Source organism: Poecilia reticulata, linkage group LG9 (assembly GCF_000633615.1).
Source record: "Poecilia reticulata strain Guanapo linkage group LG9, Guppy_female_1.0+MT, whole genome shotgun sequence".
In the NCBI taxonomy this organism is placed as follows: domain Eukaryota; kingdom Metazoa; phylum Chordata; class Actinopteri; order Cyprinodontiformes; family Poeciliidae; genus Poecilia; species Poecilia reticulata.
Genome location: NC_024339.1, coordinates 20,280,576 through 20,344,182, shown reverse-complemented (window position 1 = coordinate 20,344,182; position 63,607 = coordinate 20,280,576). Strand labels below are relative to the sequence as shown.

General features: G+C 37.8%; 3 protein-coding genes across 6 annotated transcripts in view; 1 reads left to right on the top strand and 2 right to left on the bottom strand.

Moving 5' to 3' along the window:
- Positions 1-6,210: 6,210 nt before the first annotated feature.
- On the bottom strand, positions 6,211-31,996 carry egflam (EGF-like, fibronectin type III and laminin G domains). 3 transcript variants are annotated; one of them, XM_008418494.2, is made up of 26 exons: positions 31,405-31,996; positions 30,146-30,157; positions 25,366-25,475; positions 24,346-24,432; positions 23,110-23,136; positions 22,889-23,006; positions 22,653-22,788; positions 18,680-18,846; positions 17,483-17,595; positions 17,070-17,317; positions 16,718-16,905; positions 15,762-15,862; positions 15,580-15,680; positions 15,332-15,476; positions 14,116-14,305; positions 13,507-13,632; positions 12,929-13,172; positions 12,739-12,850; positions 12,130-12,246; positions 11,041-11,221; positions 10,539-10,562; positions 10,263-10,341; positions 10,046-10,189; positions 9,502-9,585; positions 9,312-9,415; positions 6,211-9,204 (listed from the first exon to the last, which is right to left on the bottom strand). In XM_008418494.2, the coding sequence occupies exons 1-26, from the start codon at positions 31,508-31,510 to the stop codon at positions 9,053-9,055; spliced, it is 3,216 nt and encodes a 1,071-aa protein (XP_008416716.1). In that variant the 5' UTR covers positions 31,511-31,996; the 3' UTR covers positions 6,211-9,052. The 3 variants fall into 3 exon arrangements, with proteins under 3 accessions (XP_008416716.1, XP_008416719.1, XP_008416718.1); XM_008418497.2 differs by lacking the exon at positions 10,539-10,562 and having other exon boundaries at positions 8,108-9,204; XM_008418496.2 differs by lacking the exon at positions 30,146-30,157 and having other exon boundaries at positions 8,108-9,204.
- A 7,641-nt stretch (positions 31,997-39,637) lies between these two features.
- On the top strand, positions 39,638-43,292 carry LOC103470225 (glial cell line-derived neurotrophic factor-like). Its single transcript, XM_008418493.2, has 2 exons — positions 39,638-40,381; positions 42,209-43,292. The coding sequence occupies exons 1-2, from the start codon at positions 40,192-40,194 to the stop codon at positions 42,763-42,765; spliced, it is 747 nt and encodes a 248-aa protein (XP_008416715.1). The 5' UTR covers positions 39,638-40,191; the 3' UTR covers positions 42,766-43,292.
- Positions 43,293-56,864: 13,572 nt separating this feature from the next.
- Positions 56,865-63,607, bottom strand: part of ndc80 (NDC80 kinetochore complex component) — an 8,174-nt gene continuing 1,431 nt past the window's right edge. For both annotated transcript variants that reach the window (XM_008418491.2, XM_008418492.1), the window contains exons 4-17: positions 62,975-63,101; positions 62,526-62,698; positions 62,128-62,230; positions 61,925-62,014; positions 61,642-61,735; positions 61,439-61,539; positions 61,100-61,244; positions 60,241-60,446; positions 58,693-58,842; positions 58,473-58,562; positions 58,290-58,382; positions 58,074-58,204; positions 57,342-57,444; positions 56,865-57,026 (exon numbers count right to left, since the gene is read on the bottom strand). In XM_008418491.2, the coding sequence (XP_008416713.1) occupies positions 56,898-57,026; positions 57,342-57,444; positions 58,074-58,204; positions 58,290-58,382; positions 58,473-58,562; positions 58,693-58,842; positions 60,241-60,446; positions 61,100-61,244; positions 61,439-61,539; positions 61,642-61,735; positions 61,925-62,014; positions 62,128-62,230; positions 62,526-62,698; positions 62,975-63,101 (1,735 nt within the window). In that variant the 3' untranslated portion in view covers positions 56,865-56,897. The remainder of the gene's footprint in view (positions 57,027-57,341; positions 57,445-58,073; positions 58,205-58,289; positions 58,383-58,472; positions 58,563-58,692; positions 58,843-60,240; positions 60,447-61,099; positions 61,245-61,438; positions 61,540-61,641; positions 61,736-61,924; positions 62,015-62,127; positions 62,231-62,525; positions 62,699-62,974; positions 63,102-63,607) is intronic.

Below are 63,607 nucleotides of genomic sequence, written 5' to 3'. Positions count from 1 at the left end.
ATTTTATCTTTCTCGCACACATACACTGTACTAACTTGTCGCACACATTTATCCAGTATATATATATATATATATATATATATTGCTTCTTTGTGTGCTTTGGAGTTTCTGTGCTGATGACATTTTTGCGAAGCGATAAAAGCTGGGTAGCTCTTGAATTGCTACAAAATAAAGCTGCATTTCCTCCTTCAGCCCACTGGCTGCAATGTTGACACCTTGAGATGCCATGAGACCTAAATTCTGAACATCMTGGCATGGAGTGCATCCCAGTTTTCCATGTCTGGCATATAACCGTTTATTTTAGCTTTTAATCTGGTCATATTGATCTTGTGTCCAGACAGAGGGATAATCAGTAGCCCAGCATCATGACCTGTTTGTTCTGAAGATCCTCCAGCTTCCACTTCTCTTCCTAACATGGCACCTCCTCACCCTGACTCTCATACTGATAGGAGGAACCACAGAGCTCTGTTAGGTTAAAGCTCATTTTCTGAAGTTGGGATATTTTTCCTCCAACTGGTTCCAGAGGAATCACCTCAAGCCAGATGTTGGACTGGATTTTATTTCAACGTCATTTGTGAATGTTAGAGCCTCATTTTCAACAGTGGAGCTATAAAGGTTGAAAAGGGTTATTATTTGGGAGAAAATCTCATCAACATCAATATTTCCACTAAGAGGCAAAACAAAGTTTGATAAAGGAAAAGCCTCTCAGACTCTGAGCCCAACAGCCCCAAACTATTCTTTATATTAGACAATTAATTTAATTTCACATAATTATCACGTTAGAAGCCATTTATTTGTTAAATACTGAATGAAACATATTTACAGTGTTTGATGTTTGTTGTAAATGACATATACTCACAAAGAACGAGGGATTTAGTCCAAGTTTGTCTTTTATTGAACGTTCAGAAACTACAACGGCTGTAATGAGCCACAGCAAAGGTAAAGCAACCTGAACAGATGATCAACTCTAACCCACTCGCACCTTTTTACTCTCAGTCTCTCTTTGTTATTGGCAACCTCCTGCGCTCCGCAAGCCGACTAGAGATTACGTTAAAAACATAACATTCAGTCCGTTACGATATTAGGTTTTCAGGCTTGATATTTATTTTGATATCATTAATAAATGCTCTTTGAACACAGCGGTGGTTGATTAGTTCATTTTAAACTCCTGTTCTGCTCATTATTTTGGTAATGGAACCGAAAAGCACAGAATTGCACAACACCTTGTTGAAACAATAATCACTGAGATTATTATTGTTGTTGGGTCATTAATTTGAACACGTTTTGTTGATTTTGTTGTTGTTATTCTTTAATAAAGTTATGAACGTTTTAAGCCAATCAGAGGAGGACGTGCTGGTCTCAGTCTCCTGGCGGCATTCAGTTTGTCACCTAATGCTGAGATCGACTCAAAACCTTCTGCGATCCGCGTGTTGCAGCCCTGATCTAGTAAAGCATGAAGAGTTCAGAAACAATATGAAATGGGATAAAAGTTATTTATTAACTGATTAAGTCGTGTTTAAGATTGTTCTTGAAAAATTAATCAGTCACGGCTGATTAGCGGGTTAACTCATGGCTGCACAGTGAACCCAATGATTCTTTACAGCAGACAGCCGCTTTACACTCTTGCAGGTACTGCATACCCCCTCTAAATCTTTTAGGGGTACGGAGTACCCTGCCGTACCCCCTTACGTTCACCCCTGCATACACTGTACTAACATGTCGCACACGCACACACATTTTATCTTTCTCGCACACATACAATGTACTAACATCTCGCACACGCAGACACAAAATACTACAATTGCGCACATACACTACTAAAATCTCACACACGCAATTTTTTTTGTCTTACTCACAAGACTAAGATTGTGCATATAAACTAATAAAATATAGACTCGTTATTTTGTATGTGAGAGACTCAGTTTTGTATGTGAGAGGGAAATTTTTTGTGTGCGTGAGAGGTGTCACAGAAGAGGCGGGGCATAATTTGGAGATCAGATCACGCATGCGTTATACCACAGTGAAGTTAGCTTCAAGTTAGATATTGGAGCTCCATGGACCTTACCACAGGGGCTGCGTTTCATTGGCTAATGTCCATTTCACGTCACAGCGCAGCTACCACGTGCATGACCATCTCACAAACACAAGCTACAGTAGTAAACACATGCTAATGTACATTGTTGACTAGCAGACCGGCAGAAAGTTTTTGCGTCAGGACTCGAAAAAGAAAGATTCTCCACCGTCAGTGGGGTATCTGTACAGGCGATGTCAGGTATCCTGATTGTATTTATGGAACTAAAATTCACAGATTTCCAAAATTTGAAACGAAAAGCCGTGCTTGGATCAAAGCTTGTGCACGGCCGCATTTGCAGCTCAACCGTCGTAGCATCAATAAGAACAAAGGAGTGTCTGCTAGTGTAAGTATTATTGCTTTACTTTCTTTGTGTTTAGTGAATGAAAACAACAAAGTAAATAATAAACACATCCATTATGAAAACCCTTTAGCCAAGTACAGCATAATGGCAGTACTGATACAACTTCTACACCTTGAAGCCTGTCTGTTACACAATCTTTTGTTAGCTGAACAGATCAATATGCAATGTGTACCGTATCTCACATACATTAAAGATTTTATTTAACCTGAAAAGGCTTTTTACTAAACTGAAATCGTGTTACCCACACTAATCGTGTTAGACACGATAGCACCGAGTACCGTGTATCAGGCCTACTCAAACATTTGAAAACAACAGAAATCACTGATTTCAAAAGTAACCCTCAAAACCATGAATGCCTGACTTACCCAGCCTTGCAAGAACAATAGGCATCAGTGATCTTGTCCACAGCTATATTTATGCTGAGGGTCTGAGGATCTGCTGTTTTCCTCATCGACTGGTAGCATTTAGCTGCAATTCACACAATCTTGGAGGCATCGCATGGCTCAAATACCTTGATGTCGTCCAAAAAAGATTACATGAACTTGTTGGTTCCCCTGTCCATTGTCATGGCTGATATTTTGTGAAAATCCGGCAGAAATGCTAAACTAATCGACTCAGAAATACTCTGCAGAGTCAGTTGAAATGAAAGACGCCATGTCCACACATAGAAACTAAGGTCCACTAGGCTTTGTTTGTGAGACAATGCAGCCACGTGGGACTTTCGAGGACATTTCTGGGCGGAGCTTGGTAAGGTCCATTGTGCAAGGGGCGTTTAGCTCAAGGTTAATCCTATTTATGAACGCTTATTTCGGCCAGCCGTTTTAATAAAACATTTTACATTCTCATAACTACAATTTTCACGCTTACATTAGCAGCCTTATAACCGGCGTTATAGCCGGCGTTTAAATCCAGAGTAAGCGGCCTTACGGCGTTATAGCCGGAGTAAGCGGCCTTAGAACCAGCGTTATAGAGCCAGAGTAAACAGCCTTAGAACCGGAATAAGCCCTTGGTGAACCTCCAAACACTTGAGGAGGGAGCGGTAGATTAGCGTTCATAAATCGGATAAACGTTAAGCTAAACGCCGCTTACACTGTGGAGCTGAAATATCTCACTTGAAGCTAACTTATGCCCCGCCTCTTCCGTGACACCTCTCACACACAAAAAAAATTTCCCTCTCTCACATACAAAATAACGAGTCTATATTTTATTAGTTTATATGTGCAATTTTAGTCTTGTGAGTAAGACAAAAAAAATTGCGTGTGTGAGATGTATGTGCGCAATTGTAGTATTTTGTGTGTGTGTGTGCGAGATGTTAGTACAGTGTATGCGTGCGAGAAAGATAACATTTGTGTGCGACATGTTAGTCCACTGTATGTGTGTGTGTGCGACAAGTTAGTACAGTGTATGTGTGCGAGAAAAATAAAATTTGTATGCGTGTGTGACATTTTAGTAGTGTATACGGAATTTGAGTATTTTTTGAGTGTGCGTGAGTTTTTTGTAGTGTGTGAGAGACAAAACAGATTTTGTCCTAAACGGCCCCTCATAGATTATCCTCCCTGTGTATATAAGCCCACCTATTGTCTTTGTCTCTTGTCGGGTCCTCGTCTAATGTCCATTGTTGTTGTCTCACGTCGCTGCTCTCCAGTCTGTAAAGTCCGAACTGTAAAGTCCTGGTTAGCGTTAGCTCTTGTTTTCAGTTCTGTGTGTCAGTAGCTACCGGTAATTAGCTGTGCGCTAACTTTCTGCCATGCCGTCTGTGTAGGACTGTTTTGAGCTGTCATCATTAAAATCATCATTTTCACTACAACTTGGGATTCAGCCTGCGTCTCTCCTTACCACCTCAAACCCACTTCATGACAGAAAGTGATATTTTGGGAAAAAACAACTCAATCACAGAGAAATTAACAAACAACAGCGAGCGCTTGGTTGCCTAAGTTAAGACTGCATTATATCTGCTGCCTTTTTCTACATTCCACTTTAATTTTATTGAGAATACAGTTAATTTACAGTATCTAGTCTTATAGCCAGTTTGATTGGGTTTCGTTAACATAAGTAGTGTGAACATGGTCAACAAAATTTGATGAATAATGCAGAATTGTATATAAATGTATTGTTATAATATTCTAGCTATTTAGAAAAAAAATCCTTACTAAATATAAACATCATTTGTAAATAAATAAGCTCATCAGTATGTCTGTAATTATCAGCTGACAACACAGTTTTAGAAAGAGATTATATAGATGGCTTAAATTCACATTCAGTCACACACATTAATATAAATACCTATGTTCTTGTGGGCTATATCACATGACACATAGCTTGAGGCAGTGTTGTACCAAAACCCTTTCCCTTTTATTCATCTTCCAAGAACTATCAAAACTCAAACTCTGACAAATTAATAGTTGGGCAGTAAGTTTTTACAGTTAAAGAAACTTCAATATATTTCTCACACTTTTGTTTTGGTATTTTTGATCATCCCATGCTTCATGTTGTATAATTTCTAAATATTTATCTTGGATAGATTAATGGGTGTATCAAAATGTATCATAAAACCATTTGTTTTCAAAATCAAGAAGTGTTTTTGTCTATTTTTTGCTGTCTCATTCTTACATTAAGAGAATATGTTTTGTTTCAGTTGATTAAAAGATTATTGCTGTAGTGAAGACTAATTAATTTTCATGCAGTCATGATCGTGTGATTATGTATTAGATATGAAAAAATTTTCAGAACTTAAAAAAAAATGGCTAGCTTTTTTAGCTTAATTTTTCAAAAAGGAAACAGCCAGGCGTCCCTCTATTAACCGTATTTTCTGGACTATAGAGCACACCTTTCTATAAACCGCATCTACAAAGTAAAAAAAAAAAAAAAAAAAACCTGGAAACTACAAATAAAAGCCACACCGGGCTATAAGCTGCTGGTCTCTCCGCCGCTCTGTTTTCCACAAGGACGCAGCAGAGGCTGCTGGGAGGACACGGACCTCGAACCATGGATTCGTTCACACTGAGCTTACGTTCAGCGGCTCTATTTCCCTCCTGTACTGCCAGATCGATAACCCTCAACTTAAAAGCAGCATCATATGAACTTCTTTGTGTTGTTTCCATGATGAGGAGGTATGAATTTGACAACATTCCTCTGTCGTGCCTGCAGCTAGCATGTACTTGTTCTAAATAAAAATTACCACTTTCTTCTTTGATTTCCAATTTTGACTTCCAATGATTCACTTCCTGCTAAAGCGCCCCCTGGTGGTTGAAGAAAAATCCACAGAAAAGCCGCACCGGGCTACAAGTGTGGAAAAAAAGAAGCGGCTTATAGTCCGAAAAATACAGCAACTCAGATGTGATGAAAAAACTATCAAGAACCTTCAAACCAATTAAATCATCATATGGGCTTTCCCTAATGGCTTAATAGCATATCATCTTAGTTTAAGTAAACATTTGACCTGAATCAAAGTTATTGTCTCTCTGATTTTTATGGCACATATCAAATATAAATATTATTTTCTAATCCCAGCAGACCAAAAAAAACGCAGTTTTGAGATTCTTAATGAAAGAGAAAGAAGCTTACTTTTCTGGTTTCAATTTTAAGTAAAATTCATTAGGGTTTTTATTAGACCAGCATGATCTCATAATGTTCCTGATTAAATGAATTGCTGTGGTGTTAGAGTCAATACGGATGTCCAGTGTGATCACATGGATTTGGGGTTACGTAACAGTTTTAATAACGGCATTAATGAAATGGGAACACGCACATGTGTCAATTAAATCAAATCTTAACATATTGCTTTTCGCTCTTTATTATTGATTTTGGCAGATCTGAACAAATCCTGCAATGGTGAACTACAACCTTAAACTGTCATAAGATGAGGATGACCTCAATATGACTAAATAGCTCAATCTAAATTAAAGTGCTACATTTGGCTCCCAGTCCAACGGTTTGTGCCACATCTTTACAGAGTTTTAAGAGTGATGTGACATGTAAAATATTACTCTGAAAGCAGGAACACTTTGATCAAAGAAGATAAATTGAAAACATCATCTAATCAACCAACCTGGTATGAACAGAAGGTCATGAACCATTTGGTTCATTAGTTTCAGCAATCAGAAATGTAGGCAAAATGTAGGTTAACTATTATCTTATGTACATCAAGAAATCCTAATTTCAGATCACAACAAAAACATGTTTTAGCCTCAAGGTTGTCACAAAACAACTATTTCAATTGCTCCGAAAGGAGGAACTGAAATGTCAAATGTTTCTAGCTTTTTTGTGACTGAAATGCCCTGTTGAAAAAAACAATATTGACATAGTTTGATATAATGATAACCTCTGTTGGGAGGTCACTTGTCTGTCAAGAACTGGATTCTGTTTCTGAACAATTCACAATACAATTTTGGAGCAAAATCCATCTTTGATTCAAATAAACTGTTTCAAATATTTATGTGTTTCTTTCCACCTCACTGTGAATCTCAAGATTGTTTAAAATCAAATATGAAAGGGAAATTTGAATATTATTTCTAACGTTGATTGCATAGAAGTTACTCTTAAATTAAGCTTTAATTTGTAGTCTGTGAAATTCAACAAATGTGGTGTTTTGTATTTGTCATGTGTATCACAGTAACTGTCTTTAAAGATGCAGTGAGTTTGAAAGGGTCAAAGGGTATGACAGGAGGCATAAACATGCTTTTTCTTTGTCTGGAGACAAAAATCAGGCCCTGATTTCAGTACACAGTCAAAACCTAAAGAGCTTAAGAAATACATCCAGTTTGTTTAAAGTCTAACTATTTTTAACATTGACCTATCCTCTTTTACAATTTGCTCATAGATCAGCCTCTTGGTGTGACTGATCTAAGAGTCACACCATCTAACGATGATAAATCTTTCTGGATTTATCATCGCTTGCCGATCTTCACAATTTGCTTTTTCTTTCTCACTCTCCCTTTTCTAGATTAATCTCATAATTTAGATTTGCTGGACAAATTATTACTCACAGGTTCTCTGTTGGGTTAAGTTCTAGTTTGTTCAAAATGCCTGCTTTGATCACTGGACTACTTTTTAATTTTGCCTTGTGACATGGTGTTTAAAAAGATTAACATAGAAATATCGTTACCCAAGTCCTCTGGAGCCCAAGCCTGGTATTTCCTGTATAATGTCTCTCTGTCCAAGAAGTTTTTCTTGGAAAGAAACGGCTTCATTTCTGGCTCTCATGACGCCAGAGCATGTTGATTTGGGTGAAACTTTAGTAGGAGTAATAACCTTGCCTGAAGCCATTTTAATTCAAAGCAGTGATGACAATCTGTTTACTTGTTCTGTTCTCTAATTCACTCAAAATGACAGAGTGATATAATAGCAACTACTGTTTCCCCTGATTCACTACAAATTAATTGAAATGAACCTTAAATAAAGTACAAAATAACTTTTTTTGATGTTATTAATTTCCATTAATTTTCCAATTTAAAAAATCTGTCTTCATAACTATCAATGCAAATTACAATCAAGAAATCTGATGGAGAAAAGTTTGTTAAAAGCAACATTTGCTTTAAACAAGTGATCTGATTGTTGACCTGAGTTTTTTTTTTAGAGATTGTGGATTATTCAGGTAAATTGACTGGGGAAATCATTTTGTTTGCAGCCAAATGCAACATGCAAAGTAAAAGGAGGCTTAAGACATATTTTTAAAACTTAATGTTATTTTACAGGGTAAAAAAATATTCAGAACCTGTACAGATGACAACAAGAAAACATATTTGTTTACTGGTGAGCATGTGATAGACATGAAAGGAATGTAAATGCTGGCATTTAATGAGGTTTGTGTCAGATGACAGCAATCCTGTCTCTCTTTTAACCAAAATTCACCCCGTGTCAAGATCAGAATGTCATGTGACCGAAACTAAAAGATAAAACTGAGGGATAAGTAAGTTGGACAAGGACATAAAACTGCTACAGGCAAATGAACCCTTTACCCTTTAAAACTAAACACTTTGAATATACTAATATCACAAATACTTTTCAAAATGCATCCAACTAATGACAAAACATGTCAAACAAAACAACAAAAAAAAACATCACACGAAAGACACAAACATCCTGAAGAGTAAAAACCAAAATTATCTGGAACGAAGGTCATCTCCACTGGCTGCTCAAGTTCATGGTGAATAAAGTTCCTTTGGTGCTTTTAGCAATCAAAGACGGGGTTACAGTAAAAAGAAAAAGAGTACAGATATGGTTGGAATTGTCCCATAAAAAAAGTTTTTTGTCCTCTATTTAGTTTTTGCAAAGACCAAGATCCATGGCTGTGAAGTGGATTCAGATGGAGCACTTGTGCCTCTGTAGTCAGTTCTTCCTGCAACCTCGGATCAAAGCTTGCTTAAACCGGAATATAAAAAAAAAAAAAAGTACAGCAAACTTTATTACTCTGCAAGTCAGCGAGATCATAAAAACATTCGTGTGACAACATTTCTTGCCAGAGTGACTTCGGTACACACCATATGATGCATTTAAAAATATTAACAATTAAAAAACACTTTAGTTTTTACTGCTGTGGTTCTGAAAAGTGAAATTCATGGTGACAAATCCAGCTGAAAAGTGTGTTGAAACTCTCCCCTTATGTGAAAAAAAATCCTCTAGTTGGAGCAGGTGTTAATGTTCTTGCCGTCAGCTGCGTCCTCCACCAAAGCTAAGTGAAAGTCAGTGGAAAGTGTAAAATGGGACACGCAGCCCACCAGTCCTCCCAGGTACTGCCTGTTTGTGTGAAGGGCAATCTCTTTCATGCCACCTATGGTTTAAAAAAAAATATATATATATATATATATATAGCAAACAAGAGAAAGGGAAGCTATGAAAAACACAGTAAGTGATGCTGACAGGACATAAACCACCTACCAACATACAAGGGTCCATTTATATTGAGTTGCCTCATCTTGCCAGGTGACCTGCCTGTCTTCGCTCCGTAATCATCGACCGTCAGCTTCCCTGATTGGCCGTCCCTGAAAGAGAGAAAAAAAACCTACATTCAAGCAAAAGCTTACATCTTTGTGAACAACAGCTGCAATCAGTTTCTCTTAGAGCTCACCTGACAGCCTTGACTCTGTGCCACTTTCCATCACTAAACGTCCCGTTGACAACAATGTTAGCCATCCCGCTGCCCAAGTTATAGCTACGACAGAAATGTGTAGTGATTTAATAGCTGAACAACTCGTTTGAATTGTTATCAGTTTTGCTTCCTATCATTTCTGTTTGATAGGGATCAAACTTTTCTCTTATGATGTAATCTGCCTTTCACAAGATACATCCTAAATTTCTCCACATTTGGCTAATTTACAGACAACTTATTTCAGTGGGCATTTCAGTACAATAGACCAACAAAAGTGAATAATTATGAATTACAAGGAACATGACACATTGATTTAAAAACTTGTTTTTTAGTCTTTTTAACTCTGATGCCCCAACATTAATAGTTGTGCAACCAGTTCTAACTTCAGATGTCTCTTAATTAGTAAATAAATTCCAAGTGTTCAATCTCCTCTGTCTGTAAATTAGGATTCTACCATATAAACAAAACACATATAATTGGTTAATATTAACAAAATCAATTAAATTCTCAGGTATGGGGATACCTGAAGATCAGAGCCCCATCCTGAAGCCCCATGGAAATAAAGTCACTGTTGGGTCTCATTGGACTGTCTCCTCGCCAGAGTAATAAACCATCCTTTGCTGTGCTCTTAAAATGCATGAAAAGGTTTGTCCTGGACCCAGACACCCTGAAATAAGAAAATAAAACTGAGAAGATGTAATACTTTTTAAATAGGTGTTTAAATTTATATTAATACCGACCTTTTCAGGATATCTCTGTTGTCATAGGTCAGATAGCTTCTGCCAATGAACTGGGGTATTTCTATGGCTTCAGTTACAGCTGCGTAGAGAGGGGAATGTAATAACTGCATATGAACACAAGGTGGCAGTATCTGCGTGCAACAAGCTAAACTAGATGAGAAAATACGGTCTAAAATACTGTCTGTCTACAATGGGGATTATTAAAGGGAGCAAATTTCTATATTAAAAATGTAGTAATATGCTGCGTGCTTTTTGAATTTGCAGAAAACGACTTACTGTTCAAACAGTAATTCCCACACTCTGCTCAATGAAAGCATTAAAAACAAAGAAGGCACAGACACATTTAAGAAAATTAGTTTCCAATATTTTTGCTTAATTCCTTCTAAGTCTAAATATCATTAATCTTGCACATGAGAAAACTATAAAAGCTTTAGTCCTTTTAAAAAGTCCTTTTTATGAATTTGAATACTGACTTTTTCCGCTTTTTGCTTCATTTTGTGCATTACATTTAATATTTACCAACTTTGAGAATGTAATTTCTTTCAGTGATGTGATTAATATTTAAAATCTGATGTTCTTACCGCAAGTCAAACAAGTATAATCTTCCTCTCCTGTTAACATTTCAGAAGACCGGATGTTGTTTGAGAAAGTGTGTGCCTTGTCTCGCGGGCTTTTAACTATTCATGACTGTGTTTATGGACTAAAAACATCCAAGCAACCACAGTGGAAAGGAAGCAGCTCGTTCATGGATTATGCATTTTTCTTTCCTCCTGCTGACCTTTCTGGCAGTGCCTCCCATCATACCCTAGAGGGCAGTCACACTCATAGTCATCCCACTTTGGCCTGCAGGTCCCTCCGTTGGCACAGGGATTTTCTACACATGGATGTGCTGAGTTTGCGATATTTACACCGCCAGCAGAGCCGGCTGTGATTGGCATGGTGCGGTCATTGAGAATCAGCTGGGGAAGTAAAAGAAAAAAGAAAACAGCAAAAGGAAAATAAAAAAGAAAACATGCACAAGATTTTAAGAAAAGTTTAGAACATGTGAAAATGAAACAATTTTTGCAGAGACCAGAAACATCACAGATGTAATTACGTTGTACAGTTGTAACTAGGAACTGAACCTCTGACTGTGCACCCAGGCTTATAACATTAAGTATTGCAAAAATGCCAAAAAGATCCCATCACTGATTCCTTTATTATTTGTTAGTCAATTCAGTCATCTATGTTTTATAAAACATACATTGTTTAACTTTACTACACAGTTTCTTCCACACATTAGTAATAATCCCATAATCCTATATTTTATCTTCTGGTTTATTATATATTTATAGTGTCTTATTCATATTTAGATGTTTGTTACGTAAACAAATGTCCACCCTGTCTGTATCTTCTACCCTGATGTTATGTACCGGATGGTCTCACAGACAGCTTATCAATTTGGATCCTATCTTTTGTTATATATTCCCCCTCTCATGTATTACTCTTAAAAACAGATCTATTCACACTTGTTGGATTTTGTTGCCCCAAGTTCAGCTTTTAGTCAGACGTGTCATTGTGTTGCTCTTCCTCCGCAATTCTTGCTCTTTCTCCAATTTCGTGTGAAGTTTCTGCTTCCAAATGTGGAGTAATTCAATTAGCAGTTCTTCCTTGGAAGCTTTGCTGCCTCACGATTTTTACAATTTCCACTTCTGTGTAATGGTAAGGTTGCTAAGTTAGAAAAATGTTAATTATATTGGAGAAATCTAGGTAAGTCATTTTATGCAGATAGGATGCAATGACCCGAATGCTTCCATATAAAAAAGTTTTCTAATATCTCACGTTTACTCTTACCTGCTGATATTAGCTACTGAACAGATGCACTCACCTTCTGAATGATCCCAGTAAAGGGCTTCATTACACCTGCTGTCCTCTTGGTCTTTTCATAGTCTGGCACCCCACCGAGATAGAGAGGCGAACTACAGTTGATCTGAGTGAAAGCTCCCTGAAAAGGAAATATAAGAGATATTAGATTATTTTTGGGATTAGGATGGATGGATGGATGGATGGATGGATGGATGGATGGATGGATGGATGGATGGATGGATGGATGGATGGATGGATGGATGGTGAACGAGCAGAAAATTAGATAATAAAGAGGAGCATTATAGTTTTACCATTACCCAGTCATTTTTATATATAATGCATGTAACTTGCATTTGTTTTTCAAAATAACTCTAAAAGTCTCTAGTTTTGTGAAACATGTAAATTGTGCAGTTAAATTTAGCTTGAAATTACATAATTAAATTAAACAACCATGGAATTGAGAATATGTTTTTCCCTTTACTTTAGTTCAACCAAGAAACTATTGATGACTGTCAGTAGTGAGTAAAAGTGTCAATAAGAGTCATGCATTTGAAGACGGAAATCATGTTGTTTTGACTCTGTTACACGTTTAAGTTAATAAAGCTGCTTGAATGACAAGTTTGAGAAACACCTCAGCAATTCCCTCCATCGGTTTTTGGTTGTCCACTTGCAGGATCCCACTTTTAGCAGTTCGAGATACTCTCAGCTCATGCCAGGAGTCCAGATTGATCTGCTCTTCACTCCTGCACCACAAATTACTTAGTCAGAAATCAGTAGCAGCAGGTGGCAGAGGAGGTGATCAGAGGTGATCAGTGTTTTACCTTATAACAGCCTCTCCAGAGCCACAGTCAAATCTGAACTCCAAGTATCTGTCCACCAAGTTTATGGCAAGGAAGTCTCTGCTTCCTGCATCGTCACTGTACAGCAGCACCCCGCTGGGCGCCGATGGCCAGAATGTCACCTCAAACTCCATGAAAGAGAGGTAACTCTGGGAGGTCTGAGGCCACCGGATGACAGCGTATGAAAACACAGTTTCATTGAAGAGGGGTGAGGACAGAGAGAAACCTGAAGGATTGAACAAAGAACTTGTGAAAAGAAGAAGATTAGCGATGAACATGAGTAAGCGTTAGGATATGTGAAAAGTGAACGGCAGGAAGAATTTAGGTGGGGAAAGCAAAAATGTGGAAAATTGAATTGTGGCAAAGCTCCTCTAACATGCAATCAATCGCTTTACAATCACTGTAGAAGTAATAATCTTCTAGTGAATTGAAGAGAGGCAATTCTCCTCGATTGCCTCTAAAATGTAGAGCAATTACCACAAAAATGAAAGTGGTTAAAAGTTATCAGCGTAAATAATACCTGCGTATTCTTTATGGAAAGGGCAATGTTGTTAACTCACTCTCTTCACACAGGGCTCCCTTGAAGCCGAGAGGACAGAGGCAGATGTAGCCGTCAGCACGGTTTGCAAAGCAGACTCCACCGTTGGCGCAGCTAACCATGTCACACACTCTGTCGCTGCACTCACCTTGCAGATAAGAGCAAAAAGTTCATCTGCACATTTAACTTGGGAAAAAAATCTAGTTTTTCTATTTCAGTGAGTGCTCTATACTGAAAATACAAGAATACATTTTTAACATATTTTCTGATCTGCTATATTTTACGTTTTATTTGAATAGTGGTTATTACATACATAAAAACTTGCAAAGAATATATATATAAAATATAACTAAGTGATCAAATCTATGTAGTTCATTGTTTATTCTCAGCTTTGAGCTGTAAAACAATATTTTTTCCCATCTTGAAGCAAAAATGTGCTTTTTTTGCTCTAATGAACCTTGTTAATATTTAATGATGATGATGCCATTCGTTTTTAAACAAAACCTTTGTTTTAGTATTTTTCTATATGAAGTCACTGTTTATTATCAGATTTCTGCTCAGCTACTGGAAAAAAAGAAAAGTTGTATATGATGCACACAGAGAAAACACATGAAAACCATCCATCCCTCACCTATATCAGCTCCGCTGAGAGCTTTGCCCAGTGGCCATGGCCTAATGTCGGTAGCCTTGTTGTTGATGGTCAGGCTCTGAATGCAGCCCACAAAGCCACGATTTGTGCCTGTCGCCCTGACCAGCCAGTAAGCACTAGGAGATCCACCCACATACAGCGGCGAGCGAAAAGTAATCTTAGTGTATTGACCCTGAAGGAACAAGATTGAAAACAACAAAATGTGCCTTGTCCTCTGTAACAGTAAAGACACATTAATTCTGAAGGCACATCATCTAATATTTTTCTAGCAATAAATGACTAATATGTTGCTTTTACATCTGATGGCAAAAATATGCTTCATTGGTGTGTTTCTGCCAGTAACACACTGACGTACATTGCCTCACAAACGTACAATATTTTGAACCTTTTCTGACCATGTATATTCAGACAAGTATTGATATTTTAGATGAAAGACAAACACCAAGTTTGGAAAAGAGGGCATGATTTTCAAAAAAATTTACAAATTAAAATCTAACAGCTCTGGCATGCATGTGTATTTAATGAATAAAAGAGTGTGCAACAATTTGCTTCCGGCAGGACAAAGACCTAACATATACGGCCAGAGTTAAAATGGAATGATTGAAATCAAACACATCTACATGTTAGAATGGCCCAGTCAAAGTCCAAACATAAATGTAACTGAAACATCATTAGCGCTATTTCTCTGCATCAAGAAGGTCCTCGTCAAATCCTTTCTACAAGGAGTTTGCAAGTTCTCCTCTATGTTTCTTGTTCCTCTCACATTCACAGACACGAGTGGCAGGTTAAACTGTCTCTACATTTCCCTGGGTTTTGTTATCTGTCCACCGGGTCTCTTTATTGCTCTGTCATACACTGGTAACAGAAAACCAATACCCCAATGACCAAGCGTGGATGGTAGTTGTAATTTATTATACATTTACTTACATAGATTGTGCCATTAAGATCTAAGATTTCATCTAGAGAAAGCTGTTTTGAGGTCAAATGTGGAGAGACAACAAATAGATATCTTATTTTAAATGTTTTTTTAAAAAGCTGTAAAAGCTACTTCACAATTATTTATATTGGTCCATCACATAAAATACCAATAATACACGTTGAGGTCGTTTGTACTTGAAAAACTGTCAAACGGTATGGATGCTTTTGCAAGACACTGCAATATCATTTCTGATGTTTAACATTTAAGTGCTTTGGTTACCAGTGAGCGTCCAGATATGGGGTTGTCATTGTCCATACGGAGCCAACCGCTCATGCCGTCTCTGAATATAGTGACGATGTGCCACTGTCCGAGAACAACAGGACTCTCGCTGATTATCTGGGCAGCTCCGGTGCCACAGTTGAACCTGAAGAGACAAATTATAAATTATACACATTATTTATTATTGTTCCCATGAGTGATCAGGAAGATCAGAGTGATGCAAAGTGATGCAAAGTGTGACTCCTTACCTGTAGTGAAGCTTGCCTTGAACCAAAGCTAAAGACATAAAATCTCCGCGGCCATGTTCATTCTCTCCACAGTAAAGCAACAAGCCGTCCTTGGAGTCGGCCTGTAGAAAAGAAATAACATGTTTCAAACACATTTCTTGACTGAGAGAAAGTAAAGCTATGAAAAAAGTCAAATGTCTTACCTTAAACTCTAATGTGATTTGAAAGGTCTGGTATGAATTTTTCAGGGGTTCAAAGGTCATGTGAGAGTAGCCATAGAACCTGGGAAAGTTCACTGTCACAGCTGAAGAAGAACGATGATAAAATTTGTAAAAATGGATGGAAGATGGAAGAAAAACAACTCAAAATGATTATAATCATATGGCAAGATGGCGTAGCAAGAGCTCACCACTGGTACTTTTAAATCTTATTTTACATATTTAGGTATAAAATGAAGACATATAGAGTTAAACTTAGATATTTGAATACACTGTGTGTTGACTTTGTTGTCTTTAAGCCACTTTGTAATCAATTTGATGGCATAATTAAGACCATTGCCAGTTTGGAAGATCCTTTTATGATTTAAATTTCTGTCTGTAACACTTTATTTGAAGGGGTGTGCATAAGACTGACGTTACACTGTCATAACCATGACGTGACATCTGTCATGAACATAAAGAAGTCTTTATGAATGTTTATGACAGTTGTCATGAAGTGTCATTCGGTAAATAATGACACTTTTGATGCAAAGTTGCCCTAAAAGTTGCATTGAAAGTTCATTAAAAATGCCAACTTTGCATTAAATTATCAGAATTTACAAAATCATGCAAAGTTGGCACTTTTAATGGACTTTTAATGCAACTTTTAGAACAACTTTTCATTAAAAGTGTCATTATTTACCAAATGACACTTCATGACAACATTCATACACATTCATAAGGACTCGTTCATGTTCATGACAGGTGTTATGTCATGTTTATGACAGTGTCATGTCAGTCTTATGCACACCCCTTCAAATAAAGTGTTACCTTTCTGTCTTATGTCTTGAAATGTTGCTTCAATATGTCTATGTGTGTTCTTTCTCCAAGAAGTAAAGGTTCCTTTCTCATATAGTCAGTAAAATGTAGCAAAGCAGGTATTATGTCTTTCAGTTTCTTACCCTCAGAGCAAGAATCTCCTCTATGCCCCAGGTTACAGTGACAGCGTGAACCTCCGCTCTCGTAATCAGTGAGGCAGACGCTGTCAGGCGGACACACAGTATCACCACAAGTCAGGTCGTAGACACGAGGTATCTCACCCTGCCAGGGCGAGATGGTACGGATGGAAGTAGTGGTGGCCGAAGGTGGGCTGATGTCAATTCAAATATGAGAAAGAAGACAAAGCATAAAAAAGTAGCTTTATTTCCAATTATTAAGGTATTTCTCCAGTAACAGCCTATGTGGCAAAAATGTTTCCCTGTTGTCGTTTCCAATACAGGCTTCAAGTAATGCACTTTATATGGAGCCATTTACCTGGTAGTGGTGGGTGGAGCGGTAGTGGGGGTGTCGGTAGTACTGCTACGCTCTGAAGGGACTGTAAAAACCAGATCTGTGAAGTCTGAGAATATGGACGAGGGGGTCACATCGACTGGTTGATCGGTGACATTCGGAGGAACTTTGCCGTTCATGCGATAAACGACATTTCGTCCCGATGGCGGACCAGAATGTGAACGGAGTTGGGACTTTCCGTTGTTCTCACCGATACCCGGGAATGGCTTCAACTGGGGAATAGACAGGTTAAAAATATAACATGTCAAACTTTGCTCCAACTTTCTCCAACTTTTCAGTATTTTCAAATGAACTGTGCTTTCTTGGGACTTATTTTGGATTTTAAAAAGATGATAAAAAAATTTATTGGATTTGGATTACTAATATGTAACACCTACCTCTTCGATAAAGACATCATAATCTGAATCATCAATGTCAAATCCATCTTCATCTTTATACCTGGAATCAGTGTTATAGCGTCCTACATCCCCACTGCCCATTTCTAGTGAACCTGTCACAAAGATGAGGCATAGGAAATAATGACGAGAGCATTATATTTAAAATACAAACAATAGAAACATAAAGCAAAAGAGAGAAACCAAGAGGCATGTACATTTACTTTTCTTAAGGCAATTACCACAACCGGTGTTAAAGTTTTTCTTCCGACACTCAGCACTTCAAAAGAAACAGCTTAGAATACCCCACTGTCCCCACGCTGCTCAAATTCTTCATTTATCTTAATTATCAGTGTTTTGTGAATTTATCCTTTCAGCTTTCAGTGTGCACACTAATTAAGTATAGTGTACATTTTAATGGAAAAGTCTTTTATTCATTAAATACAAAGGCTGATTTAGACACAACCAGCATTTAAAGAGGAATGGATGTGAAGATTGAGTTGCTAATTGGTCAAATTACATTAAAACATGAAAAAGCAAGTGAGACGCACAGTCGTGCAGCAGTTAAGTTATTGTATTACCCTGTTTACACTCTTGCACTGTTTTTCTGGCTAAAACAGACAACTTCACATAAAGAGCACCAAGAAAAGTCAGTCACTCAGTCCCAGCCTCCAGCAGCGGTCTACTGTGTGCGTGTGTTCACATTTCTATTAACGTGAACAACAGTGAAGGGGTCCGGCATCACGCACTTAATCCTGTCTGATGAGACAAGGCCATAACCCGCTTTCATCCCCTGCTGAGAAACAATGCTTCTGTATTGCTTAGTTTGAGTCAGTGTGTTTGTCTTTGACGCTCTGAATGGCTCATTTTGACCGGTTTTATGTAGCTTTCATCTTTATTGCAATCTTTTATGCACTCGATTTAGACATGAGTTTTCGACAACAGTTAGCTCAGCTTAGCTGCCAACCATTTGCAGAGTAGTGAGTTATAAAAGCTTCAGTTACCTTCTGAAGCCACAGTACACTTTTCCACATCACATGTGATCAACAACTGGTTACTACTGACAGAAAAGATGAAGAAGACGACAGGAAGTGACAGGAGGATGTTCAAAATGTTGTTAAAGCATATGGATGTAGAAGCTAATAGAGAATGAAGTATTACAGCTACTAAAGTGACTGTGAGATGGACACCTGGACTCACCGAGGGTTCGCACCGGGTTGTTGATGTGGCTGGGTGGGCTTACACCGTGTATGTTGACGGCTCTGACAACAAACTGGTATTCGGTTTCTGGTAGCAGCCCTTTTAAAACCATGGAACTGGTCTCAATGGGCTCCCGAATATAAGTCCACTCTGTGTCCATTTCTGGCCTAGGACAAAAATAAAGAACTTTACATAGAAATAAGAGAGAAATGAATAAAAAAACATACAGCACTGTATTTGTATTTATATTTTACTTTTCCATTAATTTGTGCATTTGATTTTTCAATTTCCAAAACATTTTATATTATAATTTAAGTTTTTATTCTGTGGACTGCACTGCTCTATATTTTATTTGCAGTTTTTCTCATTTTCATTCTGGTACACCTGATTTTGCCCTCTTTGAGACAATAAAATTGATTTCTATTCTACTGTCTTCTTGTTTATGAAAAGATTTGATTCAAAAGAAAATAAAAATAGAAATCATTGTTTTTTTGTTTTTATTTGTTGTCTGACTAAAAATATTATTCAGAAAAACAGTATTTAATATAGTTCATTTTTATTTCACTATTAAAATTAAATTGACCTCAGAGCCGGCATTGTTTTAATCCAATTCTTCATGGTGACAAAAATTGCAGGAAATTACCTGCATGATTAAATAAATAGCGTTTCATTGTTTCTTCATCTTCAGCCATAGCAAAACACTTAAGGCGTCTTTTCAGCTGGGAGACGTAGAGAAGGATTTGCATCTGAGACGGCCCTTCTGAGTGAATACCAGCTCATGCAAACCCAGACAGAGACACACATTCATGTCTGACTGTCACAGTGAAAGACTGTCTCTTTTTCTCTCTTTGTTTCTCTGCAGTCACACAATCAAAAGCCATAAGGTCCATTGCAAACATCAGCACTGCAGGTTTACAGCATGTTTAAAACCTTCACAGCCCATTTTTTACCTGTGATATTTTACCAAAAGCACATTGTTTTAAAATACATTGTTCACATACGGGTTGGGCTATCATCAAAGAGACCCAAGTTACTCATTTGTGACCCCAGCGTCTCTGCAGACAGTCTAGACATAGGAGCCTCTTTGTAGTGTATGCGTGCGCGTGTGTGTGTGTGCGCGCGTGCGCGTCTGTGTATGCTAACAGAATGAAAAAGAAATTTGTTCTTTCTCATGTTCCCACTGACTCTTGTGTCAAAACACAAGTGGTTACACTGAACAGACCAGCAGAGATGCATACAAAAGAGAGCTGTATATTCAGAGTTATGCGTTTGATGAACATGTCAGATACCCAGCCATTAATACACAGTTAGAACTAGTTTAAAAAATTGCTTCCAATGTTTACAAGGATGCACCATTAAATATGTTTGACACTTTAAGGGACCACCCATAAAATTTCTCGTACTCTTTTCCCTTCCTCTGTTATGCTTTGGATTCAAGTTTGAACAAATCAATTTTAAAAATTGAATCCCACTTTCAACCAGATGTTTGTTTGTGTCTCATGTATCTGCACAATAAAGATAACTGCAGTTAGATTTTAAAGTACATCCAGAAAGTATTTACAGTGCTTTACTTTGTCCACCTTTTGTTATGTTTCTTCCAAATTGTTTTAATCAATTTCTTCAAAATTCTACAAACAAATACCCCATTTTGACAATGCGGGGGATTTTGAGGTTTTGAGTGTTTTGTAAATTTACAGAAAATAGAAAACCAAGAAATCTGATTTACATTTTTACTGGCAGCCCTAGTAAAATTCAACCCCAAATGACCTTTGTTTGCTGATAAATTGTCTAAATAGGTTATTTAGGATTTTATCTTTATGCTTCTGTACAAATTTTGACATTTTTGTCCAATTCTTTCATCATTATTTTTGTCCAAACCATCTCACTACTGGCCTCTTAGGTCTAACAGTTCTTGGGTAGTTAAATATCGGTTGCAGTGGTCCGGCTTGGTACAATTTCGTCACTTTGGACATAAAAACACAGCGCCTTCCTCCAGGTTAGATGGCCGGCCAGCTCTACGAAGAGTCCTGCTGGTTCCTCATTTCTGTGGGACCTTCACAGCAGCAGAAATATTTTTGGATCCTCTCTCAGATCTGTACCTCAAGACAATCTTGAATCTGAGGTTTATAGACAATTCCTGTGATTCCATGCTTGGTGACCTCTGACCTGATGTAAACAGTGGAACCGTGCGTGTCTTTCCAAATGAAGTCCAATCCACTTTATTTCCTACAGGGGAACTAAGTTAAAGCTGTAGAAACACGTCTAAGATGATCAGTGGAAACTGCTCAGTTTTGTCAACCTTTTGTCAAAAGCTGATTGACATAAGTGCGATTTCTTGGTTTTCTATTTTTAATAAATTTGCAGAACACTTTTTCCCCCCACGTCGTCATAATGGGATATTTGTGTGTAGAATTTTGAGGAAAGACATTAATTTAATACAATTTGCAATGAGACTTTAACTTAAAATGGGAAAAGAAAAAATTAAGTGCTATGAATACTTTCCAGTTGCCCTGTAACAAAGGTCATTTTGTAAAATGCACTTATTCACGTCTTGTCCAAGACTTGGATTAAAAGAATCTTACAGTGGATAAAGGGCTAAGACGTGATTAGCGGTCTTAGCTTTACATTACTAGACTCATAAAGCAGAGGGCCCTGCAAGCCTCGTTTACCTACAATAAGACTAAGTAACAAAACGTACAACATGAACAACCGAAAACACTTGTCGTCTAGCAAAGACTTTCTGGTTGTTTGAGCCAAAAAGGGAGGCTTTTGGACGTCCAACGACAATGTCAGACATCTATGTGGTGAGTCATTGCTCTGATAGATCTCACTCCACCACAACAGATTATTTACAAAGCAGTGGGCTGAAGGACAGCCTGCACACTCACAGCCTTATTGTGTGTGCAGTGGGAGCTAGGGGAAAACAACATTTGTGAGGTTTATGAGATGAAGAAGGAACTCATGGTGATAATATGAATGCTGACAGAAGAAGAGAACCAAATGATGACCAATAGCTTTTTTTTTTTTTTTTGCCACATTAACTGGCTATAGAGGAGCTAATGATAGAAGTGCTGTCATTAGCTTAAGTACATGCTAAACGTAATCACTTGAACTTTGCATTCAGAGTGATGTTATGGTAGAGAATTGCTGATTGGAGAAGGCACGCCATCTCATGAGGATTGTTCTCTAATATTAAAACTGTCTTTATCCATTTTCGGTTGTTTTTCCTTTACAGAAACCAACTAGAGAGCTCTTCTCCCTCAAAGAAAGTCAGGATTCTTGCAATTAATTTAAATTCCATTCCAGCTAAACGTTTCCACACAGTTTGGAGCGGTATTTAAATCATAAACACTATACAAACTGAGATTAATGCTGTATTGTTCTGTTTTCAATGTTTTTTATTTGTATTCTGGAGTCTGTGTTCCTGGATTGATGCAACTCTCTGCATGATGAAGAGCAACTTTTTTTTTATTAAGGCATAGATTAAGACAATTATTGGAATATGCAATTAGAAACTTCTTGAGCAGCATATTGATGCAAAACAGGGTTTGAATATAAACCTGTCAGTCATGTCGTGTTTTGAAACTTTTTACAAATTCTTGTGCAAGAAAGCAAAATGTCGTAATGAATTCAATAAACGCAATGTGCGGTTCAAGGAGCAGGTTTTTACAAGGCAGCTCTTTGAACAGGCCACTTTTATCCAGAGACAGGGCTGCTTATAAAATGAGAAAATAAAGAATTTTTTCCCCCCCTCCACGTTTCTGTAAAATCCACGGCCAGAAAAAATGTTCACATAGTAATGTTTTTATTTCTATTAGGCTTCCTCTGTCTTTCATCCATACATAGAGGAAAGTGTTCATACTGAGAAAGGTGACTTCTCCTTGTCTGCGTGCAAAAATGTCTTTAATGTGTCTGAAATTTTTATCAACTGCATTTTCCCCAGTTTGCAAATGTTGAATGAGTCAAGACTGACCTGATGTAAGCCACCAGAAAGTGAAGAACAGGGGAGCTTCCTTGACTCTCTCCTTCCTGCCATGATAAAGCCAACTCTGTGTCCGATACAGCCATGACGATTGGCTGAGTAGGAGGTGACGGAGGCATGCACATCTCTATAGGCAGAAAAGCAAATTAAATTTAGTTTGTTCATGATCCAGACAACTCCACTGGGAACTATTAAAATACCAATTTCTTCCACTCACATATTCTTACCATGTGAAGCAGTACTGATGTCTCTGGGCATGCTGGGCCGACCCTCCCCGGCCCAACCGTACGCTCCAACACTGACTCTGTACTTGGAGTTCATCTTTAGGTTGCCAATGTTTACATCCTACAGAGCACATTCACAAAAGAATTATCAGATAAATTATTGAAAGACAGTGAAAGCGGATTAAAGTTGGGGGAGACAAACAAATGGGCTTAATTTTACTTACAAAGCTGGCTTGTCCATCAAATTGCCCCTGTTGGAAAACACAGATTTATTAAATGATATTAGAACGTACTGTAACTTTAAGAAGACTAAAATATAACACTAAAATAAAGATGTACTGCTCAGTGGTTTCTAAAGGTTTGACCAAAAAAACAATATTAAAAGTCATATTTAACTTATCATTGTCAAAAGATAACAACTATAATGTGATTTCTAATTCTTTTAATAGGTTATGCCTATTGCTTAGGTGTGTATGTGACTGTATTTTATACATATGCTTGGACCTAAACCACTTCCAGGCTTGGATGTTTGTTTTGAGTTGTTGTTGTTCTGCTAAAAGATGAACCTTTGCCCCAGTCTCAAGTTTTTTCTACTCTAAAAGGTTTTCTTTCAGGATTATATATTTAGAACCACTGCCTTGTATTTAACACTAGACTGACAGTATTTCATTACAGAGATGGTGTATAGCAGAAAGTGTGTCATCCGGTCTTTATAAGACTTGTGAAGAGCAAAACTAAAAGTTTTCCTCTCATCTGATTTTACCTACTGAATCGTGGATATCTGGAGGTTGTCATGAACTTATTAAATCCTTCTATGTTTAATTCCTTCCTTGCCAGTCTCATCAGTTTAAGACATCAGCTATGTCCTGATAGGTTTGCAGTCATTTCACACTATTTAAGCTTTCCTTAAATGGATTTGACAGTGCTCTGTGAGATGTTCAAAGATTGACATATTGCTTTATACTTTGGCCCAGATGCACAGCACACTTTTTGATTTCTCCTTCCAAACCTTTTTTAAAGCCATGCATCGTTTTCCTTTCCCTTCGCAGTCGTGCACCACTGTGGTTTTGTCTATCACATATAATAACTCTGACGTTTGTAGCTGCAACTTCACAAAATATGAAATCATTTAAGAGATACAACCCGTTTTTGCATGTCCTTTTCGACTACTACATCAAAACTGCCATATTTATGCTTGTTTCAATTAATATTGAAAATACCTACTTAATTGCATGCAAATATTTATTTGTTTATTCCAATGCAAAAAATCTGCATTTATTTGTCTTCCCTTTCTGTCCAACTTTGCTCTCTGTCTTTAAACATGTTGTAAAGCTTAAACTTTCAAATTGTAGGGGTTGGGTAAAGACCAGGGGGGAAAGAGCTGAATAGGATTTAGCCTCTAGGTGCTAAACTCCAGCTTTTTAATGCCAGATAACAAATAGCTCCATGTGTATACTCACAGTGGTTAGCATGTCCAAACTTAGCGGAACCTCCATGATGGATGTCGTACTAATTGGGCGGCCATTCTTCATCTCTGTGTAAAAGACCTGAGAAGTACACATACAGATATAAACTATTATTTAGTTTTTGCAGTATTAGGACAGAACAGCAACAATTTATCTATGGCTAACCAGAAGAATGTAATAAAAAGAAACAGGACTTTTTTATTGAACTCCCAAAGCAACACACTTGCGTCTCTGTAAGTTCTTGGGAAGCCAGTGTCCTGACTAATCCTCTTAGTGCAGACATATGGCCCAAGACCGAGCCCCCACAGTTACACTTATCCACAATTTCTTAATGGTTGATTCAAGGAAGGAAGAAAGAAACTTCTGGTGTGTTATGTAAGGCTCAAACACATGGCCAGCGTTGAAACGGTGCATCATAGAAAGCAAAGAAACTATGCAACCACACTGGATGCACAGTTTACATTCTCTTTCTAACTATTGTACACAATATGCACCACGTAGGTTTAAAAAAGATAATCCCACTTATGCATGTATGTTTATGTAGTATGTATTTTATTTGACCTCACCTTCCAGAGCAATATTGCACCTAAAGATTAACCATATACATTTGGCAATGAAAGGGTTCCATTCAAACACATGGGAGATAAAAATAACTTGTCCTTTTTCCTCATGGCCATCTTCCTGGACACATGGTTTTATGGGCACTTTAGAGCGAAGTGAAGAGTGTGTCAACCATGCAGGAAGAAATGAGCAGGCACTCAGGAAAAAAAACAGTGGAAATTTGATTTATTTTCCATCTCAAAAACCTTTGTGAGATTTCGAAAGGTGTTTCTGCTGTTTTCATATGTTTTTTTGAAGATGCTCTACTTAGTAGAAGGACTTTCAAACTGAGACCACCAAAGAATGGCAGATAGATAAAAACAGTCAGAAATAATTTCTAAATGATCACTGCACTCATTAAGTATTTGAAATGTGGACAATTAATAAAGTTTCGCAGAATCCGTTTGCACTTACCTTGTATCCAGTGATCGTGCTGACATGTCTGCGGGGCATTTTCCATCGCACACTGAAGGCGCTGCAATTGAGAGTCTCCAGCTGGATGTCTAGTGGAGGACTCAGACGATCTGGTTTGTACAAATATAAACATGGATATAATCAGCGAGGAAAACAACAAGATACAGCCGGGGAGAGTGCAAGAGTTACCAGGACAAGGCTTTCAAGAACTGTTGAGGACACATTTTATTTTATTTATTTATGTGTTTTCAAATGGATTTCTAATGGAATTATTTCTATAAATGAAAGCTAAACTGCTTGAAACACAAGCTTAACAATATTCTCCTCTTTATACATTTATAAAGGTGGCTTGAAAATGTTTATCAAAAAATAGAATCGCATAAGAACCACAACCTTTAATGATTTTAAGCTGATACAATTTTTTTTTAATTTGGCCTTTGTAAAACCTAAAGAAATCTTTTCTTTTAGAGTTAGATTATCTGCCTGAAAAATTATTTTGACTTTTCACAAATTGGGAATAATAATTAGCTATAAAGATGGAGGATGAGTTTCATGAAGCTGAGGTAAAAGAGGATATTCATATAAAAGTTTATGTTTAAGGTTTTAACTCATTTTTACATCAGATCATAAGAATAAAGGTCTTGAAACAGACGATGGTATTGCATTATCATCTAATAAAACTAAAAGAATCAGCTCCAGGTTGTTTTGATTCTGGTGAAGCAGCCTTTGAGAGAATCAAAGGCTGCTTGAGGAGGGAATAACATTATAACATGATGTAACTGAAAAAGGTATATTTTACATAATACTGTCCCTTTAACTGAAGTTAAATTAAATTTGATTCGTCCAAGATACATTTGATTCATGAGAAACAAAACAATAAATAAATCATTCCTCTTTTTATGCAACCGAGACTGTTTAATTGATAGAAAATAATTAATAATTTAGATTGATTTTTGACAGATTATTAGGGTGATTATCAGTGAGAAGCTGATCTTAGAAAATCACAGTTGTTTACTGTTTTTATTCCTTCACATGTTTTCTTTTTCTGGTAGTCTTATTTGCAGCTCTTGAGTAAACTTAATATCCGTAAGAAAAAAATCCCTTAGCTCAAGAGACTGGCTGGGAAAAAACATATTGGTTTTAATAAGCAAACATTCAAGCTTGTAGGAAGATTAAGCACATAATTAACATTTAAAGAACATGTGGGAGCACTGAGTTTCACATAATAAGCTGGATAATATGGCCATGCTAGTTGCTTTATCTTTGAAAGATTGGAGGGATGACCTGAAGAACTGGACTCTCACCAGGCACTAGTGGCCTTTCTTTTTCAGTATGCAGACAGGAAACAGGCAGCGAGAGAAGGGGGAAGACATGCAGCAAATATCCTGAGGTCAGAAATGAAACCCCGGACAGCTGCGTCGAGCGCCAACGGCCTCCGTTCTACCTCTACACCATATAACACCCCCGAACCAGCATATTTATTTCCCTTGCTAACTGCACAGTTACAAACAAGAGCAGAGGTAAAAAATATATAATAAAATACGGTATTGATTTGGTGCTTTTCATCCTTTTAAATTGCTGAGAACTCAAGAGTTGCGTAGCTGAATCTTTTTAAATTGGTCATTTTCTGTTGCAGACTGCAAATGCTGTTAGAATGGAAAGACTTGGATGTCACCTACTAATGCATTATCAGCAATCATAAAGGGACATCACCTGCACCATGTTAATCATTATTCTAAAACCTAAAGTTGTACCAAAACAGCGTTTGCTTGATTTCTCATCTGCTTATAATCACTGGAAAAAAACCAACCAGTTGAGGAAACACCGACCAGCTGAAACTACAGGTTAAGCATCATCTATTTAAATGTGTGCAAGTAGTCACAGCCTGACACATCCAAATATGTTCAGAGATGTAACTTAAGACATCTACTAACATGTTTTAGATGTTAGTGTAAATGAGTACTTTATTTAGGACCTCCAACTCCAAAGACCTGATTATCTCTGCGGACCAGCATAAACCTTGGAGCAGCGAAAAACAACCAATTATTAGATGTAAGGGACTCAGAGGGCACATATGAATGCAAGAGGGCTGGAGCGAGTAATTTCCGTGCCTTATAGGTCAATAATAAAACTTTAAAGGTAATTATAAAGCGAAGAGTAAACCAGTGAAGAGAAGCAAGAACAGCATGTTCATGCTTTATTGTCAGGTCAGAGGTCAAGCTGCAGTCATGCAAGGCAGAACTAACTAACGCCAATGTATAAAAGAGTCAATGTGTCTCTTGGGATGTTAATAAAAGCATGGATGACCCATTCAAAGCTTTTAAAAGATAAAAATAATTTCACGGTAGATAAAAACAACAGCTTAATACAGATATGTTACATGTGAATCACAAATAACCTCCAGATATTATCATGTCACTCATTTAACAAGGATTGGTACTTCCATCAGGTGAACTTTGTATATCTCTATTTCCCCAAACACAGACGGAAGAAAGGTCAAATCAGTCAAGATTAGGTAACTTCAATGAGTAATGTTAGATTTAACTTCACAGATAGTTTTTGTTTTTTAATCAGCACATGCTACACGTAGTAATGCTCTGCGAGGCTCCAGACATGCCCTCTTGTCTTATCAAGAAGATAATCTCAGAATCACCGCTGGTCTGTGTTTGTCAAGTGCCCTTCTAAATCCTTTGAGGCCACTGTCCACTTCAAACATGATAGAGGCAGTTGAATGAATATTTTCCTGGCCTCTCATCCTGTCAACCTGATCTGTGGCTAGATTGTCAGTGTTTTTTCCCCGATTAAATATTGCCTAGAATTGAGGTTTTTCAGTCTCAAATTAACCAGAAGTAATTAAAAATTATTTCAATAGAAATTTCATTTTAATTTGGCATACGAAAAATTTGTTTATTTAAATTCAAATTGCAAATACAAGAAAATTAATTTGGTCGTCATGATTAATCCCCAAATTTATGAACAAGTGATACATATTTCAAATATTTTACAATTTTATCAGATTTCCTTTTATGTTTCTTTTTTAATATAATGTCTAAGAAACAGAGTAAATCAGAAAATCAGTTGCCATTGTTAAATAAATTATAGGTCACATGTCTAAATTCTACCTTTGTCCAAAACACGGCAGAATAAACCCAAGAAGAAAAAAAAGACTTAAGCTCAACCAGAATGAGCTTTCTTTTTGTTTCAGGAGCGGAGCATGCATGGATGGATGGATGGATGGATGGATGGATGGTTGGATGGATGGATGGATGGATGGTTGGTTGGATGGATGGATGGATGGATGGATGGATGGTTGGATGGATGGATGGATGGATGGATGGATGGATGGATGGATGGATGGATNGATGGATGGATGGATGGATGGATGGATGGATGGATGGATGGATGGATGGATGGATGGATGGATGGATGGATGGATGGATGGATGGATGGATGGATTTTTCACATTCATAAATCCTAATGTCAGCAAAAACTAAATCTTCTAAATGTTTTGTTCATGTCTGATTAGATTCTGTATCACATCTAATTGTTATTGTTTGATAAAAATGAATTCATGAACAGGAATTGTATTCGGTATGAGGGTGTAACCAAAGAGCAGGTTATTTTGGTAATGAAAAACTTGGATCCTCTGTCAATTATTAATCTAGCAGCCTCAACAGTGTTCAACAGTAATCTTATACTTAAAACAAAGCTGCAGCATAAATAATTTGCTTCCATATCACTAACTTAAGATTTACGTCGAAAAGATTTACTTCCCAGATTTTTGTCCCCCAAAAGAAAATGATCAGTGAGCTGCATGCAGCCGTCTTCCTTTAAAGAACAAAATGGGGTGAGTTTGAAGGTATGAAAACAAAACGCTGTGCTTTAAACAATAGCAACTGTTTTTGTCGTGATTAAATTTTAATTGTGTTTCACCAAACAAAAGTTCAAGTGCGAGAAGTGGTCGTGGAGGGTTCATTAAAATGCATGGTTCTCTTATCAACTTCATAATGCTAGATATGCATAACAATAAGAGTAGAAAAAAAAAAAAAAGCGAAGCTTCTGAATTATTCCATCAATAATTTAACTGTCTATTCAAACGGGGGAATGAAGCTGTCAAGGAATTAAAAAGAAAGACCACCTCAGGGGGGGAGCTTCATTCAATTTTAACCCCTTTCTGAAAAACCACCAGCTTTTTTTGTCAAAGGCTGATGTGATGCATGTGGACACTGAGCCCTGCTGACATTCTACCCTCCATGAAAACAAGCGCTGAGAGACATCAAGACAGAAACAAGTACAAATGTCACTGGCAGTCATAAATGCAGAGCTACATCAGCCCTGTGCATGTTTGGCAGTCAGAGATGTGACTCGGGCACTGTGCAGACAGACAGACATAAAAGTCAACCCACATCGGCCTGAGGGGTCTGAGAGTGGAAAAAAAGTCAGTGGTCAGGGGGAATGACAGTGAGGGAAAGAGGAAGTGATGGAAAGAAAAGTAAAGGAAGTGGGACAAAGAAACAAAGAAGAAACGGATACAAAGAGGGTGTGACTGAAGAGGAATCTAAGGGTTTCAGCTAAGATGTATGCAGTAGTGTAGAAAATGGACAGAAGGAAGCTTAGCATTGACCTTTAACTAAAACTTATCTACGTATTTTAAAAGCATTTATATTGTTTCTTGCAAAAAACTCTGTAAAATAGTAAAAGAGAAGTTGAACTATAAGCACTATAAATCTAGCAATGTAGAGATCAGACGACATGGTGTTGAGAAAAAAAATCACTTAACTCCAGAGGTTGGCTGAAATAAAAAAATACATTTATTTGTTATTTACGGCATCGTACTGAGTAAACTGCTTGGTGCTGATGATAGGAAGATGTGTCATTGTTTAGTACACAAGTCATCTTGTGACTTCTTTTCTTTTAGCAGTTAGTGTCCAACTTTTAGCTTTGTTCAACAAGGGAATTTGAAAAAAATTAATAAATAGTGAGAAACTGCAGCGTAGCAACAGTTGGGGAGGGGGGCGACATTCATGCTTGTTCCTGCAGTGAAAACCACATGTGATGCTGCTCCAGGGAATTCACTGAAACAGCCCTCAGTTTGTTTTGTGGATTTATTTTTTCTGTTTTGAGTCTGATCTTCACCAAGTAAGAGGTGATTGGGTTAAACTCGGGGCTTCTGATTGATTCCCTAATAATATTTCACCTCTTCACCCTTTTTATCTTCCTCGTCTTAAAATTACAATCATTGTTTTCCTGAATAATGGTGTGCACACACGCTCCCTCTGAAGAACTGTCTTTGATAGATCAGGTGGTGTCCTCTGGATAAAAATCATTATTCTGCAACATTTGTTTTTGCATGTTTTAACTAAGATTAGTTGCTGTTTTTGTTTTTACAGTTGATAAATTCTTTTTCTTTCTCTGAAATCCATTCTTGATTGCAAGCAAATGAAACACATTTCCTAATCTCTACTTCATTTTTTCCATCACATTTCCCCAGCATTTTTGTGAATTATATTCTTTCTTTTATTCTTCGATTTTAAATTAAAAAGCTGAAACACAAAACCAGAAAAAAAACAATGTTCATCAGTCTGCATAGAAATGGTTGCATTTAAATTTCTTCTCAGTAAACTGGACTGAAAAAGAACATAAGTTTAAAAAAAAAAACACATTAAAATGATATTGTCATAATTGTACTTAATTATGTTAAAAGATGCAGTTTTGTTCTGTGGCAGGAAATGGGCTTTGTTTTGAGTAGAGAATGTACCAAGTTGTGTTTTTGCTGTATATGAATACACATAAAAAGATTTAAAAATTAACAAATTGCTTTGATTTATGTGTTTGTTTGTTTTTTAAATAGTGGTCCTTTGGTTTTCTGTGATATCATGAATAAAAGGTGAAAACTTTTTAAAATACAGTCAGTGACACAAAGAAAAAGTGTACGCTATCATCCTCACGTTGCCATGTTACAAGTTAATTTCATTGTTATGCTCATTGGAATAATATTTCATGTTTCCAGTCCAACTAGTTTGTGGAGGCTGAACTCACCAGATCTCCGCGCATTTGATCTTCTGGCACCAAAGCAAACGCTGGCAGAGCAGATAGCAAAGAAAAGTAAGCATAGCAGACGCTTCTCTTTACATGTAAGATCCATAATTTCACTTGGTCAAATCCACATTTTAGGACACATCCAAAAGCGCAACTTTATCGGTAAGTAGATGCTCAGCTGGTGCGGAAGCTGTCTCAAATGAAAGCTCGTCTCTCTTCCAAATTTGGAGACAAACGCCCTCCAAAGACGCACGGGATCTGTCCGTGGGGGAAAGGGCAGCTACGCTTTGACACTGATAAGATTACAGTCTGCAAAAGATCAGTGGGGTGGGTCATGAACGGACGAGTAGCCTAGTGACCGAGCCCCGGAGATGCGCTCTGACAGACGATGGACGACAATCCCGCCGTCAATTCGTCCTCACAAACACCGATGAATGGTGGCCACGGTCATTTTTACGCATGATCGATGTCGTGCCACGCTCCGATTCGCCTCTTAGACAGCAGATGAGCCTCACAACCAAGTGCAAGGAACGTGGGGCCATTTAGAGCTAAGAGGATAATAAGCGTCTAATCCGCGCACTGGACACAGATGGAGAGCATGTCTTGGCGCAGAAGCAGGGGGGAGACGCTCAAACAACAGACTCTGAATATTAATGCTGTTCGTGCGGGACAGCGGTTGTTGTAATCACTTGGCAGGGGTGAGGTCTGAAAAAGTTTGTGCTTCTGCGAATTTCTGTTAAAAGAGAAAGAGCATTATTTGGATAAGATCCTTTGTGAATTAGCTAAAAAAAAAAAAATTCAATGAAGTGGACCGCCAGCTCAAATTTCACTTTTTGTCAGTTAGTTGAACATAATGTAACTTTGCATAATAATTGGCCAGAAGGAGCTGGATTATTTCCCCTATTGTTATTGACACAGTAGGCTACCATTCTAAAACCCCAGTCATCTATTGGCTTATATGTATAAAAAATATACATTTTTGACAAACATTTTATGTCAAACATAATACACAAGAATCAGACAAGTGTAAAGTGTGGTAAAAAAAAAAAAAAAAAAAAGAAAAAGAAGAAATTAGGGACAAGCAACACCAGTAACTGTAGCCTTGAGACAATTGGAAGGCAAAGCTCGTTTGAGAACTTGAGAAGATCCACAGGATTTTTGGCTGGAGTTGTTGACACATGAAGCAAGGCATCTGAATTTCTTGTATTAAGCGATACCTGAGCCAAAGACAGAATCAGAAACATTTTGCCTGAGCCAATGAGAAAACGGCTGATCGATTGCTCAGTGGTAAAAAGTCCTCTGTTCAAATAAAAGTGAATTTTCTTTATCATTTCTCAATCAAGGTTGCAAAGTCTGGAGAATGCTTGGAGAGGCGCATAATGGTTGAGCTCCAGTGTGAGGTTTTTACAGTAAGTGATGGCTTCTGTTGGTGTTGGGTATGCTGTGGTGGTTCCTGGAAGGAAAAACAAGAAATATAGCAGAACACTTAGGATAATAAATATTTTAAAAAGTAGTGTGAGCAAAACTAATCAGACTCACCTGTGTGTGTCACCATAGTCATTCAAATTACTCTGCCCATCTGGTTTACAAGATAAAGCATAAAAAAGTCAGAAATAATTACTAAAGAAATTAGTCAGCTTATAGAAAAAAATTTGGACAGCATTAAAAGTCACACCAACCTGTCTGAAGAAATGTGTTGAAGTCTTCATAACAAGCTTCAGTCACCACCATGACACACTGACAAAGAAAAAAAACATTTTGGCAGTTTTTAGATGTGCCACAGGTACAAAACACCAGAGTCAAATGGCTCAATTGCCTCCTCATTGTGTAGATATATTCTCCAGAGTCCTGCTAATCACCTAATTGTTGTATTCAGGTGTGGTGCAGCAGCGGCACATCTAACTGTTGCAGGACAGTGGTCCTCCAGGACTGGAATTTTACACCTGTGGCTTAGATCAAGCCAAATGGTCCAGCACAGCCGCTCCCCCATTTTGCAGTCTACAGCCAAAAACTTAAAGAAAACGACCCCGCAGCTAAATAATGCTAATTCAAATGGCCTCCAGATTGTCTTGACAGTTTCAATGTTAGGTTAAGATAATAAACAGTCATATATACAGTGACATCCAAACAAATTGTGGCACAACATTTTATTCAATATTTTACACCCACTATGTCACTAAAATCAGCCAGTCTGGTAAAGTTTTTAGCAACCATGAGTCAACAATGGGGCAACCTACTATAAAAGCTATCTAAATCAACACCTGACTGAGTGATGAGTTACAAATCAACACTGGACTGGACTAACTCTTTGGAACTCTTAGGGAATCTAACACTCACAAACACTTGGGTTGTTGAATTAGCGTCAACAAGTCTTGGATTGATGCCGTATTTTTAACGTACAACACTTTCACTGGAAATCTGACACTTCCAAATTTGCTGTGCAGCTTCATTGACTGTGAAGTGACAACCCGACTACAGACATCAAAAGCAGCAAGATTATCGTTGTATTATTATTAAAATGGTAAAGGGTCAACAAGGTTTCTTTGTCTTTCTTGACATTTTTACTTCAGCTGTGTAGTTTGAAAGTTTCAACGAGGCAGGCTGTAACACTGTCTGAAGGTTTAGGACATTATTCATGTGCTTGATGGGAGAAATGTGCTGTAACCAGCACATTTAGAATGACAAACAATTAACAAAGCACACAAATGGTGCAAAATATTTAAAGCAAAAATTAAAGTGTGTTTGCAGACTCAGCCTTTGACTTTGTGGCAAAACTGGTAATCAAACACGGCTGAAACAAATCAAGGTGTCCTGTTCTAGGCTAGTTCGTGACCCACTGGAAAGGTTGGTTTATCTGGAGGAAGGAGAGGAAGAAATATTAGCGAGGGTCAGGAGAGAAGATGAACATTTCTGAGGAATGTTCGGAGGAATGAAAATACAGCTGGCTTACGAACTGAAAAGAAGTAGGGTTGAAGAAGGGAGAAGATGCTGTTGGCTCAGTCTGGTAATCCAAAGGAGAATGCAGCTGTGCTAGAGTTTGTTGATATTGGTACTTTGGAGAGCTGGCAGACAGGAGGTGAAGGAGATGTCTGATGCGGAGATTCTTTGACAACCTGGTCTTGAGGATGCAGGAGGCCGATCAGAGTGGGTGTCCTCCAGGACACCCACTGGAGGACAGTGGGTGTCCCCACTGTATGCTTCATACAAGGCAGAAGCATACAAGGTTTCTGCCTTGTATACTTCAAGGCAGAAGCATACAAGTTTACTTGAAGGTGAATTCTGTTGTACCAAATAGGTTGAGAGGCATCAACTGATCGTCAGGCAGCATCTTGTGAACCCAGGCAAAGGATGAGAAGATTGCGCTCGCACCTGAGAGCAATCTGCCTCACAAACGCCTCCCTGTCACTGGAAGCAGAGGTAAACAATGGTCCGTCCAGCATACCCAGCAAACTCACGCCCCAAATCATGATACAGGGCAGACTTTTAAATTAGTATGCTGTCCACCTTGCCTTTTGTCAATGGAAATATATACACTGCAATGAAGCAGGCTTTGTCATCCCATTTTAAATTTTTAAAGGTTTTGTTGGCTCTAGTGGCCTTTATTTGACAGCTGTCAAATAGTTTGCTGTGAGAAAGAGGGAAAACATGCGGCAAATGAAATCTGACCGGGACTCAAACCTGTGACGACCGCGTGGAGGACTAAGACCTCCGTATATGGGCTTCATGTCTTACCCTTGCGCCATGCTCCCATTTTCAATTTTATTCTCCTGTGCTCTCAGTTCAACTTTTTTTTTCTTTGTGGAAAAGCCCATCTTCATTGAAAAGAAGAATTAAATCATGTGATCATCACATAACACATTGATTAAATTTATGTTAATCTCCATCATCCATGAAGTGTGTTCTGCACAGTTTCACTAAATTTAGAGGACTAAGACAAACAAATGAAACACATCTGTAGAACATGATGCTGCTTTTTCAAAAGCTTTTGAAATTTTACTAATTACCATGTATTGACATGACCTCCAGACGTAGCAGACTGAAAATTACATTACATCAAGAAATCACATGAATCCTGACTTTAACACAAGATGTGTTAGTATTTGCTGCACTTTGATGTAGCAAGTGCTCTCTATTTAATGAAGTAACTGTAGGTGGGTAGCCAGAAGCTGTACTTTAGTAAACGCAGCATTACTTAAAAATAATATTACTCAACTAAAATGAATAAGTATGGAGCTATAAAAGTTCAGAGGTTGTGTTGCAGTAACGTCTGAAAATGAAAAAGAGTCCACTTGCACCCTCTTGACCTTTAAACTGCTAAGTTAGATTTACTCTAAAACTCTGTAGAAAAACTCTTGTTCTAGTTGTAGGAGTTTCACAGTGACATTTATGAAAAGTTTTGGTCTATTTTTAAACAGTCTTCCAGCATGGGAAAAAAATAAATAAAATTTTTCTGTCTTGTTTGACCTTTTCAGGAGAAATGTGATTTAAATTGAAGACATACATTTATAACAATGAAAGAAAGCAGGAAATGTATTTATCATATGAAATCATTAAGTATTTGTTCTTAGGTTTTGTGTTTCCTTTGTGAATCTGTGCTGAAAATCCCTGATATAATTTAGACTGTCCTTTTTTTCTGTTTAACAAGCTGGTCACATAAATTGTCATAAGAGCTTTTTGTTAGTTAAGACTTGTAACAAAATAAAGCCCTTTCTCCTGCCAGGAATTTTTCATAAAAGCTACCATAGTCCTTTATTTCATTTCACATATGATTATAATTCCTTCCATCTCCACATGTAGACCAAAGGCTCTTGTTTTTTTAAAAGTTTGTAACAAAACTTAGTCATTTGCTCATAGAGCATAGCTGTATAAAGCTATGTAATAGACACACAGTTACCTCAGTTAAGCGGTGTTCTCCATTACTGGATAGATATTACCGTAATATTACAAAATAAGACTCTAAATAGGAATAGATCCACAAAGTAATTTTAGCATTACTGCGCCACAGCAAAGAAAGCTGATGTTGCTATAATTACGCCTATAAAACATAAAGGTAATCTTGTCTTGGAAGTGTCTGTCTATGTAACATATATTGACATATTACTAATTAATAACATACTCAATATTTAGTGAGACCTGTAAGGAGATCTTGATTTAACCATGTTTTAATATTTTTGTGTTTTAAATAATATTGCTAATTTTTTGATTTGTGGTTTTCAATAATAATCAATGCAACTTTGTTTTGTAATTTGCTTTAATTTCTCATAATTTTCTTTGGTACACAATAAATGGAAGAATTTATAAGACAATCTCTTGACTTTTACCATTGGCGCACTAACGTTTACATAAAACTGAGATAAGTAAACCACGGCTGGCAGAAGACCTTCATGAAATCAGTTTGTTAAAAGGTAAATTATCAAGGTAAAAAATTCACCAACTTAGAAAGTGCACAACTCTTGAGGCCAACAGTCAGACATGTGAAAGCAGTTAAAAACCACAATAAATGTCACCGTGAAAAATGACTGGGTTTTCAGATTGAACAAAATGCCTGTCTTCCTGATGTTTCCCCTGAGGACTGCTGCTGATTGAAGCGTTGACTACATTCAATAAAATGTTGCCTTTCACTCTGTTTTCAATAATGACTTTCATCTTTGGGGAAACCTGTCACATAATACAAACCACTGACAGCTCCATAAATAACCCTGTCAAAACGTAGAATTACTTATAATACCATGACACTCTCAGGGCTTAATAATAATAATACTCTAGATAAAAATATTCTACTCTAAAAATCTCAGGTCTCCAAGAAATGCAGACTGGTCATCATGTTCAATTTTACACATCAACTGGCTAAACAAGTGTTCAACAAATAAACATGCTGCCAACCATTAGGCTCAATCTTAAAACAAAAAACAATTTGTTTTCCTTTTTCATTTTTTTAAGATTCACCTCATATCATGGAGATAATAGCTGTCAGTATGCTCTACATCACGCAGTAACACAATTAACTGAAAAAAGTTGCATTTAGACTTATATAAAATCACATTTAGAGTACATTTCAAATGACTGATCTTTAACGTAATTGTTCGAAGTGTCAAAAAACATCATTTTTCATTGTCAGCTCTGTAGGTTCATGTCCCAAAGACATGTGGCGTGACATGCATTCCCTTAATTATAGTTGTGATACCTGAAACTGAGTGGCTGAAGAAATGATCATTTGTCCCCACAAATGAAACTCAATGGTTCCCTCTCCTGGAGAAATAAAAACATATACAGTAGGAACAGACATAGACATACTGAAAAACAAACACAGAGAAATGGATCTGCTGTAAAACAGACATGAACAAAGTCTCAATACTTGCATTAAAGTATCAAATAAGTATTTTTAACATTACAGAATAATAAGGGATCCTGTGGATGGAGGTATTTATGTGTAAGAACAATTATGTTGTTGTATAATAGGCAGAAATAAACCATGTCCACTAATGGTGTCATAATTCTCACACTGTCACAGATAACACGAATTTCAATGTGAAATATCTGAAAATTAGACTTTATTTTCAGAAAATGCCCCACTTATTCTACAAAAGTATTTCCACACACTTACCAAAATTTTTCCTGAAAATGTATTGCTCTGCCAAATGTTTTTTTTTTTCTCTCTTACAGTCCTTTTGTACTGTTTCAGGGATTCAACTCGACTCTTACAGGACAATAACCTGAAGTAAATGATTAACTTTCTTAAACTGTTGCTGACCTTCTCTTAACACCGGTTAACTCCACATGGTTTAAGCAAGTGGACGACATCCACTCTCACAGCTCCTGTAGTCTGATCGCTCTCACCTTAAGGCCACAACAGCAGCAGCACATGGTATCGATTACAGCCCAAACGCTGCAACGGGTCAAGAAAAATGTGCTTTTTACAACATTCAATTATCCATTCATAACCTACAGCGGTCTTGGGAACTTGCTGCTTTTGCCAAATCATGTCTTGGATTTCTAATCTCATCTGTCATTATTTTGAAACATCCCGCTTGATAAAGACAACAAACCTATGAAAAATAAAGATATTCTGTTGGCGCCAACCTCACTAAATATCTAATTTTCTTCCTGTTTTTAGACAGTTTTTAAATTCTTGAACTGAAATTGGAAAGTCCCTGAGGTTTTCCTCCAATATCTCTCCTGAGCGTTCCACAGACTCAATGGTTTTAAGTCTACTTCTGTGCTATATTCATGTCTTTAAGAGATCAATTCTTCTTGATTCATTTTTAGGTGAATAAAAAGGTAGGGTGGGATCATGAATATTCAAATGAAGTATAATAATCTATAAAGATAAGAATAAGAGACTGTACAGAAAGGGCAACATAAGAGAAATAATACTGCTTAATAACTTTATGACTTTCCAGCAACTGTAAAAGGTCTGACGTTTCCTGAAAGAGTTTGTCCGCTACAAATTCAGCAGCAATACAAGTTTTAATTGAACTTTTTTAACTTTAGTCAACATTTTAGACGTTTAGATAAAGTCACAGATTTTTGTTAGATACAGGAATTCTTTAATCAAGCCCAATTTTGAATTAACTGACCAAGCTAGCAAATTAAATATTTTCTTCTTTATTTGTAATACATGTATTGTTGTGCTTCTTTGAGCTGCAGGTTGTTCTAGGCCTACGTTCCCATGTTGTCCGCCATGAATGAAATGACCTTTAATTAGTCTCAAACTGAGCCCCAACACATCGGACTGACTTGTCTGCACCTCTGCTGTAAGGACAAGAAGGAGAGTGGACATCTGTTTGGTAGATTTCCTGCTACATTTGGGTACAATTGCTTGAGGACATCTACATCACTTCACAAACTTAAATGAACAATTTACAGACAATTAATATCGTGTATCACCAGATTTTCCATGAGAAACAAAGATGGAAACGGACACAGACAGCAACATCAAGTATATCTGTTTTTATTTCTTATTTTTACAACTTTACTTAATAATTGTGCCTAGAAGTCATTCAAATACATTGATGTTATAATCCCGAAGTCTTTCAACTATTCACTTTATTTTGTGCATCGATAATCTCACATCTTAAAAAAAGGTCTAAAATATTGCAGCCTTAAGGTTTGCTTTGTTTTTTAAATAGATACAAAAAATCTAGACAGTCATTAATTAACAGGGATTATGAATCTTGGCGCGTCGTCTGGAAAACTGCGTGAATCAGACCACGCTACTAAATCTAACCTCTTCTGTTTTTACTGGCTTATCACAAACAACGTTTGAACACATGCGCCAAAATCTGGAGAGTCGGGACGGGAAATCCGGTGGAAAGTGTGAAACCTCGCTCTCCCTTTCGGCCATCTGAATACACACACCGAAACTTTCTCAAAACATAACTCCACAACCAGAACCCGTTCTGGATCCCAAGGTCAGCCTTGGATGTGCGCGCCAGCCCTCCGGGCAGTCTGCGTGGGGAGGAGGAAACAGACACAGAGCGGACGAAGGACCGCTAGACGTCAGCACCTCTCCACATCTCCTCTGCCTCTGCTCGGTCTGGATCGATGTTCAATGGGATGGACTGAAATCAGCTGGAGCTCTCTGAAAAAGATCCGCCTGCTCAATGCAAACCTCTGCCCAGCGTGTTTTTCTAATTTGTGTGGCAGACAAGTTCAGAAGAAACTTGGTGTTCCGGATACACCAGTCCCTTCTTCTGCATTACTTTTTTTTTTTCTTTTTTTTTTTAATCGATTGATACCATTTGAGTGCGTATCGCGCCATGTCCTTCAGTCGGACTGAGGTGGACCATGAAGTTATGGGATAGCCTGACCACTTGTTTGATTCTGCTGAGTGCAGTGAGGTCCAGCTCGCTGCTCCGAAGCCGACAGCAGCCGGAGAGTCCCCTGGAGGCTCCGCCGGTTCAGATCCGTCTGTCCCTTCTCTCCCCGGACATGCGCCCTGCAGAGACAGCAGGCGAACTGGACACTGGAGACAGATGTAAGAGCTGAAAATTGAACAAAAACTGTTTGTTGAAATATTAAATACGATCAGTGTTTCTACAAACAATGTTCATAATTCTAATTGTCCCTTAACTCATAAAGATCTACATTATAAGCAGGGTATTAAAAACATTGAAAGTAATTATTCATGCTGCAACTTTAAAAACATAACCATTCACACTTTACTAAGTTTTATTAAAAATGGATTTGTTCACTGAATTTAATTCCCATCAGGTGTATTCCAACAAACAACAGGATTAACCTGTTTTTATGCTTTATGCATGCTTTTTTTTTACATTAATGTCCTGAATTATCTTGTTAGAAAATGTTCTCAGGTTAGAAATACATGACAAAAACTAATTTGGTCAAAATCAAAAAAACATGAACTGTAATTATGACAAAACTCGCTGCCCCTTTTGCACTGTGAATTAATTAAGAAATATAGCTCTAACAAATGGATGAATTGAAGTGACATTTTTTAAGTTTGAACTCTGCAAGAGGAAAACGTTCCCTGCAGTAGACTGTGGACCATACTTGTGAAGGTCAGTAGGCTAAAAGGCTTTCTGAAAGGAATGAGATCTTGGATCAAGTCCAGACTCTTAAGGCTTCCTTTTTGCAGTTCTATTTAAAACTGGCATATGTGTGGTTGCTTATTTAATGTTTTTAAGTCTTTGATCATTAAAAAATATATCCACTTTAAACATTTTAAATGAAGTAATCACTTTAATTTGTGTTCTCGAATCTCACTTTTAAATTATAGTCACATATTGCCCGCTGAAGATGTGTGATCTCAAAGACTTGTGAAACGAACGAAAGAGTGTTATGTCTTTAAATAATTTCACACTTGTAGAGCCCAAAGCATTGTACATGCAGCAGATATTCAGAGGAACATTTTATGCTTTATTATGTTTAGTTTTTAATGTGTTTTGGTCAATTCAATCCCTAAAATACATAGTTACTCTATGTCTCTCCAAACAATCACTGACAAGATACACTGCAGGGTCTATTCTCTAATCCATCAAAGGGTCAAGACAGAGACAATACCAGAAACACAAACACTCAGACCCAAATATATTTCTAGAATCACCAGTCGCATGTTTCGGATTGCATGAGAAAACCAAAGACCCCAGAGAAAACCATGGTATTTACAGGAAAACGTGAGAAGTGCGTCAAGAAAAGTCCACAAAGATGGGAACCAGAATCATTCTTTAGGCCATCACAGCATTGATTCTTTATCAAGGTTCTTTATCATTTGACTCATAGTTGTTTTGAAGAACATCACAAACTCTAAAATCAACAAGCTAACAGAAAAAGTCCACAGAGTTTGGTAAGGCGTGGGGTGGTAAGAAGAGGGAATCCTTGGAGGCTAAACAGCAAGGAGTGGACAGACGATCTGGCAACCGCTGAAGGACACTGATGGGACTAAAAGAGAAAAATGACAAAATGAGAAGGAAAAAGCAGCCTTTCTTGGAAAGTCCACTGTGAACACAAGAACCCATTGAAAAAATGTAAATGAAAGCAAATGAAATGAAAGATGCAAAACCATAAAATGAAATAAAAATAAATAAATAATAATAATACAGTCTTTTCCTGGTTGACATATTTTCACTACGGCACATTTCAATTCAAAGCTGTCTTGTTGATAGTCATGAATAGATTCTATTTGTAAAGTAAATTAATCTCTTGGAGTTTAATTCATTGGCTGAATAAAAAAAACAAAAAACCCAGAAAAACACAACATATAGTTTTAATAACTAACTAGAGGCGAGTTCTGTGAAGCATCAGGCATGTTGGTGATTCTGACACTTTTGGTAATCTGTTTCAGACACCATGGAGGAGCTCATCCAGAGTAACGAAAACATTGTGGACTTTATCAAAATAGTGGTCAGCAGAGTCCGTCGCTCCTCTCCAGAGCCTTCATACACCTCCACCTCCTTTTCTTCCCACGTCAGCGAAAACTGGATCAGGACTCGTCACAGAAGGGAGAGAAAGCAGGGAGCGAGGCTGACGAAGGGCAAAGAGAGGAAAAGAGAAAATATAGGAGAAGAAACGAGCAGGAAGAGTGGAAGACGAGGCGGTGGACGAGGACAGGGCTGCATGCTCAGACAGATTCACCTGAACGTGACGGACCTGGGCCTGGGCTACAGCTCCAGTGAGGAGATGATATTCCGGTACTGCTCTGGACCCTGCAGAAAGTCAGAAACCAACTACGACAAAATCCTCTTTAACCTGGTAAACAAGAGGAGGCTCACCGCCAAAGACACGCCCCTGCAGGCCTGCTGTCGGCCGATCGCGTTCGACGATGATCTGTCATTTCTGGACGACAACCTTATTTACCACACTGTGAGGAAACACTCCGCCAGGAAATGTGGATGTGTGTAGAAACATCTGGTTGCTGAAATTGCTTTATTGGGAACGAGATGTTTAGTGGTGTTTTTCTTTACTTTTTAATGTGAAAGCTGTTCTGTAGTGTGGTTATGAAGGAATTCCTGCAAGTGGCGGACTTCAGGGGTTCTATTCAACGAGTCATTTCTACTTTATTTCTCCTTATAGTTTTTAATATTTATCCTTAAAGAAAGAACTGCCTTCCAATTATACCCTATGGAATATGTTAGTCACATATGAGATTTAATTTATGAGATGGGAAATCTTTTAACTTATTGATATTTATTACACTTTTATAGAGGAATAAATGTTATTTATTGCTCTGAAGGAATTTCAGACCGTGATAAAAGTAAAAGCATTCGTGTTTAAGGTTTGTTCTAGATGTCCTGCAATGTCATGGATGCAGCTTTACACGTTACATCATCCGCATATCAGTCTGTCATAGATAAGTAGGAGGCACAATCATCACGTTGAAACAACACAGAAATGTTTTTTTTTTATTTACTTTGACATGTTAGGCAATAAAGTAAAGACACAATGTTTTATTAAAACAAAGAAGTCTGAATTTTGTTGAATAGGGGTTTGTAAATTGTTGTTTCAAAACAAAAACATAGTCTTACACATCTGTCTTATTAAAAGAGAAGCATAGGTCTACCATTGCTTGGGTCTGAAATAAGAGAGTAGAAATAAAAAGATTACATCTGAGTTACAAAATGACACTTTTAGAAATAAGCATCTTTCAATGTAAAACTTATCAATCTAATATTTACTGTGTAAAACAGGATAAACCATCCATTCATTTTCTTTACACCCTTGTCCTTAGTGGGATCGGGAGGGTTGCTGGTGCCCATCTCCAGCTTCGTTCCAGGCGAGAGGCGGGGTCACCCTGGACAGGTCGCCAGTCTGTTGCAGGGCAACACAGAGACACACAGGACAAACAACCATGCACACACACTCACACCTAGGGGCAATTTAGAGAGACCAATTAACCTGACAGTCCCATGTTTTTGGGAGGAAGCCGGAGTACCCATAGAGAACCCAACATGCACAGGGAGAACATACAAACTCCATGCAGAAAGACCGGGGCTGGGAATCAAATGCAGAACTTCCTTGCTGCAAGGCAACAGCTCTACCAACTGTGCCACTGTGCAGCCCAGGGTAAACTAGACATATTAAATTCCTGAAGCAATTCAAAAGGGGCCTGCCTAACATGTGCCCGTCTATTTGGACCCAGCATTCTGATGCTTAACCAGTAACACATCCGTGTAAGTCATACTTAGCCTTGGTAAGAACCAGGACGGGCTTGACATGGTCTTCAGCCAGAGTGCAATGACTGAAGCTTATGCCAGGTCCATCACCATAGTGGTATGGCTGTACATCATTAAAAATTAAACACAGAGAAAGAGGAATCAAAAGAAATTAATAAATAGATCAAAAGTAAAGATAAAAACATCGAAGACATCAAAACCCGCACTCTATCCCTAATTTAGCCATAGGCAACTCTAAACATGTGGTTCTCACTCAAAGTCCGAAATAAAAAAAATAATAATGAATAATTGTTTTGTTCTAGAAATTTTTCGACCTTCATACTAAGGATTTTAATTCACACTGAATTAATTATCTGGGCCTGGGCTGGCTCTCTCTGTCAGACAGGATGCTGGAGACAGAGTTTCTATACTTGTGAGACACCCAGCGTTGGTCTCAAGGACCCTGACAAAAAACCATAAGCAAAATTTTGAAAACATTTTACAGGAGCAGACATATGTATCTATGTCATGACCGACTTTTAGACCAATAGGGTGATATTTGTGCCCGCAAGGGCAAATTAAAAAAGGTTTTGGAGTCAGAAATCCACTGTGCTGTGTATATGTTGCAGAGAGAAAGATTACTGATTCTGTGACACTCAGTCTCGTTTTTTTGTTCTTTTTTCACAATTTATGTGGGCATTTTAACTCAGAATCCCACTTAAAATAATAGCTCCCTTCTTAGGATCAAGCTGAACGTTTTGATACCACTTTTGTGGGGGTGCACGCAGCGGTACGGGACGCATTAATGCTGATGGAAAAATAAATAAATAAAGCTATAAATAAATAAAGAGACCGCTTATTGGGTGTAGAACAATAGGTTCCTGCCATGATTTGCATAGGCAGGCCCCAATTATTCCCAGTTGTTTCCCATATAATTAATCTCTAAATGGCACAACAGATTCAGCAGATCGAAATGAACAACAAAGCTTGTTTACACACCAGAAATCTTGCTTTTACATAAACTATACGATATGTTTGTGTCTCATACATTTTTTATTTCATGCCTGTTCTACTTTTAGTAAAGTTATTCGAAGTGGGTAAAGCATCAAGAAATCATGTTGAAGTTAGAGTAGCGATGCCTCATTGTATGACTCAAGTGGAATCAAATGTACAGTTTGGTAAAATTACCCCTACTCCTGTGCTGTTTCACATTTTCTTTCTTTATTTATTTACCACGTCGTATCAGGCGAGAGTGTTTGCTTAAAAAAAGTTTAGTCAAACCCGACCAAACCACATGGTTCCAGTTAAAGTCCCAGCAGCTTGTGTAGCAAAGTCCAAACATTTCATTTGAAGTAATTCAACAGAGAAGATTTTTTTTTTTTTACGTTCACAATGGCCCCCACTGCAGGACGTGTGTCCAAGACGCCATTTTCAGATAGTGGATGAAAAAGTGAACAATCACAATCTTTTCTGAAAAGTTATTACAATGTGCTTTTGCTGCCAAATTATCTGCCAACTCTGTGTAGGTAATCAGTAAATTACAGCAGTTCTTTAGGAAGTATTTCAGTACACTGAATTACCAGTTTTGTATGAAATAAAACATGAAGAACATACAATTGGGGGAAAAAAAATGTATTTAATCCTTTGCAGAGGGCATTTTGATTATCTTTACATTATTTGATCATTTATCTTAATTTTGGGTTAAGTTTATTATCCAGTTTTCAGATTTTTTTTTCAAACTGGGTGACTGAAACATCTAAAAACAGTTTCATGTAGAGAAAGATTGTCTTTCCTTGGAAAGACTTTAAATGTTCTTGTAAACCAAGCTGCACTTCAATTTCAAATAGCAGCGAAGTTAAGAACTGATGTTAGAGAAGAAAGGAGGGAAAATTTGAAGTCAGTATGGTGAAAATGTGGAAAACATCCAAAGATGACAACGAAGACAACAATGTTGGAACTGGAGCTGTGTCTCACTTCAATAATGTGTGTGGTACTTGATCTGCTTTTGCTCTCTCACATTTCCGTCTGCTGTCTCCATAGCTTTGAGTCACACAACCTCATTGAACAACTCAGCCCAACAAGTAGTTTTCCATCCCTTTAATTGCTTTATCTCTTCCGCTGTTTATTTTTCAACATAATTTACAGAAAAATCAAATCAAAGCAGTCAGAGCAGGGACGCATCCATGATTTTAGGCGTAGCTGTCTTTCTGCACTTTAAGTTTATTAAATTTTAAATTATTATACTAACAAACCTATGATTTCAATCTGTACAATCTAAACACATTTTTAAAATATTGCTATAGAGTCATGTATTGCAGTGATGAAAATCTATGAATCTTTGATAAGAAACCACGTCTGTCAAATCAGTGACTTTGTCAAAAGAAACCAGAAGCTCAAACTAAATTGTGAAGAAAACACTGAAGATGTTCACAATTTGAGCTTTTTTTTCTGCTCTTATTGTTCATACAGTTTCTGCACAGAGATAAATCACCTGTTGGAATGTTGCAGCATGAAATACAGGCAAAGCAGGACATAACGAAAATAGTCGTTTCCTTTACAAGACACCAAAAATGCTGGTTCGTTCGGACTTATTTTGTGTTCATTTCAGTACCAATGCATTTTGAATTTATTTACCACGTCATATCAGGGTTTGAACAGTCAAATCTTAACAAGATGCACATTGGAGCAAAGGGTGCAGACTTCCACATGCCGTCCCTCTGCAACATCTTTGCAGCATTTTAGAACTGTGATGTGCATGAATACGACTTATGCTTCCATAGTCTTTGGCTAGAGGTGGACAAACAATGAAATACAGAAAAGCACAACAAAAACAACAGAGTATAACATTTAAAAACATAACAACCACAGAATGAAGCTAAAAATGGAGTCCTACTGTCACAAAACACTTTGAAACAAGGAGGATCTTCATGTCTGATTTAAAACACTCAGGAGGCCAGAGGGGCCAGTGCATCCAGGCCTCTGACAGCAAATTCAGAGTATCCTTATGTTTTTAGTTAGGAGCAAGGAACCACAGGACTTGATCAGAAAACCTAAAGAGCTTAGAATGAGTGGAAGAAGTTAAACACGGGAGTCTGATTGTTTATGGCTTTATAGATAAGACAGAAGGAAGAGGACAGGTGATATAATAGTGAAATGGGATTTTGGAGAGATTTCTAAGAGCAAGTTTTGGGCCACCTGTAAATGAGAAACAGATTGTTGGCTTAACTGGATAAACAGAGAGTGCGATTTTTCAAGCATTCATGAATTACAGCTTCTTACTGCAGGAAGGATAACAGAGGATGTGCTTGTTAGACGGGAATAGCTGGGGTCAATTCACTCAATGAATTGAGTGAACTGATAGCTGTCTTTTTGTCAGCTATCAGTCCAAAATGCCACCTAAAGATTGTTTCAGTTTCAGAAGACAATCTTCTTGTATGGTCTAGAAAGTATGGGAAGATTCTGTCAAAACCAGAATATCAGTTTAACCAAGATTTAACTGAGAAAGTTTAAGACATCCGGATGTTAGTATCAGCTAGATAATTTAGAAACACAGTTATGGTAGAGGCTTAATAATGGAAAGGCATTTTATAAATCATACGTGAATATAATTTCTTTATTTTTCCTTTCACATGGCTACAAAATAGCATAATATGGCATAATATTTATTATTATTATTATTATTATTATTATTATTATTATTATTATTATTATTATTATTATTATTATTATTATTATTATTAAGTAGTAATAATAATATTGCCTTCTTAGCATCATCTTCTTTCCAACATATTAATTCAACAACAGTGGTTTCAGCCAGAGGTTTCTTCAGATTGTTATAATTATAATTCCTATAACGTCTCATTTCCATTTAGGATTAACATTTTATCATTGAATTAAACTTAATATAATCAACAGATCTATAAAATAAGTTTGAAATGGAGACCTGAGGTACTATATTTTCAGGGGTAGCAACAACGACGCAAGACTGTCACAATCTAAATGTAACTTGCTTACAAGTTGTTGTTTTTTTTATCAAATCTTTGATGCAAAGGATTTACTGCAGAGATGGTAGAAATAGCTTTCTGCTAGAACTACGAGTACAGTAAAACTTAATTCCAAGTGTCAGCTGCTACTGGGCCCAATACTGAAAGGATAAATCTCGATACTGCCACCTATTGCTCCAGTCAACAGAGGAAACCATGAGAGCCAGTCAACATGTAGTGTCGGTTTCAGATGAGTCTTCTGTTCCTTTGTTCATGGCGACAGAGGAGCTTGTAATGAAGGCTAGAGTTTCTCTGTTTGACAGTGAAGGGATGATGTTCCAGGCAGGTGCTAAAAACTGAGAGAACTGTATTAGTTGACACGTTTTACAAAGAGCTAAGTCTCTTGTGCATTTTCAACTCCTTTGTGTTTGTTTTCAGATTTGCAAGCTAGTGAAAAATAAAAATAAAGTATCAACTAATTGTTTCATATTGTCTGTTTAATTGTCAATTATTATGGGTTATTATAGCAATTAGTTCGTCAATGAGGAAACTAAATGTTCCGAAAAGTACCTTCTCAGATTAATTCGTCTCCAGAAAATGTAATCAAAAATTAAGAGTTTTAATAAGGGTACTACAGTGTTTATGATATTGTTTAGAGGAAAGCTTTTGCATTGGTGAACTTCTTTGAAAAGGACACACTGTGGAAGCTAGGTTTGTTAACAGTATGTTTTGTTTTTGAACTAATTTGCATTTTTTTCTCAAATCTGTTTGGCTTCTTATTTTGTAAAAACTGTTTATGCTTTAGGGGTCCAGGGCTTGAATCCAAACATGATGTACTTGGCATGCTTTTCCTGTTGATGCTTTTTGTTTTTTTGTTTTCTTTGTTTGGGTGTAGCGTGGTCATCCAGCCACGCTACACCCAAATAAAACATGCATGTTCAGTTGAATGGCTAATCTAATCTACTCTCAGGTCAGAATATGTATGTACATGCTCGTCTGTGTTACTCTTGATGTATTTTTTTCCCTTTTCCTCATTTACTGGAGACAGGAAACACCTGCGAGCAGTGGCACAAAAAGTGGGTATGCAGCGCATGCAACGCATAGGGGCGCTGCACCAGACGTGGTAAATGTAGCGAGTTTTACCTTTCACGTGTCTTCGTCTCGGGGGGGGGATGTTAGAGAGCTCCTTCACCCTGACGATTCCTTCCTTCGGAGGGGGCAGCGATTTATGTTTTCGCATCCACCTGAATAATATGTAGCTGCAACCCTGCCTGCGAGGAATAAGTAGGTATAGAAAGTGGATGGATGGAGGTGTTGTTCTCCTTTCCTATCTCACCTGATCATGATTACTAAACAGCACACATGTCTCAAGTGCACTCATTACCTCCTTTGTTACCTTTGTCTCTTGGCTTGTTTACTCTTTGACCATCTGTCACCTTCCTCAGCTGTCTTGGTTGGTCTTTTCAATTCATGTTTGCCAAGTCAGAATGTGCTGCGATGCACTCTGCCTTCTTTACAAACTGCTTCTGTTTTCTATGTGGGTCCTTCAGCTAACGGCTTCACTTTCCTTTACTTGAGATCAGTATTTATGATCTCACAAAAGGAAAGTGACTGGAAAAAAATTACATCCATTGGAGCGTTTCAAGGCCAAAACCACTTCTGACCTTTATAATAATAACAATGAATTTCTTTGGTAAAATATAGTGTTGACGAGACAAAAAAAATCTGCTCTGTAGATGAAAATCCCAAGGCCCCAGCCATTCGTTTGTGACCGTACGCCCTAGTTTACTTGGGTCATCTCGCGTGACGATGAGTAAAAGCGCCTCTAAATCCACCTCTGAAGGGCTTAAACACTAAAAATAAAAAGAAACAAACAAATTCAAGATTATGGAATAACCTGGTGAAAGTTCATAGTTACTTCTAACTTAGATACTGTGATATGAACTTTATTAAACCAAACCTGATATGGCTGAATGAAACAATTCTACAAAGAAGAGTGGGACAGAAATGCCTCCAACAGTGTTGAGAAAGTCCCATTGCCTTCAGTCCCATAGCAATTGAAGGCAGTCGCTTTCAATTGCGTAGCAGCTTCAAGGGAGCATCACTTGTTCACATGTGCCATGTTGGTTCAAATAGATTTTTTTTCTCCTTAGCAAATAAATCACCAGTCAAAATCTTCCTTATGTTTTATGTTTTGTATAAAGAACCAAAAGCTTTGTAAAAGACAGAAAAACAGCTGAAATATGAAAGGGGACAATAACATTTTCACAGCACTGTCCAGAAGAAAAACAGAAGAGGTGCCACACTTTCTTTAGCAATGAGAAGTCATTTTATGTTGATATTCATCATAAGAGGAGAAAAGATGTCCATATGAACAAGTTTACCTGGACTGGTTGAGTTGAGACCCCTAAAGATAACCGAACGTTTCAACATGTTTGCTCATAAGATGTCTACAAAGAGGCCAGACACTTAAACACAGTGTCTGGCCTTATTACTTAAGCTATATAATGTCAGTGTAATCCACAAAGGGTAAAAAAAAAAAAATCATCAAAAAGTAGCCCAGAAAAGGCATATGATGACATTACAAGACAAAAATCAATCTCATCTCTTTCTTGTTTTAACAAAAGAGCTAAAAGATCTGACATCTTCTTACAATCAAGAATTCATACATCATGAAAGCGTTTTGTTCCTACAAACAAAGGATTAGCCCCTTACAGAGTTCACTGCCACAGAAACACCCTGCAGAGCCGTCTCTGCAACAGAAAGCAGAGGCCAGGGGGATTAAAGAGAGGCTGTTGCGCTGATCATCAACTGGTACCATCACCAAGCCTCTAGTCTGGACCATCAGCTGCAGATCCTCCGCCTGTCAGTAAAGCCCCTATGCATATTCCACTCAGATGGAATATGCACAGATTTTGGCAGTTTATGTGAGAGAAAGCAGGGAATACTCAGCATTTTCTTTTAGCATCTGGTGCATTGAGTGTAAAAAAAAGAGGGAAAAAAAACAACCTTCCTGAAAGAATGTTTTGAATTTTGCACGGATTTTAAATTTTGCCATACTGAAAGTATCGTCACAGCAGTGAAATACAACTGAGAAGGATCAAAAGAAAAGGAGCATCTGGGTTTTTTTCAATAATTAAAGCAATGTGTGACTGCTTGATTTATTTCTTTTTTTCCGATGTGATTTAATCATTAATTCTGATTGGATATGGGTGATAATATTTTTGATCCACTTTGTCGCAGTAAACAAAAAGGATCACCTGCATGTTGTTGTGTTAGAGGTGTGAGACGGTTAAAATATTCATGTGAAACTTGAGAAAATGCTTTCCAGCTCTGCACTACTGCTTCACACCTGTGCTGCATCACAGTGTGCGTGTGTGTTTATTTAAACGAGCAAGCACATTAATATAGATTTATATATACAGATGCATGAAAGACGCAACAGCTTAATCCATCTTGACCTCTTAACCTCTTTACAGTTTGTCCTTTGTATAAATTAAATGTCTTATTTTTAATCTTAGTTTAAATCAAAATGTGAAGCTTTTCCTTGTAAGATTTTGTACCTGTATTTACAAAACCTGTTTCCCTCTAAAATTGCTTATAAGAAAATTTTATCTGTGTATTTTTGTGTTTTCTTGCTACACGCATAGCCGTCATAAAAACATGTGGGACATTCAATATGTGGGACAAAAGGTCTCTACATCTGACCTGTAACAGTCATGCAAAAGAAAAATGCTAATGAAGAGTTGGTGTAAATTCAAACTGGAAGACTCTTCAGCCTCACCTGCATCATCCAATCACCACGTCAACTTGACTCCAGCCTATCAGCTTCGGGCCACACCCCGTCTTTGGCAATCATCGATTAAGGACCATCATCCGTGGCGCCATATGCTCTCCAGACGTGTTCAACCTACCTCCGCCCCTTCTCCACCTCCATGCTCTCGGCTCCTCAGGCCTCCATCCTTCACTGACCTCCTCCACCAATGTATGGACCTTGACGGGAAGACATCCCTAATCCCTTGAAATGCTCATCCAAGCCTATCGCATTTAACTTTCCAAGCAGATTTAAATACTAATTTTAATGAATAAAAATCAGGTCATTAGTTATTATTTGCTTCTTCTGTAAGAGAAGACATGTCACACAGATAATGTGAACTTGACACTTGCATCTCGCACACAGCAGCTGTCATTCTGGGGTTATCAAGGTTAGGAATGTGGGGAAATACACATTTCGCGCATTCTCAGTAGACCGGTCTTCATTCTCCCCATTGTGTAAACTTTTTTTGTAAACTGAAGTACTTCTGCTAAGGTACCGAGTGGAACTGCACTAATCTTCTTTCTAAACACATTACTGAGTTGTGTGGGCTTTAAGGACCCAGGAGGCAAACCAGATCTACCAGTCATATTTCTCAGCCGACCTCCATTCATCCTTTTCACATTCTGCGTTTTATAGCCTCCTGCATCTTCATACCTTCCATCCTCATCCTCTTTTCCCCCGCAGCTCTGCAGACACACATTTTAGCATTCCCGTTGCAACTTTTCTGAGGAATAAATTCTTCACGGCAGTGAATGGCATCCATGTTTATTTGTGAAAATCCACATTATACTCGTGGGGGGTGGGGAGGGGTCTGTCTCTGCCTCAGAGTTAGAGTGAGGAACTTTTCACTTCTTCAACAAACACTTCATGTTTTTGCTACACTATTAAGATATTTATCCAAACTTTTAAGCTACACATTTAATTTGTACGGAATATTAGAAACTAAATGTCTGAACCCTAAGTTAATGCATTCATTTATTAATTCGTATTAGAGAGGTCTTAAAAAAAAACACAAGTTCACGCTGTGCTTCATAAACGACTTCCTTGGAATGTTATTTTACGCATTGCAATTTATGAAAACACACAATGTTTAGAGGTCTGGATTATCACTTCCCGGTATATAAAGTTAATACTGATGAGGGAACAGTATATTTGATGGCCATGCTACATTATTAGCCCAAAACACTTCAGTCAGAAACTTATTGTTAAATATAAGCCTTGTGTGTTAGATTCCATAAATTCCTTTCAATCATTTAAAAGCCTGTTATTTCATGACAGACATCTGTTTCCCTTCTGAGGCGAATGAACTCTGAAATGGATCCCACCAGAGCAGAAAATGAATCACAGGGAGCCACTAGTTCAAACTTCTGACTCGGAGCCCCTTCAGTACCTCTCTGTGACCTGCCATCCTCTACAATGACCTTCTCATGACCTCTTGTAGTGCCATAATAACCCCTGTACACGTCTAACAGAGTGAGACAAACTGGCAGAAATCTGATATCTCCTGCCCACTTGCTCTACCTGTCACTAACACACATCATTTAACTTTGACACGAAAAGCAACCCAGAATCTGAACCTGTTTTTAAAAGTTAAGGAGTGAACCTGGGCACACAGAGCCAACGTGTTTCACCAAACATGGATAAGCAGCTTTCCGTCCGAGTCACTTAAGTCACTCCGTGTGGTAGAAAAAGTCTGTATCTCAGTGGAGTGGCGCATCTTCAAACTAACATCATTTGGACAGGAAACAAGACATTCCCCTCTGTGATGTATCTGCCCTTCACTAACCTTTAAGGTACAGAGCATGCCTGCGTTATAAACAAGGGTATGAAAAAAAAATCACAAGACAAAGTGAATAGAACTTTCACGTTGTTGGAGAAGCATCAAATGATCTTTTATGTTTGAAGGAGTCTGCTGATATCGGCAAACCGCAGCCAAAAACAGCCGTCCTGCTTTTCCTTCTCGTTGCTCAGCTGAACCCGAGTGTCACATCAAGAATACTCTTGATTTCCAGTATTTATGGGCTGTTCTGAATTCTTACAACAAAAAGAAACAGCATTTCCTCTTATGAATAAGATGAAATGGAAAAATCTCAAACCTGTCACTCACTTAATCTATCGCAGAACAAAAGACATTCTGATTAAGGTCTTTCACGCTGAGACCCAACACTAAACAAACTGTCAACAGGCAGTCAAATAGCACTGGAAGCTGCAATAAGGCAAACATTGCATGCAGCCAATCAAAGGGATACACGGGCCTCACAAACACAAGAAGCTGTCATGGAGCAGTGAGACCAACAACAGATTATCTGCTGCTATCACAGCCCAACGAAAGCTTAAAATGAATTAAAATTATTCTTCAGTGCGTCATCGACTAGCTGCAGATAATCTGTCCTTGCTGTTGTACAAGAAATGACGTGACTTTATTTCTTACACAACATGTAAACAGTACTATAGACATAGTTCTGCACACTCACAAGAGCAAAAATAACATAGCATATTATTTCTCCAATTGATTAGTAAAACGTTTTTTTTTATCTGAGATGAACTAAGCTGAATGAATTTCCACTAAGACACAGAATATCAGCCATACATTTAAACACACCTGTCTTAAAAAGTCGGTTTTAGGTGACATACAGAAATGAAAACAAAATAAATAACTTCAACTACTTCTTCTACCGTTTATGAGACAATTAAAAAATGTCTTTGAATCCCGCAACACAAACGTGTCTCAGGCATTTAACTGATGCTGTGCACACAACATATTTGGCACACAAATAAGGCGCCAAATTGGTTTCATCTTTGTGTGTTTATTCCCGACAGACACTACAATGCTGACGACAGACAGCATTAAGTTTTGAGTCAGACTCTCATTACAGTGGCTGCACCACTTCTCTGTGTGTTTTGGCACACAGCTAAGGCAAAGGTTGTTTTGTCTTCTGGATCTGGAGACAATTAGTGGCTGGAGCAGAATTCAAAATGCCAGAGCCATTCAGAGAGCGGGCCTACAGTTTCACAGTGGTGTTTTGATAGAGAGATGTGAGAAAGAAAGGAAGAAAGTGCACCCATTCCCTCTCTGTCGTCTCCTTCCATACTGGAAAACAGATTGTTCTAGATAGGATTAATCCATGATGCATGCTTTTGGTTTCTGAAATGAGTCTTGGTTGATCTCTGGTTTATGTTTTCAGATCCATGCTTTCCATCCGACCTCTTCTCTCCTCTCAAAACACAACAACAGCAATGATGAGCACACAGTACTAACAAGAGTTGGGTTAAATTGAACACATTGGGTTATGAGAACATTACAAAGCACTTCCGTAACTTGCGATTAAAAATATGCCCAGACAAGACTGTCATTTGACATGTTGGTTACAGATGCCACCTGTACCTTCAGTCATCAGATAAACACTCTGCTGTTTGGCTGGATGAGGTCCTGTAGCTGTGATACAGATGGCACCGACTTTCATCTCTTAACTCCCGGGGCGAGAACGCTCCTCTCATGTCCACCACCCAAAGCTAACACACACATGGTCCAGGGTGTTTTCTGCTAGTGGTGGAAGTTATCCATCACATTCTCATTCCCACCCCCAACTCCATGGAGCCCCTCCGTCACTTCATCTCTTCCCATCACATCTGCCAAAACATTTCTCCCACGCTTACAGTGTCGACACTTTTCAGAGGTTTCCCTGAGGAAAAAAGGGTTATATGTTACCCCACAGTCATGATGGGAAGGGTCTGGACTAGTCAGACGCCACTTGAAATACTGACACGTGTGTGTATATTGTTCTGCACCAAATATTAGTTTTCTACTTAGTTGGTTGTTTCAATCTGTGAAACCAACCAGCAGGTCAATCAGTCTAATGCCAAATTAACACAATGAGATATGCGGAATTCAGTTATTCATAGAAGTGAGTTAAAATATATTATTTTTGAGCTGCAAAAAATGTAACATTTTTAAAGCAGTTTAAAAAGAAATGCAACCAGATTGCACAAGTGAGCACATCCTTAAACTAAAGATGTCAAAGGGCCGTTTTATTTAATTGCAACATTCAGTTTGCAGTAGGAGTCTGTCAGCATCCTACATTTACAGATTTATCATGTTTTGAGATCTATTATCAACAGACCTCATTTCACTTTGTGCTGTCCTGTTTTTTCTTCTACCAATGTTAGTGTTTTGAAATGAGGCCTAAAAACCTAAAGTTGGGCTTCATCAGGCCATAATATATTACTCTACATCCTTTGAGAAGATTGTAGCCAAACAGTGAGGTTTTCTTCAGACTTGTTTTATAGCCGTATACTCCTTTAATCAGGGATATGGACAAAACACAAGACTTACCAGATAAAACATGTGCAACCTGAAACTCCTGCAGCACAATTAATGCTGCTTTTGGCCTCTTTGCACACTTAACCTCTTTGTGCCTTATATTTTTATTAAGTTGGAATAAACATGCAGCCACGTCACCGCTGTCCCACGTTTGTTTTTTTCTGCTGTCACTAATTAACGACATCAATGTTCGAGTGTATATCTGTCCATCGTTAAAATGCTGTGGAAGTTTTTGTTCCGACAGAGCAAATGTTGGCTCCAACTACAAAGCCGCCGCCGCATCTTCATGGAACATTAACAAAGTCTGAAAAGTTGAGCCAAAGAAATTGAGAGAAAATTAAATTTGAAAAGAAAACTTGGCTGTTATGAAAGTTTATTGACAAAGTATTCATAAAAGTGATCAAAACAGAGATTGAGCTTTCAACCAGAGAACCTTCAGTTTTTGCAGTCTGTAAATCTGTGCTGCCATCTAGTGGTTTAATGCATCTGTGAACCAACAAAAAAAATAAAAAAATCAAAGAAAGCTGAGGAAAGGAGACTGAATAAGCAGTTCAATACTTTAATTTATCATTTATTATAGAATACAAATACTCAAATTAGTAAACTGACATGAAAACTGGAGCAAAATACTTGAACAACAAAGTTATACATAACATTTAAGGAAAACACAAAGTGAACATTGTGACAAACATTTGTTGGGCGGGAACCTTTTTTTTTTATTTATTTAAAAAAAAACAGAAGCAGGTAAATCCCATACGTCTTTATAAACAGTTTGCCTGAGACACAAAGCTCTTCAAAAGCTCCCGCAGGTTCTGAACCTCTGCCTCGTCTTCTTCTATGGCCTTGGAGCAGATGCGCTGGACTTTGCTGTGCAGATCCTCCATACACTTCTGTAGGAGATCAAAGCACAGAATTTTTTTTTTTTGGTGAGAACAGAAATGCAGCTTCTTGAGAAGAACCATATTCTAAGAAATAAAAATAATGGACCCAAAAATTTTAATTAAATATATTTATTCTAACCATCCATCAAATGCCAAACACATTCTTCTCCTAAAATCAGTTATTTTCTTTATAGTAGTCATTAACAATTTAATATCACTTTTACAGAAGTACTGTATGGTAATAATGAAGAAATTAAAGGAGAACAAGTGGCTTCTTCTTATGGAGAAGACTGATTTCTGAGGAAACGATAGTAGGAACGTTACCTCAGTTATGGCCAGGTGGGTTGCAGCTGTTGCGAACACAGAAACCAGGTTACTGGCTACGGTTCTCCTCTCTTCATTCGTCTCCTGCAGCTCCAGGTGGTATCTAAGGAGAGAAGACAGAAAAGCTCAGAGAGAAAACTACGACGACAAATCTTTATTGATGCGTTGCTTCAGTCGGACTTTTAAACAGACATTAAATATGCGAAAAGTAACACTTGAATTTCCAGCTAATGTGTCTTCACATTAGGTGAAGACACATGACTTCACCTAATGTGTTGGGTAATCAAGCTGATTTATCAATGAGAGTTTATGAAAACAAAAAACAGAAATATGACAACAAAACACCAGGGAAGTCGTAAAGTCTGGGTTCCTGTGTATACATTGTGTAAAAGTTCTAAATTTTTCAAGAGCCAACTTTTTCTTCATTGGTCTCTATTCCTTTTAAAAAAAATGTAATTCTGTTACAATAACGTAAAGTTGCGCAAATACATCTAAAGTGGGCAGGAATTAAAAATAGGAATCACTGCAGTCCTCCAACAGTAAGCTCACTGTCCTGTTCAACATAATTACAGGTCTTCGTCCAACATAGTGGACAAACGGCAGCTAGAAGTTGACTTTTTCTTCTTAATAAAGGAAACAGAAATTAATTGATTATTGAAAAGCTTCCAGATACCAATTTATGCTACTGAAATAACTGAGCATGTTGCAGAGGCGTTAGCGGATGTTGCTTACTGTTGTTGCGCTCCCTTCAGCTCTTGCACGGCCTCGTCGTAGCCGACATTAACTTTCTTCTGGAGAAGCTTGAGGTGGTTCTCTGCAGACTCCACCTCTGCTGCCCAACCCTGCTCCTCTCGGGCCAACTTCTACAGGAGCATACCTCATCATCAGGCACTGCACATGCAGGACAAGTGTTCCTTTTTTATCTAAAAAAATTAAAAATAAGCGTACCTGCATATCGGTGTCCAGCTGTTCGTCCAGCTTACGGATTCGCTCTCTGATCTGCTTTAGATCGTTGGACTTGTCCACAATGTTAGAGTTGACCTAAAAGACAAAAATACTGCTAGTAAAAATCCTGGAAAAATGTGCATGCAACATTTCAGCACCAAAAAAATGAAAAAAATCTATTGTTACTTGTTCGCAAGACTCTTCCAGGCCGAGTTTCAGGTTTGAAAATCGGCTGTGTTCTTCCTCCACATCACTGATCAGCTTCCTCAGAAGCATCTACAACCCCACAAAAACGTTTCAGTGTTTTAGAAATTTAATTCTGAATTAAGATGTTTTGATCAAACTTTTTATTAACTTCAATTATACAGAGAGTAACTGAAACTGTAGTGTTATTAGCTGAAGGCACCTTGATCTGTGTTTTTTGCTGAACTCCACTGCCAGATCCACATTCAAATGACCTGATCTCAAAGTCATGACCGCAAGCGTTTTCCGCAGACATTGGGATCAGTTTCAGCTTCCGGGCCAGCTTGTGGTACTCGGCCAACTTCAGGTCCAGCTGAGATTAAAGGAAATGACAGAGAGAAAGGCCTCAGTTCAAGTCAGAAGAATGTGCATCTTCCATCCAATGCAATCCGACAAGTAAACGTCAGATACAGGTGGGCCTGTCGCGATAAACAATAAATCAATTAATCAATTAATCGCACAATAAATTAAACCTATCGACCTCATTTTAATTATCGGCTTTATCGTCTCTTCCTGCCTTTTATTCTTTCTGTTGATGACGCTGAATGAAAAAGGCTCACCTCCGGTGCTCTCCACTGACCCTCCCTTACTCATTTCCTTAGTGTAACGCCCAGGGCGCACTACACGAGTTGTCGGCCCATTTTCAAAACCTGAAAGACACATTAGCCACGAAAATCCTAGGTATAACGGTTCGATCGGGTTCGTCGTGCCGTGTCGTGTCCAGCCACATGAGCACAAAATAATGGCTACAAGTCCAGTTAAGTAATTTTAAAATCGGGTATTAATCAATGCTTTACTAGAATCTACCTGTGATGCATGTGGCTAGAGTCAGCGTAAAGTCCTGACTGAATGAAAATTATTATAACCTATGTATGTCACGTTAACGAAGAACAGCTGAAAACTTGCGGGTTTATCAACTGCAGTAGTAATTTGGCTCCAACTCCTCTTGTCATTTCTATATTCTTTGCATGAAATGTTGAATAAACATTAATGTTGTTTCCACATATCATCTCCAATGTCCGCTGGACTTTGTGTTGTGCCATGTCTGCCGTTTGGGATTCCCCTCCGTAATTTCCCCTCAGAAAGCACGGAGGAGAATCCGCGCTTTCTGATTGGCTACCCGTCACATTCAGCGTTAAGCTCCCAGTCGGGGAAAACCCCTGATTTAGATCGGAGCGGCCACCGTAACACACTACACATTACAGGATGATCGGTTACGAAACTATAAGCGACAATCTTAAATCGGCCAACGATCTAAAATTTTCGTAAAGGGAAAATAGGGGCAAATAATCATGCAGTATGAACTACTGCATTACTTAGTGGGATGTGCTCATCATCTCCATTTAAATCTAGTGATTACTGAAGGGCAATATAAAATACAGATTTTATAATCTGCACTCTTTTGGTTAAATGCAGTATTTATTCCACTTTGGCTTTATGTTTAGATTTTATTCAAGTACGTTTTTTGTTAATGGAGACTGAGAATCCATTTTATTTTTGTTTTTGGTTGTTTAGTTTATCAGTTCCAGTGTAACGTGTTCTTTTGAAAATAAGGTGCATCTTTGGCAGGAAATCGCATGCATTATTAAGTCATTTCCATTAAATCAGTGTCAAAAGGTGTTGAAACAATATTATCGTTTATCGCAATAATTTTTTAGACAATTAATCGTCCAGCAAAATTTGTTATCGTGACAGGCCTAGATACACGTACCCTCTCCTTCACTTTCGCCAGCGCGATTTCCTCATTCCACCTGTGCTGTTCGGCGTCTTCAAGCGACTTGCTGAGACTGGCGATGGTCTGCTGAAGTTCCCTCTTCTCCCTGTTGATTCTCTCCACATCAGCTGGAGTAAACTTTTGGTTCTGCAAGAGGTGCTGGAGCTCGTTCCTCTCGTGCTTCAGCGTCTCCAAATGGCTGACTGAAACGTTGCAAAACAGAACAATAAACACAGCGACTGGAAACGTTTCCTCTCCCTTTTTAGAGTTTGTCTCTGGCTTTCTCTTGGATAATGCAACTGAAAGAGCATTTCATGTCACAAGAAGTTTGTTTATCGTCTCAGATTTTTACTCCTGGCTCAGGAGCCTCCATATTTCCCTCCTAAATCAAGTCAGTCAATGAGCTACTACTCCTTTTCATGTGTATGCTGGGTTTTCTCAAACCCAATGTCACTCCAGTTCTGATGGAGGTTTCTACTAAATTAATCACCTGAATCAAAGTTAAATCAAATGTAAACATGTCATAGAAATGTGTGACCACACTGGTAAACGTTGGCAGGTCTCCTCTGACCAGAGGGGATTTCTTAGCAGTTGCACTTTTACGATGCCTTCAAGTACAACTGGCACAACAAAGATTCCTAAAACGTCTCTGATTATTTTTAAGTGTGGTATAAACTACCTATATATCCATCCCGATTATCTTTATTAATTAAAAAAATCTAATCAAGCAAGAATCGAACTGAATAGTGACTGACATTACATTACACCATTTTAAATTAAATCCAGAAACTGCTGTTCTGTAGTGCTCTAGTGTCGACATTTTCAGGAGAAAAACAGTTTAGCTGCTCATATCTACCGGTGTTCTCCAGTTCGTCTGTCAGTTCAGAAAATTTGTTCTCCAGACTGGCTGTAAATGTCTCCAGTTTGCTTCGATAACTCTGCAGCTTCTTCAGGTCCGCCTGCAGCTTCACCTTCTCCATCCTCTTTGTCATCAGACGGTCCTGTGGAGGGAAGATGGACCAAAACTGACCTGAACCGACAAAAACACTGCAAAGTCCAGCAAACAACAATGAAGAGTGAAGGCAGAATCTTCTTTCTTTTTTGAATCGCAAAAACAGTACATTTCTTCACATAAATAAAAGTCAAGCATAATTTTACATTACTATACTTTTTTTTAGCAGCAAGTTTTTCTTACCGTCTGACTCTCTTTCTCTAGACGCTCCAGTTCCTTACTGAGGAATCGGTGTTTCTCCTCCATCGATTCCAGCAGGGCCTCATCAACGTTGTAAAGTCGCTCTGTGGGGGAAGACGCCCGTCTCAATTTATTTATTTTTTAACACTAAAACTGTGTTTTTGAATCGTACTCTAATTTGAAGCTAGGGGAACTGCTATGCTTACTCAGTTTGGTGAGGAACGCCTCATCCTCTTCCTCAAAATCATCTTCACCAAGCATGAACTTGGAGTAGGTTTCAGCCATGTAGTCAAGGAAAAGCTGCAATATCGAAATATATTTGTGCATCAAATTACCGACTTTGACACAGCAAAGACAATTGAATTGGTTCTGGCGAAGAACCTGAATCTAACATGCAGAGAAAACGGTTTTGTACGTCTTTTAAACAAATGAGCTTAAATTGCTTTTCACTAAAGCCTTTTTTTGTTTAAGTCAAGGCATCTGGATTACCTTGTTATATTCAGCTCCTTCCTCAATATTGGCAGTGTCCTCACAGAAGTCGCTCAACAGAAGCTCCTGCTTACTCAAACTCCAGCTGATCTGAAACACAAGTGGTTAGAAAGCTTGAACACTTGTACTTTTTTATTGCATACATCTTTAAGGGGGTCGCAGGGTTCTCCCTAAACAGTCCGGTGTTTCTGCAGTCTTCTCACCTTGACGGTATCGATGAGCCATATGAGAGCACCCAGAGCCTGGGGCCACGTGTGCGGAGCTCCAACCGAATACATGGAGCACTTGGAGAGAACGAACGGGTATCTTTGTAGAAACAAGAAGAACAGGAGGAGAGAATCAGCTATTTTCCCATCAACTAAAGAAGAATATTTGCATAATTTTTTTTTTTTTTTAATCGTGCTTGACGCATGGTTAATTATTTTTTAATACATTTTCTATATCAATTATCTGCCATTAAATTTGTTCCAAGTTATTCTAAATTGCTCCTTTAAATGCAAAAAACCCCCCAAAAAACTCAAATATTTTCTCAAATCTTGATGTATATTAAATACTGTGTACAGTCCACATAATACTAAAAGCATGAAGATTGAGCTTTTACCTTAAGGCTTTGAGCAGAGCTGGAACCTCCTCTTCAACTTTAGACTTTGGCATCTCGAACGTTGGATCAAGCTGGCGGTAGATGAACTCAAACATCTTTACAAACTCCTTGGTGGAGGGCGACTGCAGTGTTTTAGCCGACAACGTTCCTGGGTAACCCTGTTCTGTCAAGAACTAAAATAAATAATACTTTTAAATATATATACATTATTATTAGGAAAAATCCCAAAGTGGCCGCATTTTTTCCCCCACACGTGCCAACAAGTATACATAATATTTAATCAATATCTTTGCACAGAAAACATCCTTTTTAAAAGCGAGCACCCACACCATGTCACAACTTAGGTGGAGAATTAAGCTTGAAAACTTAATGGCTAAAACAGAAATTACGCAAACTACTATTTCACATCACTATAGATGACATTTCATAGAACAATATATGGGCCTTACCTCGTGTAGCTGCCTGATGCATTGCTGAACATAGGATTTATCATGGAGCGGTCTGGAATCTTTAATCTTCTCAGTTCCACCAAACCCAGCCATAGTGCTGTTGCGCGGCATGCTGGCACCACTAGTTCTGGAGTAAATGATCAATGCACAATAAAAAAAAATTAAAAAAAGACGTTTTCCTCGTGATAAAAGGATTAGTGATAAAACAAAAACACTAAGTATTTACAGTAAATTGGACTGATCTTAAGATGTGGATGTACCCCTTCTTAAGATGCGTTTTAAGCACCAAAACTTTTTGTCTATTTTTTTTTTTTTTTACAGTACACAGAAATTATTAAATGAAGACACATCTCCTTGGCATTAATGAATAAGTCATGCTTACTTTACTTAATCTAACTTGCTGTGTAATTCCATGAAAATTAAAAATTACCAAAATGCGTAATACAGGTATTATTTAACCTGCCAACATCAGGTTGTTAAAGTTGTGCTACTCTGTACAAAGCTATATATAAGGTTGACTGAAATAAGCACTTTAAAAACTATTAATAATTTAGTCAGTGCTAACTCCATGTTTTTGTCCAAGTGTATTAATAAAAGCAGTGAAATAGAAAAAAAATTATATATATATATATA

Bases quoted from the DNA above. Each gene is read 5' to 3' on its own strand.
- LOC103470225 (XM_008418493.2), top strand. From the start codon at position 40,192: ATGAAGTTATGGGATAGCCTGACCACTTGTTTGATTCTGCTGAGTGCA. The intron at 40,382-42,208 runs GTAAGAGCTGAA...AATCTGTTTCAG, and splicing joins ACTGGACACTGGAGACAGAT to ACACCATGGAGGAGCTCATC.
- egflam (XM_008418494.2), bottom strand. From the start codon at position 31,510: ATGGATCTTACATGTAAAGAGAAGCGTCTGCTATGCTTACTTTTCTTT. The intron at 17,318-17,482 runs GTAGGTGTTACA...TCTATTCCCCAG, and splicing joins ATGATGTCTTTATCGAAGAG to TTGAAGCCATTCCCGGGTAT. The intron at 11,222-12,129 runs GTGAGTGCATCT...TTACTTCCCCAG, and splicing joins TTACTGGGATCATTCAGAAG to CTGATTCTCAATGACCGCAC.